The 72,089-nt window shown below is 37.5% G+C and overlaps 1 pseudogene; it reads right to left on the bottom strand.

The window, feature by feature from the left end:
• Positions 1-42,824: 42,824 nt before the first annotated feature.
• Positions 42,825-43,316, bottom strand: LOC133103825 (small ribosomal subunit protein uS12-like; annotated as a pseudogene).
• Between the last annotated feature and the right edge of the window lie 28,773 nt (positions 43,317-72,089).

Raw genomic sequence — 72,089 nt, 5'->3', positions numbered from 1 at the left:
AAGTGTCCCTCCACTGATGAATGGCTAAAGAAGATGTGGCACATATATACAATGGAATATTACTCAGCCATAAAAAGAAACAAAATTGAGTTATTTGTAGTGAGGTAGATGGACCTAGAGTCTGTCACACAGAGTGAAGTAAGTCAGAAAGAGAAAAACAAATACTGTATGCTAACACATATATATGGAATCTAAAAAAAAAAAAAAAAATCGTTCTGAAGAACCTAGGTGCAGGACAGGAATAAAGACGCAGACATAGGGAATGGACTTGAGGACACGGGGAGGAGGAAGGGTAAGCTGGGATGAAGTGAGAGAGTGGCATGGACATATATACACTACCAAATGTAAAACAGATAGCTAGTAGGAAGCAGCCACATAGCACAGGGAGATCAGTTCAGTGCTTTGTGACCACCTAGAGGGGTGGGATAGAGAGGGTGGGAGGGAGATGCAAGAGGGAGGAGATATGGGATTATATGTATATATATAGCTGATTCACTTTGTTATAAAGCAGAAATTAACACACCATTGTAAAGCAATTACGCTCCAATAAAGATGTTAAAAAAAAATAATAATAATAATACCTGCTGTATGGGCTGTTGTTAAGCCTGAATAAGATAATACATGTAAATGTTTAGTAAACTCTAAAGTATTATTTTTTTAAAGTTTTCTCTTGTTACACAGAGAAAACTCATCAATCAGCAACCCCTCAGGTTTTAGAAATTCAGCATATCATGCCATTGTTGAATCATAGAGAATTTTACAAATATTTTTATATTATCATGCTGGTAAAAAATGTGCAGCAGTCATGTTTGTCTGCAAATAAAATGAAAAATTTTTAATATGTTAATACTTACTAGGCCAGTTTGTATGAGATAAAAATGATGAGCTGAGAAGGAGAAGTTTGAAAATTGGCTACTCTAAAGGTATCATACGCCCTGACTTTGAACTACACTACAAAGCTACAGTAATCAAAACAGTACGGCACTGGCACAAAAACAGACACAGAGATCAATGGAACAGAACAGAGAGCCCAGAAATAAACTTATGCATATATGGTTAATTAATTTATGACACAGGAGATAAGAATATACACTGGGGAAAGACAGTTTCTTCAACAGATAGTGTTGGGAAAACTACACAGCTACATGCAAAAGAATCAAACTGGACCACTATCTTACACCATATTCAAAAAGTAACTTAAAATAGATTAAAGACTTGAATGCAAGAACTGAAACCATAAAATTTCTAGAAAAAAACATAGGTTATTAGCTCCTTGACATAGGTTTTGGTGATGATTTTTTGGATTTGACTCCAAAAGCAAAGTCAAGAAAAGAAAAATAAACAAGTGGGACTACATCAAACTAAAAAGATTCTGCACAGCAAAGAAAACTATCAGCAAAACAAAAAGGAAACCTACTGAAATGAGAGAAAATATTTGCAAATCATATATTCAATAAGGGGTTAATATCCAAAATGTATAAATAACTCATACAGCTCAATAGCAAAAAAAAAGAAAAAAGAAAGAAAGAAAAAAAAGTCTGATTAAAAAAATGGGCAGAAGATCTGAGTAGACATTTTTCCAAAGAAGACATAAAGATGGTCAACAGACATATGAAAAGGTGCTCAGCATTACTACTCAGGGAAATGCAAATCAAAACCAGAGGTATCTCCTCCCACCTGTTAGAATGGCTATTATCAAAAAGGCAAGACATAACAAGTGTTGACAAGGATGTAGAGAAAACAAAACACTTGTGTACTGTTGATGGGAATGTAAATTGGTGCAGTCATTGTGGAAAACAGTATGGAAGTTCCTCAAAAAATTAAAACTAGAACTATCATACAATCCAGAAATTCCACTTCTGTGTATTTATTTATCCAAAGAAAACATAAACACTAATTTGAAAAGATATATTGGCTCATTGCAGCATTATTTACAGTAGCCAAGATATGGAAACAACCTAAGTGTCCATGGAAGGATGAATGGATAAAGAAATTATGGTACATGTATACAATGGAATGTTAGTCATAAAAAAAGAATGAACTCTTGCCATTTGTGACAACATGAGAGGACCTTGAGAGTATTATGCTGAGCGAAATAAGTCAGACAAAGTCAAATATCATATGATTTCACTTATATATAGAATCTACAAAACAAAACAAACAAAACAAAACAAAACCAGACTCACAGATACAGAGAACAGACTGGCGGTTGCCAGAGGGGAGGAGGAGGTTAAGGATTGGGCAAAATAGGTGAAAGGAATCAAGAGGTGCAATCTTCCAGTTATAAAATAAATAGCTCATTGGATTGCAATGTACAGCATGGGAAATATAGTCAATAACATTGTATTTACTTTGTATCGTGACAGATGGTTAGTAGACATTGTGGTGATCTTTTCATAATGTATATAAATGTCAAATCACTATGTTGTACACCTGAAACTAATATAATATTGTATGTCAGTTATACTTTAAAAATATTGCTGCTGAAGCCCCAGATACTTCTTAAATATTATTTACACACATGCACACAAATAAATATATTTGTATATTGCATCTCTGAAAAAGAAAGTTTAGCTACTGTATTTCAAAAAACAAAGACAGATGTATTTAGATGTACTTACACTATATTTTTTCAAAGCTAGATCATAAAATATATATACTTTTTTTTAGCTTCGAAAATTCAAAACTAATTTCTATCTCACTATGAGACTTGTCAAATGCCATAAAGTAGAAATGGTTGTCCTGAAATATGTCCTCAATAAAACAGCCAGTTACCTTTTTTTTTTTAATTAGCAGGTAATGAGCTATTTTGTCTATTTATACAGACAAATTTATATGCATAAATTTCAAGTTGTCATTTGTTTCAAACTGATTAAACAACATATTCATATTTCAAAGATTATGAAGCTTTTCCTTAGGACTGTCTTTTTATCTTTAAAAGAAAACAATGCTAATAGCTTCCTTTTTCCTATATTCAACAACTATTTACTACCCCTTCTTGATGTGGGCTTTCAAAATACAAAGAAAGTTTGGCAAGTTTTCAACGTCCTTTTAAGTCTGTTCTTAAGCGTTTGTATAAAAGCATAAAGAGCACTTCTTTGGAGAATTGATAATGTCCCACATTCAGTATTTGTATATTGAGTACTGTCAGTTATATTTAGTGTATTCATTCATTGGAATCTGTTCTGTTAATCTGCATGCAACTGATTTCTGGGAAGCAATGTGATCAGAAGAAGTCAAAGTTAACATAACAATTCCTCTTCTACAAAAAACAGCCCAAGACATTATGGGTCCAAATTTCAAAGCAAGTTACTGTATTTGCAAGTTTTAAGTCACACTTGGCAGTTTTTCCAAACACGGTGGTCAGGAACTGAAAAAAATAAACATGTGTTTCCAGGATTTTCTTTTCACATGCCACACAAAAAGTAATGTTACAACTATGTTTTCACTCCCTTTAAGAAGTTCTTCTTAAGGAAGAAAGCTTTGCTGATTTGTATTATTTTAAGGTAGACTTTACAAAATAACATTAAGGGGCAAGATAAATATTACTTTCACTGTATAAATGGAAGTTTAACTTCCCCACAGGGAATTCTTGAAAAATCTGATCTGTCATTATGCAGTGATATTTTGTACTTTAAATCTCATACTAAAATTCAGAGCACTTAGCACTTTCCATCTTCCACGTGCCTTAAATAAAACGGAAAATAAAAGAATCACACTATATACAATTCCTAGGCAGCAAGTCTACAGTCATTCCCATTTTGCCGAAAGAATAACTGAGGTAAAGTAAACTTATTACTTCCCTGAGGTTTAGCAAAGTCTTAGTAGCTGCAGAAGGATGAAAATTCACAGGTGTGGTTCTTAATCAAGACAGAGGAAACAATCAATCATAAAATGGGATTTCAGCAGTCCATAAAGACCTCCAGACCCAAAAACATCTCTATTGCTGATAGGCCAGGTGGCCTAAATATCCACTCCAACATTCCCACCCCATCTAGAAGTGTTGCCTTGAAGAGTCTGATCTATTTAAATGTAAATATCATACTTTGTGGGAATAACAATACCAGCCATCAACTCATTAGGAGGAATTTATTTCTCAGTTCCCTAACAAAGATCTGGAATGACAGAGAATAGGACCCAGGGTAGAAAGTGCCGTGGGTGGAAAAAAAAGGATAAAAAGTATTCAGTGTGGAATCCTTCTTAGGGAGACTGGATACTAGTAGAGACCATGAGCTGCCTTGGATAGTGGTATGGCCCTAGCACCTGGATGAGGAGGGAGAAGATGAAAGGATGAGAGAATAAAATAGACTTCTCTGAGCAAGATGGGTGGTATCAGGAAGGTTTGCTGGGAAAAGACGGTTGCAAAGGGTTATAAAACACTAGGGGGAAAAAACTGTTCCAGGAACTGCACTCCTTGCTATTTACCTAATGAGCTGAAAACGTACATCCACACAAAAACCCACACAAAGATGTTTACAACATCTTTAATCATTAATGCCAAATTTGGAATCAACCAAGATGTCCTTCAGTAGGTAAACAGACAAACTGTGGTATATCTGCGTAATAGAGTATTATTCAATGCCAAAAAGAAATGAGCTACTAAATCATGAAAGACATAGAGGAACCTTAAGTGCATATGACTAAGTGAAATAAGTCAACGTGAAAAGGTTACATACTGTGTGATTCCAAGTATACGACATTCTGGAAAAGGCAAAACTGTGGAAATGGTAAAAAGATCATTGGTTGCCAGGGGTCAGAGGAGAAAGAAGGATGAATAGGCAGAGCACAGAGAAGTCAAACTACTCTTGAATAATACTATCATGATGGATACATGTCATTAAACATTTGTCCAAACCCAATGTACAACACCAAGAGTGAACCCTAAGGTAAACCATGGACTTGGGGTGATAATGACGTGTCAATGTAGGACCATTTGTTTTAACAAATGTATCACTCTGGCTGTGAGTGTATGCGGACAAGGAGTATATGGGAACTCTTTGTACTCTCCGCTCAACTTTGCTGTGAACCTAAAACTGCCCTAAAATATAATTCTATTTTTTAAAAAAGCAACTGTTTAACAACTTTGTCTAGGATGGCCTTTCTTTATCTTTACTTTGTTTCTGTTTTTAATCTTGGTTATTATTGTTGTTAAGTTATGGACTCCTTTGAGACTCCAGTGACAGCCATACTATATTCTCTCCCCATAAAAAAATAGTACTTCCACACGTTATCACAAAACAGTGCACACAATTTCAGGTTTCCACAAATTCCCTGAAATCCATCCATAAAACTAATACTAACTAATTTTATTGCATGCTAATAAGTACCAGACACTTTGTTAAGCACTGTATTATGCTCTGTCACATTTCATCCCAGCAACAACCTTATGAGGTAGATACTTTCATCCCTGTTTGCTTATAAGGAAATTTAATTGCACAAAGTTTTGTTTTTTGGTTTTGGTTTTTTGTTTGTTTGATTTAACAGCTGCTGTGTGTTCAAGCTGGGACTCCAAATCTAAGCTGATCCCAAGGAGCATATTCCTAACCATTCCCTGGCTCCGGCAGATCATGGACCCCAACTAAACACCCTTCATCTAACAATGGGTCTGTTTGCCTGTTCCTAAGCTCCTATTCTTTCAATAAAATATTTATCTAGGACCAGTATGTGGAGATTATACAGAGCTGGACCTACATTAGAATAGAAGGTAATCATTTGCTACTGATCCAATTTCCACAATGGACCCCACCCTACCCCCCTATCGGTCCCACCATCTATCAGGCCATAGGTGATGGGCAACAGCAGGGTTTCTCTATATTTACCTGAGAGCAGAGGACTTGGATCATTGCCACAGAAATAAAAAATTGCTGGGTCAGCTCATCGTAAGTCTCAGTGTTGACGTCTGATAAGAGTACTTCGTAATCAATGCTAACTAACGCACAAACCACATATATTTGCAAACTCTGAGTAAATTGAGTTAAACATGAATAAATGAAACAAGGACAAAAATAAAGTCCAAATCCCTTAATATGGCACAGGTGGAGCCTTCATAAGCCCTTTCAGCCCCAACTTTCTGGCTCTGAAGTATGGGGTCTTTCTCTTAGGCCAAATCAGCAGAGCTCCCCTCTCAATGTCCCAGGAAGAAATCAGGTTCAAGGTGTGCAGAACAGAATACATCATTTCCCTTTATCAGTATGTTTCTAATCCTAATATTTAAATCTTTTTTAAAATTGAAGTATATTTGATTTATAAAGTTGTGTTAGTTCCATGTGTATAGCAAAGTGATTCAGCTATATATATATGTATACATATATATATATCTGAATATATATATATTCTTTTTCAGATTCTTTTCCATTATAGGTTATTACAAGATATTTACATAGTTCCTTGTGCTATACAGAAGGTCCTCCCAATTTTAAAATCTTAATGAATGAAATCTCTGTCCATCCAGTCAAAAAACCAGAAACATGAATGTCATTCTGAGAGCTTTCCCCTCTCTCATTCTCATTATTTAAATTTTCATATGTCCTGGGGATTCAACCATTGAAATATCATTTTAGGTCTTCCATTATTTGCCAGGAATGTTACAATAGCCTCCTAACTGATCTCTCTACCACCAGCCTTAACCCCTTCTCCAAGGCTCTTCTCAATACTGTCAAATGAGTTATTCATTTTAAAGTATGAATCTAGTGTTCTCTTAGTCAAAATCTTCAGTGTTCTCTCATTTCTTCCAGATTGTTCCAAACTCACCAACATGTTATAATAGGTCTTAATTCCCACAAATGTCTACTCTATGCTCCACCCACACCAAACCGTGGGCACCATTTTTTTTTTTTTTTCCAATGCATTTTCACAGAGAATTTACCTACCCATAATACATACCATCCCCAAAATCCTAAACTCTCTCCTACTCCCAACCAGGGCACCTCACCAACTCCATCACAATGTAACTCCATGTTCTTCAAGATTCAACTCAAGTTTTACCTACAATTGGGAGTCTTTTCATGAAAGCCCAACCTAGATCAGGAGTCTCCATTGCTAAACGATCTAATAGGCCCATCGTACGCTAATGGCACTAAGTAGGAGGGGCACCAAAAAACTGAGAAAAAAAATTAATTTGAAACCATTTGATTTTTTTGAAAGCAATAAAATACTTATACTGGGTAAAATAAAAACTTTGCTGGTCTTTATTGTACTGGTTTTATAGTTTAACATTATTTTTATGTTTAATTACAAAGCAGTACAACATAATCTTTTCAGTGGCACACCCTGGGTATCCTTCCTTAGTGCTCCCATATGTAAGATACCCTCTATAATTGTTGCTTTTCTTGAACATCACCCCAACTGGAATGTGAATTTTTTCTGAACAGGAACTGTGGCTTTCCTTGTTTATACCCAGTGGTCATTACGATGCCTGCCAAACACTAGGAGTTCAATAAATAGAGAAGGAAAAAGGAGGGAGTAAGGGAGGATGGAAGAAAGGAAGGGAGAAAAAGAACAAAGAGGGAGGAAAAAGGAAGTTCCTTCTAGCCCTAATATCCTATGCTTCTAATTTTGAAACTGAATTCTCAATGTCCCTTTTGCCCAGAGAGCGGTGATAGCAACATACAGAAAGACAGCTTTGAACGTGGATAATCCTGAAGGAGGCTAAAATCAGTCCTTATCAAAACCACACTACTCTAAGGATAAGTTGATTTTTCCCTGGCTCTAACCTAAAGAGGGTTTTAATGTAAATCCAATCTCAATTTTGAGCTCCCACAGGATACATAACTAGTCACTATCCACCATCTTCCCTGACCTGCCTGGTTCTTTATACATACCTCAAGATACTCTCTGGGCTACCAGGGTCTCAGGTACAAACTAGAGGATCCCAGAGGCTAGGTATCTTTACATATCAACTTTCATATAAATCTTAACCTGAGACAATCCAGTAGGTGGTCCAAAGTGTGGTATGTTCTGCTCACACCGAACCATGAGCAATGGCCTACCCCTTCTACCCTATTTGCACAATGACAAAAGCCTACAAATACAATAGGTCACAGGGCCCTTTTTTCCATTAAAAAAATAATAAAAGGCTAAACTGAGATACACGCTAAATGAGAGCCAAAGTATTTTGAAAAGTTATAATGAATTCTTAAGACAGGAATTCTATTATGCATAATATAAATATCTGTATTTAAGGAAGATAATGGTTTAGCTCCAGGAAATAATAGCTAAGCAGTGATGAGTTAAGCAAATGTTTTACAATTAATGGAAATAAAAATTACATATTATTACAGTTAAGGGATGCTCAGAGAATGGGACAGGAGGTAACTCATACAAATGGACTCTAAAGCAAGAGAGAATTAAAGGTTCTATAAAACAGACTCTCTCTCAAAGAGGGAAACTGAAAGAAGACCAAACTTCTTGAAGTTCAAAGATGCTAAATTCTACTATTTAAAGCCCATTACATATGTAGTTACTGGCATAGCCATTTCTTACCTTCAACAGAGTCAATTCGCCTCTTAAAATGAGATATTTAAAGGCAGATTGTTGGCTTGGCGTCTTGGATGGCAGATCACAGAGTTCCAAAGCCCTTAAGACTCTGTAGCACTAGTTCTTACTAAGTCGTAATTAACTTCATTGGGAGTTACATGATAGCAACTTAGAACAGAATTTGGCCGAACATTTTTAGTATTCTTCCACTTGGTAATTACTACTTCAGTGGGAATCTCAAGTAAAAAACAGAGGGCAGAATTTGGCCCACAAAGAGAAGCACATCAAGTAACTGGCCCAATTTATAATGCCAATAACAGAGTGTATTAAAATCTCCCATGAAGCACCCCATTAGCTCGTTGATTTCATCATAAATATAAATTCAACCAAAATGACTACTCAGATCCTTTACCAAGTCTCCATGAAGGGCAGTGTGTAGGGGAGAATATGGCTAGGGAATGGCTCCATATACCCAATAACCACCCTAGAAGGGCAATTATGTACAAACTAAGTAAAGGCTAGATGCTGTTTGGCAGTGTAACCACATAATAAATTCTTGTTGATGCAAGAAATAGGAGCCATCACAGCACTAGTCTGGGCATTAAGTATCTGAAGAATAAGATTTAGGCCTAAGATTTGGACTTGTGTTTCAAAATGAAAACCCAACACTAGGCTCAGAATGATAGCTATAATGATAGTTATATATTAGAAAACTTTATACAATATGCAATTTTTCACTACCATTAATTGTGGAACGTAACATTTCCTGAAACTCAATCCTGATTGTTTCTTCAAAAGTTGTTTATATAGTGCATGACCTAATTTTTATCATAAAAGTGGAGACTTTTTTTTTTTACTTGCTTGTTTTAAATTACAGTATTTATTTGGAAACTAATTTTAGGGAATTATCAACTTAACATTTGAGTTTAAAGGACAATCAAAAATCACAAACTGATGCAGAATATAGGAAAACAATATTTTAAAAATATCTTCTTGTCTTCACTACCTATGTTCATCCCAGTGATTCACCTGGGGCACTAAAGAAGATAACTAATTCATTTCCTAAGGGCCATCTCACAATCCCCTTGATGTGGTGTCTTGGCCAGACTTTCAATTGAAGGTCATTAACACCACTTCCCCAACAGCCTGAACTGACTCTTCTTTGTCATGAAGTCCTCACTCTCAACCACCACCACCTCACCTCCCAGCAGCCCCTACTGTTTTAACGGCCATAGCACTGAGAAACAAAAGAAATCGTACCAATATGCCCTACCAAGTAAAGCAGACTGCTTTCCCATTGGCCAGCCCATCCATCAATGCGCCATGTTTGTTAACATTCTGAAAGACATTTGTGCAGAGAACAAATTGACGGAGCCCATGTTTATATCAGAAATTTCAGAAACGGCAAGAGATTTATTCATGGATCTTAACACCCATTCAGACTGTCATAAAACACAAAGGACCAGATTCAATAAAACTCTCTCCAACTTCCACAACACTAAAGTCTGTGTGAGCCTTCAAAACAAAATCAATTTTTCCAGTTTTGCAAAGGGCTGTTCAGACTTCAGTAGCATGGAAGCCAGCTGGGGCATTTCCTTACTCATCCCCTAAATTAGTTTCAAAAGTAGTTTTGAGGACCACATTTGATCAGAAGAATTTGCATGCTTTTTCTCTCTGTCTCTCTCTCTCCTTTTTTTTTCTTTTTACATATTTCAGAGTACATCACATGGAGAACAAACAACAGAACCGCAGCATATGTCTCACGCAGTTAAAAGCTTTAAAACTGGCCCATAAAACAGAATTCTTTGGTACACAGTGAAAAATATTTTTTGATTCCATAATCCATACTGCAGTAAAATTGGGTCTAATCATTTTGAAAAGTTGCTGTGTCCATAGACAGCTGTTCTTCATACATACTGGGAATGTTTCCTTTACATTCCTAAGGACATAAGAGTTTGACATCAAGCCAATACCTCTAGAAATGGTGAAAGCTAAACACACCCCATACTGATGCTTTTACTCTCCCAACAAACTTTCTTCCACAACTAAAATGTTAAAACTTTTACCCCACAGCCCACATTCTGAGATTAGTCCAATAACTAATGTTCTGTCCAAGTAAAATACATTTTGTCATAGCTTGAAAATGTTACCTTTCACAGAAGTATAGTATTTCTGACCAGCAGGGAACATATGTCAACATTATCTATTATTACCCAATGTCAGGACCAAAAAGGGAAGGTGGGTGGTGGATGTTAATAACGACTTAAGCGATTTCTAAAAGAGGCATTTGAGAAGTACAAAGCCAGAAGTTTCAAATGTTTTGTCTTATTTTCGCTGTGTCAGCAACCTGCCCCCCGCCCCCCCCCCCCAAGAACAAATCTAATGCTGCCTCCGACCCAACGCCTAGTTCTCTTTTCAATTTTAGCCAATGCTTTGCTAAGCTGGAAAGTTTGAAAAATACCCTAGAAAACTTCTCCACCAGAAATGAAAAACAAAAACATATGACCAGCAATGATGAAAGCAACTCCCACTCGCTAAGAGAAAGATTTTCAATCACAGAAGCACACGGCTTTTGGATTGGAAATTTTATTTTCATTTTTCAAGCTACTTGTCTGGTGTTTAGATCTGGGGGTTGGGTTTCTTGTTTAACATTGGAGGAGGCAGGGGAAATGCATGTTGGGAGTGTAACTGTATTTAAGCAATTTTCACAAAGGTAAGCAGAAAGTATTCTCATCCTACAAGGCTGCAGAGAAGACAATGCCCATCCCCCCTTCAGTATGGGTTTCCCCTCCAGGAGGAGCTGAAAGTCACAGTCGGCAACAGTCCATAGGAGGAACAGTGTCTCCCACTTTTCCTAAAGTTGGATCAAGATGTGGCACAAAATATATCATGAACCTGTGGCTCACCATGCCCCCTATCCTGGGAAGCCATGACCATGAACTGCAAATGTATTTGGAGGCACCGTGATTGGGAGCAATTAAGTTATTACGGTCCCTTTGGGCCATGTGGTTCTATCTGGTGTTTCTCAAAAAAAAAAAAAAAAAAAAGAAAACAAGAAATTTGAGTTCTCACTTTACCACATACACATCTTGGGGAAGAGAGTACTGTGGGTCACAGGTAAAGACATGGGTCCTGGTTGAAGCCTGGAACAGGAAGTACTGGGATAAGATGTCCCCTGAGTCCTGGAGATCTGTGCACTTTCCATCAAGGGCATAGTGTCCTGGGGTTCTGGGCCTATTGGAAAGTAGGTTCTCATTCATTCATCTGTTCGGTTACTGTAAAAATGAATCTTTCCCTTTGAAGAAATCATTCAGGAAAGATTATAAAATAAAAGCAACTAAATAAATCCTTCATGCTAGGAGACTCTTAGAACTGCAGAACACTCAACCCATGGGACAGCACATGTCACAAGACTGTGGAGGAAGGTGGTAATGCTTACTGTTTTGACTTTTGAAGGAAGTTATTTTAATTCATTCTTCCTCATCTCACTCAGCTTCTGAGGACAGAAGTCATGGAACTATAGGTTCCTGCTAGATATATTACTAAGGCAAAAAAAATGTTAATCCTATTACTTAAGTAGTAAATATTGCCACCCAAACAATATTTTAATTGCTAAGTGGCAGAAGTCTATAATCATCCCACAACTGAATGGTGGGTCCAAGACAATCAAATTATAGAGAATTTTCTGCTCTTCATGTGTTGTGATGGTGCCCAAAGCACCAAGTAGAGGAGAGTGCTTTGAGGTAACTCTTCCAGTGCTGTAGGAGAGGTGGAGTTCCCTCAGTTCCTTTGGTTCATCATTCCCTTTCACCGACTCCTCTGGGACCATTTCGGGTTAGGTCAGGGGTTTGCTTACATTCACGGTAGAGGAAAAAGTTAACTGGCCCCCTCTCATTTAGAACATGGCTTCTGTGAAGCTCCACCTGAGCTAACAAACCGCAGAAGATGTTGTACAAAAATAGTACTAACCTAGATAAATAGAGTGCCCTTTAAAAGAATCATTAAATGTTAAGATGGAAAAAAAACCTTCAAAGTTCAACCTCCTTATTTTCAAAGATGAGAACTGAAGCCAAGAGACTGAGCAATTTGCCATGTCACACAGCTTAGTAGGTGCCCTGATTCCACTCCATTTCAGCATGACATCATGGGAAACTAAATAATAGTGTTGGAAGCCATGGTCCTGGTCCACTTAGGACAGGGAGAGTTGCGTAGCAGATTGCAAAGTGTGTGAGGGGACCCTAAATTAGGATGCTGCTTACATGTGCTTCTTCACCTATGATTTGGGCACTTTTCTGCAAGTATCTTGCAATTCAAAAAGAAAGAAAGAAAAATTATTAAATACAGTAAAAAAAAAAATACATATATCATTTCCAATTAAAAAAATCTCTAAATACAAAATTTTAAGATAAAGTACTACATACAAAGAGGGTTGACTTAAGTTAGGCTATCAATTCAACCCAAACACTGGGAAATAAGAATTGCAATAAGGTAAGCAATAACATATGTCTTCAAAATAATAATAATATTAATAGTAATTTTTATTTGAAATGCACTAGTCAGGTTACACAATATTCTATTCTCATTTCCATTGATCTTTAAGCAACCTCTTCTCTAAGGAGAAAATTTATTTGTATCATCATTTATAACTATGAAAACTGAAGTTCAGAGAGATTTATTAACTTGCCAAAGGTGACACAGCTAATAGGCTGGTACAGCCTGAAGGAGAATCTGGGTATTTTAACCTCTGCATAGCTAGGTATTCTCTCCACTACAGTGTGTTACCAGTAGTAGTAATATTTTGCTTTTGTGGGAACATAAGACATTCTCACGCCACACAAATTCATATCAAAGATTAGGCACTTTATGGGCATTCCCTGGCGGTCCAGTGGTTAGGACTCCGAGCTTTCAGTGCCGAGGGCCTGGGTTCAATCCCTGATCGGGGAACTAGGATCCCATAAGCCGCACAGTGTGGCCAAAAAAAAAAAAATTTAGTAAAAAATTTAGTAAAAAGATTAGGCACTTTAGGGATTACAAACATGGAATGGAAACCTATCTTCAAGAAACTTGTTCTTTCATAAGGAAGTGAAACAGCTTAGTTTTTAAGATGTAAGTTCAATCACCAGAAATTAATCTTATGGGACAATTTTGTCTTCACTTGCATTTTGAGATGGCCAACGTCTAAGAAAAGCTGAAGAAGCATTTTAGGCTAAAATTGCCGAGAACTAAGTTCCTTTTTGAGGCTAGAAACATTTTTAGGGGTGGAAGTGGGGGAACAGCTGATATTTGAATTGTTTTTCTCTGCTGGTACACGAGTCATGAGTAGACTTTATGCCTTATAGAGAGGTTAACAGACACTAAAGAAAATACCACTATCAATTTTTGGTTTTTGACAAATTTAGAATCTAAAACATGTAAATAATTCATAATCTCTACCACACTCCATCTATAAAATTTGCAGATAAAAAAAATAAAATTGGAAGAGACGAGAAAATTAAAAGATGAAATTATGTCTGGGCCTTCTTCCTACCAATGTCATCTGAGCAGCAAACCTGGTTGAGCTTTGGAAGCTTTGTCAGTTTCAATGGTGAGCACATTAATTTATTTGTATGTTAGCTTCTTGGGGGAATAGGTTACATGGTCTGCTTCAGAGTTATTCTGGAACCTTTTTCTGGTTAATATCATCACAATCCTTGCTTCTTATATTGGCCAATGATTAATGGATGTCATTTGCCTGAATTTGGGTTGAGTGTTAATATACCATATTAGACTGCAACTGACAGGCTCCCTTCTTCAATTTATTTGAGGCTTCTTGCAGAATAGTAAAACATATCATGGATCCAGATACATAAACTAGCCAAGAACAGACAAGGGAAAGGATTATGCCAAATTAATATAACTGAAATAATCAGGACATGGTAGAATTTAGTCAATTATTTTTGACCCCTCTTTTTACCAATTTGGAGCACCACACAGTCAGTATGTTTGGTTGCCACAAGGCAAATAGCTGTAAGATTCAAAAATACCAAAGTGATAAGCTACAACCAAATTAGCATGCAAATTAGTACAATCTTTCTGAAGAAAAGGGCACTAACGTGAACTAAAAGCCTAAAATCCATATATATTTTGACTTGGCAATTCCACTTCTGGAAGTATGTTCTAAAAGAATAATCAAGAGTATGAACAAATATTTGTGCCAACCACATTTGTAGTCTTTAAAAGATGGGAAGCAACCTAATTGCTCAATAAAAGGGGATTAATTAACTAAATAATGGTGCAGCCAAGATAAAAGGTGTTGTGAAAGAATATTTAATGACACAAATATAGTCAATATGTACTCTTACATGAAAAGACTTTTTTTTAAATTACAGTAGGATTTACATTTCTAAAATGTGCCTATAACATAACATATATAAAAGAAATGTTTGGACGAATGTGCACCATTAACAATGGTTATTTTTAATTTGTGGGATTGTGTGTGGTTTCCAATTTTCTTCATTTTATATTCTCTATACCTCCTATATTTTTTATAATGGACATGAATTATTTTGGTTAAGAGAAAAACAAAACAGATTTTTTTTTTTAATAAGGAAGGAATAGCTACCACCATGGTACAGAAGCAATTGTCAATGACGCAAAAACAAAAAATGTTATAGGCACATTATTTAAGTTCTTTTCTATTCAAAGTGAAAACCCCTTTCCAACAAAAATGAAAGTAAAGTACAACAGTTGTTTTTAATTACCCCGCTTTTGGGGGACTATCCTATAATGTCAAATATTTAAATTATCTGAGGACAATACTGAAGGTATCAGTTTAAACATAGCAATGTTGTTCAGTGGACTACAGCCTTGATATTTAATCTGCTGTTATGAGTTTACATAATCTTTCAGTGTCTCAGTTTAATTACTAATAAAAAGGGGACAGGCTGTGAGTCATACTCAGCTCATTGAAGAATATTAGTCCAATCAAACCAAAAAGATGCTTTAATTTCATTTGGTCCTAGTTCCTGCTTTAGAACAGAATTAAAAACAAATATAGAGAAAGAGATGGAGAAAGTGAGTCACCTAATTTACATCTAACATAATGCAAGCATTTCTTAATAGGTGTTCGGTATCTGAAGGGCTAAATTATAGCATCTTAGAAGCAACTTCTTAATGGAAAATCTTAGCACTTTTAATCTTACTGCAGATTTTTTACCTTGTCAACTCAGAATCCATCTGATTTTGAACAAGAAAAATCTTTTACTTGGAGACAAAGGTAAGCCACAGTACACCTCAAACTAATTAAATATCAATCTCTTCTGGAACAATGGTACAAAGAAAAAGGCAAATTGTATTTTATAACTCAGACAAAACAGTCATCCACCAAAAGAATATTGCCTTCTTCTAATTATTAGAATAAATCATTCCATGGAAAACTGTTTGGCACACAGTGAAGATAAGAAGATGATAAACATAATACAAAACAATAAAAGGAGATAGATTCTCCATTCAAGCAAACTCATCCTAGTTGTAAGTGAAACCCTTGAGGGAATACATACCAAGGCACCTCAGAGGCCTCAAAATGTCTATGGCACTTCACATAAGTCTTGGATATAACCTAGTCTGATTAAGATTGAACCAATGTAATTTTCGGTAACTGGTCTCTTGTAGTATTCCAACTAAAATAAAATATTTAAAACTCTTTTCTCAAAAAAATGTATTTGTTTTTAGAAGAAAAGATGTGATAGATATTTCATTCACCAAGTATGGGTTGAGTAAGCATGGAGCTGGTGGTTTTTCCTTGACCAGGTAGAGTATTAAGCATTTGGAGGTAGAGGAGTAGGTTGGAGCACAGCCTGGGATGTTGCTTGAGTTTATTTTTGAGTAGCCTCCCTCTTTCCAGAGACGTCTATGGCACTGAGAACCCAGGTGAATTTGTAGAAGCTTTTCATGTCTTTGGTTTTGAGCCCAAAAGCAGATACTTGGAAACTACAATTGCAGGAATTTGGGCTACTTTGTTCTTTTAATTAAAAGAAAGAAAATAGGGACTTCCCTGGAGGTCCAGTGGTTAGGACTCTGTGCTTCCAATACAGGGTTCTCGGGTCCAATCCCTGGTCGGGGAACTAAAATCCAGCATGCCGCGAGGTGCAGCCAAAAAAAAAAAAAAAAAAAAAAGAAACAAAATAAATAAACCTAATAAGTTATCATTACTATCCCCCTGAGTCAGCTGTCCAGTGTTCCTCATGGTCCTTGGGTAAAGCCACTCTCCATAGACAGACCTGCCCAATCTATGATAAGGTTTTCTGGCAGTGTGGAGAGGACAGCTCACTTGTCACTTTTCCTAGAAGTAACTTCGTGATGGTGGCTAGCTCACTATTGTCCAATAACTTCCTATGAAGTTCCTCCTTCAGACTCACCATCCAGTACTACCCTTAGCTCTAGAAAATGGCACATCACCCTTGGGAGTATCTCCTCTTGAGACATATTCCCTATATCAACAATTTAGCTCTTTCTAAATTTCTGTGTGGGTCTACCTCAAGTAATTGCACACCCCCATTTATTCTTAACTATGTGAATCTCGACTAGAACTCTGTCCACTAACCCATCTCCCAGTTAGGGTACTCAACACCTCTCATCACCTCCATGGTTCTTCCAATAATATTTGGAAGATTGTGAGACATTTAGGAGAAAATCCCAGTTCTCTGGTGCCACTAACCCTAGTTTAGTGAACTTTGGCTCATTCTCTGAAAGACCGGCCCTCCTAACGCAATAAAAGAGCACAGATATATGAGAAATAGAAAATCTCTAATAATAACATGGTCTGCATAGAAAAATCAAAAGTGTAACATTTGACACTACATAACACACATTTCTCAGTCTGTTCAGATACAACAATACTATGAAAAAGGAAAAGGAATAGAGTATATTTTGCAAGAATTTTGGCTATGAATATAAATGATGAGCAAAGATGGGTTATTTAGGGATAGTAGAGCTGAGAGAATTTGGGGTGGTGTTTTCATTTATGTTAAGGCTTTTTTTCAGATAAGGGAAGTGTGATTATCTCTGTAATAATATTGGTAGCTACCATTTAGCGAATACTCTGTTTCAGGGAGTTCTCTCCATACCTTTTCTAATTTAATCTACACAACTGCCCTTCCTTATACCCATTTTTAGGGTGAGGAAATCAAGGTTCAGAGAAATTAAGTAATTTGTCCACTGTCAAACAGCTAGTAAATGAGAGAGTCTTGTTCAAACTGAGGTCTACAGATTCTAAAGCTTGTATACTACCACTCAAATAAAGGCAATGAAGAGGGAAAAGCTAGGCGTGTGGGAAAGAGCCTGCAATTGTTTGAATAAACAAGCCTTCAGAAGAAGCTAGAAAAATTGGATTCAAAACAGAAGTATAGGAGGAAAAGCATCCTTTGGAAGGTGGAAACATACTTACTTCTTGGAGACAAAATGAAGTACATTAAAAATTAAATGGTTCTGGGTCTTCCCTGGTGGCACAGTGGTTGAGAGTCTGCCTGCCAATGCAGGGGACGCGGGTTCGAGCCCTGGTCTGGGAAGATCCCACATGCCGTGGAGCAACTGGGCCCGTGAGCCACAACTACTGAGCCTGCGCGTCTGGAGCCTGTGCTCCGCAACAAGAGAGGCCGCGATAGTGAGAGGCCCGCGCACCGCGATGAAGAGTGGCCCCCGCTTGCCGCAACTAGAGAAAGCCCTTGCACAGAAACGAAGACCCAACACAGCTAAAAATAAATAATAATAAATAAATAATGAAAATAAAGGAATTCCTTTAAAAAAAAAATTAAATGGTTCTATATTTGAAGGTGACATTACAATAAAGTGATATTGAATGATCATCCAGAAAGTTAAAGTTTGTACGGGTCTTTAAAGCTAATTACCTTCACTAGATGGTATGCTTAAACTTTGTTGAAGAGCAGATTTTGGTGCAACAGGTCTGTGTTGGACATTAGCCAGGGCACTTAGTTGCTAATCTTATAATTAGTTTCACTAACTTTCCAGACAGCCCCACATTACAAGCCAGAGCAAGGAAGACTGCACTCCTTAAGTCTACATTATACAGTCTTACACAGTAAGAACTACAGTAACCACAATATGGTCCAATGACAAGAGCTTTAGACTGAGTCAAGAGACCTGAGTTGTAGTTGTAGATTTACTAACTAATCTTGTGAGCCTAAGAAATTTGCTTAACTCGATTGTGACCCGTATTTCCAATCTGTGTAGGAGGGGATTAATTTATTCAACAAATATGCATTGAAAGTGCATGATGTAGCAGGCACAATTATATGTGCTACAGAGCTCACTCTGTACCCAATGTCTCCACTCTCCTGAAACTTACACCCTTGTAAGGGGTAGCAGAGCCAAAAAATCACAAAAAGAGCAAATCAGTAAACAAGGTCTGAGAAAGCAATATGTAGAAAATACAGGGAAATGTGAGAGAATATGCAACAAGGAGATAAATTTCAGGCTCTTACTACATCAAAGCAAGAGGTGATGGTGGCTCTTGGAAAAATATTGGATATAGTCAGGATAGCAAAAAGATAAGATCTACTAATGGGTTGTATATAGGGTAGTAAAGGTAATAAGGAATCAAAGATAATTCCCAGAAGTTTTTCTTTTCAACACCTACATAGATGAGGTTTACTGAGCTGGAGAAAAATGGTGAAGATCAGGTTTGAGGGTTGGTAAATCAAGAGTTCTGTTAGTTGGTTATTAGATGTTGCCCTACATGATCTCTGAGGTTAATTCCATTTATAAAATTCTGTGACTCCAGGCTGTGATCAGATAGGCCATTTTGAGAGATGAGAGATGATGAGAAATAAATTATCTTCATGTCAGTGGATGACTGAGGTAAAATAGAAATGGTGGCCAAGAGAATCTAAGACATATATAAACTGTGTAAGAGCTCAGTTGGTAAAATCATGAACTCAGGCATTTAATTCACTGAGTATTAAGATCAAGAATAGGACAAAGAAGAAGATTGTTGATTTAGAGCCAAAGTTATTGGAGACCTCGTACATTGCCCTGGAGATCCGTACATGTTATACAGAAGATGACATACATCTGGAAGACAGGCAGGCAGAGCAAAGATCTCTCTCTTTGCTTTGACCTCTCTCAGCCACTGGTTTGTGCAAGAGATCTTGTTGCCTCTTTATTCTCAAACAATAAATGGGTTAGGAGACTATAGGAATATGCCTGGGTGGGTTTAGTGTGAAACCTGCCATTTTATTTTGTGAGGGCTGGACTTATCACCTCAGAAGTGAGAAAACAGGTGTGAAAAACATACCCCCTTCCCAACCCCATTTCTTCTAATAAGTGCATTCTTTTTAAAAACCCTTTATTCAGATAACAAATGATTCCCATAGCCCTTATTCTCCATGCCTATTCTTCACCTTCTTCAATAGAATTGTCCCAAACTCCTAGGATCAGGAATGTGGTGTCATGATAATTTCAGAGAGATACAGGGTTAACTATGGAACACAGTTTCATTTCACTTTGGTGCAAGTTACTATACTTGAAAATACAGGTTTGAAGCATCTCTTTCATAAGCATATGCTCCTGAAATGCTGTTAGGCAGCATGAGGAATATTTCTGCCCCCTTAAAAGGAACCATGGTGCTGGAGTCATCACCTCTGGTCCAGGACAGATGACACACTGTTACTGTTCCCACTTACAACCAGAACCAGATACAACCAAGGATCATGCAAGACATTGCAAAAGAAAGCATTTTGTAAATGGTTGTGTAATATGTAATACAAGATGTGATTCTTATGTTCTTATTGAATCATGAGGAAATGATGCTGGTTATCAGTGAGTGGAATCCCTACAGATCCATTCCTTAAGGCTGGATCACAAATGTGCCATCACAACTAAAGCTAGTTTTGAACAATCCAAGCAATTACTATTGCTGAGAAGAATGGTGACTTGACATGGGCAACACCAACTTGACCATAATAGTTTCACTTCAGCACTAGATATTTGACATTCAATAGCACTGGAAAAGGTAAAAGGCGTTTTATTCACGCCTTTTTATACTTGGTAAGTGACAGGTCCCACCCATTAGAGTTCCAATTTATTTTAAATAATAGATTTTACCAAAAAAACCTCACCTAAACCACTATCTCATGTATTTCTATCTAATTTTAACCTCTTTTTTTAAAAAGTACAGAGGCTGATATACCCACTGAAACTATCCCCTGGCATACTTACCTTTGCAAATACATTTATCTGATAAATTTGTTTTATACCCTTCTTTCCTACCCACAAAAAATCCTGGCTTCATTATTTTTTCCCCTCTTCTCCTAATACCATCCACTCTCTGATTCTATTCTTTCTAAGTTCATATACATACAGGTCACCATTATGACAGAAAATATGTCATATGATTCAGTATTTTAAGCCTCACATCCTCCATCATATTTAGAAATGCTTTCTTCTCAACTTTCTTGGGTCAGTAAAGAGAGAATATTTTTTTAAAAACACACATTACAACATATTTATAAAGTAAAAACAATATTTAGTATATTTGGCTTTGTTTTAACTAATATTCTGGACATTTCTAAATGCCTGTCTTCCTTTACAAGCTGCCAACATCGCATGAATTTTTTTCTTAATGTGAGCTTTTAAAGGATAAGGACCCAGTCTCCATCAAGCCTTCAGCACTGTAATTCTCTCACCCAGGAAGCCACTGTGTTGATGTTCCAGCCATTGACTCCAACATGTTAGGGAACCTTTTTTATATACAATATTTTGGTGCATTTTCGTGTCTCAAATTACAAATATGACCAGATGCATTGTGATAAGACCAATGCACACCATCCTGCCTCCATATATGCATCATTAATTTGACAGCATAAAAGTGTTAATGCTAACTTTAATTTGAATTTTTTATTAAACATTTTCTTTATCCTGCACAAAGAGACTAACTGTAGATTATTAGCAAATTCTTCTTTTACAATTAGAAATTGTTTTAAGAGACCATAGCTATTGGGAAGAAATAAGCAAGTCATACACGCTCCAAGTACACACAAGTGGCTGTCATCTTTTCCAATTCATAACTACTGGAAGTCAAGTTTAAACTGAGCTTTAAAAAAAGACAAAAGCCAGAATGCAGTGGTCAAGACATTCAGATCAGCAAGGCTTCCTTAATTCACTGTTAAAATACAAATTCCACTCAAAGGACACTCTAATTATCAAATCCAAAGCCTGTTTAAAATAAAAGGACAAAAATGAAATCAAAACATAAAAACTCCACAGCTTTATTTAAGAAATGCTATTTAAGCTATAAAGGATTTCCTGTTGTTCTTGTTTTAAATAATTTTATAGTACTCTTTTTGTTCTTGGGTTACTCTATATCCAAATAATCATGTATGTAAATGACTCAATACAACAGTGGATGCCACGGACAATGTAAACATTACTGTTTATCCAGAAGCATTATATGTTCATGTAAAAATGGCATTAAAAGCTTGTGGTCAGATCAAAAAACCACAACTGTAATTGTTTATTTATACAGCTCACCATTACTCTGTAGTGTAAGTTTACATTTTTTTAAACTTCTAAACATTGCTGAGTTAGTCTTAGAAGAGTGAAAAATTCATCGTTCGCCTAAATGATTAAAGACAAACAACTTAGGTCTATGCATGCAGCAAGATGCTTTAATATGGAAATTATTTACTTTGCTCAAGCTTATAGTTTTCATTTTGATGTTGCCCTTGAAACTGCATGATAACAGGGCCATTCAGTGGAATTTCTGCATTTTTCTCTTTAGTTCAGGGCAGCTGGTTTCTTTCCTCTCTAAGCAGAAAGCTAAAGTATATTTATCACTCTAACAGTGACTCAAAACAAACAGGAAGTCTTCATCAGCCGGCTCCTGGGCATAGCTGATATTAGGTACTGGCAGAAAGGAAACAGAGACTTCATTCTGTGGGAGTCCGACAGAATGTACATGCAGATGCAGGCGATAACAAAGTTAGGGATGCTCCAAATGACCACCGTGTTCTCCCAAGATTAAGTGCTCTTGCAACGCTCGCCAGTTCTCAGAGTCTGCGAAAATTCCTCAGGAGTTTTCCTTTCCATTTCAGTTTGAAAGAGTAGTTTGAACTGGATACCACAAGCCTTAGAATCCTTGTGAACCTATGCGCCAAAGGAAACCTGGGAGGGAGCTATTCTGGGAGATTTGGCTTTGATCTGGTTGCTAGGAAAAAGCCCTGCTTTTGTCTGGAAGTATTCTGAATGGCTCCTTCAGTCAGAATGAGGCCTGCAGGTCACTGTCTGAATTAAGTGAAGAGGATTTTTTTAATGCTAAAAATGAAGTTGTCGCTGTGTGCCATAATAAAGCTGGAGAGAGCGAACTATGGTGCTGAGCAATGGCACTGGCTCTTTGCTACAGCTTAAACTCCAAGGTATACTGTGAAAATCACTGAAGCATCAAATATATGGAAATATTCCTCAGTGGCACATATGTTGCTAGAGACCTTCGCCTTCACCTTCTTTTTCAAATAAGACCTGTTTCAGATTCAAAGCCCACTTTGTTTTTATTAATATAAATGTTCACTATCAATTTTTTTACCTTATAAATAAATAAAAAGGTCAAACATTCACACCTAACTTTTTGCAGCGAAGCCAAGTTCAGAATGGATTAAACTGCAAACTACTGATACTGATTCAAAAATTATTAGGCAATACACTTTCGGGGGTCCTTAAAATATTTTTTATACTTGTTGACTAATCTCCTTGTTTATAATAATGTTTATACCTTTGTATAAGGACTTTACAGCCATTATCTAATCTTCACAGATCCTGGTGAGGTAGAAAGGGAGCAAATCTTATCTCCATTCTACAGATGAGGAAACAGAGATTCAGGGAGGTTGAGTAACAAGCTCACATTTTAAGTGGCACATTCTGTCCAAACGCAAAAACGGCAGTAGGGCCCAGGCTTTGTGTTTCCAGGAATGGGGCTGGAAAAACAGCCCCTAGATTTTCTAGATTTTCTAGACTAGATTTTCATCTAGTCACTCGTGTGTTCACCAATCTCCTTTAAGACCAGCGTTTCTATAGTGACTGTACTCAATCTCCATACAACCTGTTGGAAAAATTGGCAGCAAACGAGCCCAAGTGAGGATCAAACCTTTGACCTTGGTACTATTGGCATCTGGTGCCAATGAACTGAGCCACAGACTGAAAGCCTAAGTAGCCCAAAGCAGAATGGGACTGATCCAAAAAGTTCCATTGCTCCCCTTCTAAATAATTCTGGAATAAGAAAGAAGGGGCTATTTTTCATGAACTTAGCTAGTTCTGTTCTCTCACGTTTGAAACATATTGTACACTCCAAGCAAGTTCTAAAATGTGAAATATAAATTAAAGAATAAGAGATAGCTAAGAGGTAAACTACATGAATGAAAACTTAAATACGGTAAGAAAAAAATGAAAAAGGGAAAAGTGTGCAGAGTCTGGGACCTTCAGGAACTCAGCATCATTGTTGAGTGGTTCTTCACCTGTATTTGTATCTGCAGGTCTAGATGGTAAAGCTAAGGAAAGGTTAAAATGAAAGGGATACTTTTCAAAATAACGTTACACATTTCTCTCTCTCTCTCTCTCTCTCTCTCTCTCTCTCTTTCTCTCTCTGCTTTATTTAGGTATAATAGATATCCTCTTTAAAACAAAGTAAGGACCCTTATTCCTCAGAAAAAGTTAAAAGGAAAATATATGCAAGACTACTGGAGTGTTAACCAGATAGAACCTGTATTAACCAAGTAATGGAGGATTATCTCCAGGAAAAAAAGCTGGGGAAATACCTATTATATCAGAACACCTTCTAGAAGTTTCAGAAGCAGGAAGGCAGCCTAACCTATCTTTTGGAATGCAAATTTCCCTGCAGAACACCAGGTAAAAAAACTCAGGAAGCCTAAAGCAGACATCCCTGCCAAAAGACAAAACAGAAGTATTTTCAGGGCTGTTTATCCTCTCTCAGTTTACCTGTTTACTTACTCAAATCTCTTTTCAAACTGCCTATACCATTGTAGGTCTGTGAATCGTGTATCTGTGAACACTACAAAAATGTCCTTAATCCATCTCCGAAAGACACAAAGCTGATTTAGGTTTTAGCATCAAATTGATGGATCCTGAACTCTCTCTGTCCAGAACTACTAGTATGTTGGGCCCAGCTCTGAATGTGGAAAGGGACCAAACTGCTTTCCTGGATCCATGAAATAACAATAGGCTAGCAGTACCAATTAGCTAGACCACACAATGGTTCTTTGGGCAATGACTAAGACCCCCTACTGAGTGGGACCCAAACCCTAGGGCTTACACTACCCTTACTTATTCACCACTGCCTTGTACAAATGTTCTAGCAACCCAGGAGAACCTGGCATTAATTTCTCAGTGTGTTACCATGGCTCAAGTTAAGCAAAAGCCAAAAATGAATTAGGTAAATATAGTAAGTTCAGGCACAAATTCAACAGGTGAATTTATTTGCAAATTACTCTTTTGATCCTTCTCCTTTAAGATTCTCTGTAGAGACATAGGAGAGAACTTTATCATTCTTAAAGTAAAGAAAAGCAGTACTTGATTTCAATATTTGGTGCACAGCCAATCATATAAAAATATTAATTAAAAAATCCCTTTTTGAAGTTATTATGCATTTATTGCAAGATTATCGATTTCCACAATGAGAATTTTACTGTTAGTATTGGGTTGATGTGAGACAAATATTTTCCTGCAGATGTCTCTATCATTTAATTGAGTCACCTTATTCCTTCTGCCCCATTACACAACTGTTCCTGTTATTCTTTGAATTAATTTGTATAAAAGCCTTCTGCAAAAGCCATCTTTCTGGATCCACAACCTCCTCTCTGAGCATTTGTTAACATATTACATTATACTAAAGTGAATCCACCCACCAGAAATTAGACAATCTACCCTGTTTTAATATTTTTTGAAGGCTTACAAAGTGCTAATCATTAAAGCAGTGATTCCCAGCCCTGGTTCTGTGATAGCCTGGGGTATCTCCAATTACCTCATAAATCTTGAAAAAGCAAAATTCCAAAAATTTTTCAAAAGAAAATTAATTATTGTTTTATTTAATTTGAAATATAAATATCTGCCATTGGAGGTAGAGAGTGTGTCACAGTGGGACTTGGTAGGCTGGAACATTGTAAAAAAAAAAAAAAAAAAAAAAACAAGCAACAATAGCCCATTGAAACTCCTCAAAGCTCAAAATCATTATGCCTTCCCCCTCACAAAAAAAAAAAAGAAATGTTATTCTTACTCTTTGGAACTTGAATTCTAACACACACCTTATAAGAGACACAGAAAGGAACCAGGACAAAACCCATTCCAGGACATTTCCTCCAAAAGAATACAAATAAGGTGTGTCAAACATTTTCTTGAATAAAATAAATACGATAATATCTAATAATACCACTGAACTATTATATATGCCTAAATTACATTTACACTAAGAAATGAGAAAATCTCTGGAATAGGACCAGGATTGCTTTTTAATTGTCCATTAGAAAAAGCAAAGAATAAAATCGCCTGTAATGATTTCCTTTTGAGGTCATTCACCTTATTTTTAAAATACAAAAATCAAAACCATATTGAGACGCATGGTAAGGCTGAGCAATAAAACCGAAGCAAACTGTCTCCTTTCCTCAGCTCAGGCTCAGCAGCTACAGCAAGCCCACAGTGCCAGCTTGAGACTGGCAAGGCAACTAGCATTGCACAAAACAAAACCTGAATTCCTCAGTTCCACGATTCCATGGAGGACATCTCTCTCTCTCCTCACCTTTCTTTCTTTTTTTCTGAATTGAGGTCTTTCTATTTAGGGATGTTCTTTCATTATGTGAGATGCCTCCTAAGCCAATGAAAAACAATGACAATTTTATTTTCACATGAAGATCCCTCTCCCAGGGCCATATTCCATGAATGAATGGCCTGTAGGACAGACCACTAATAATAAACTCCACCAACTGTGCCAACACAAGTGTAAGAAAAGCCCGGGGAAGCTAAGGCTGGCCAAAGGAATTCTACCATACCTGCAGCAGCTGACTCCTTCCAAGAAAGCTGTTGAGACTGCTTGCTTATTTACTTGCTTATTTGCCAGGAAGGTATTCCTTTTTTTTAAAGTAAAAATAAATAGCTCCTACAACCTCTTCCCTGTTTTGAAATCACTATTTATAGTAGAAAATAAATTCGTAAACTTCATCTCTTGAGGTACCGGAGAACTATACTGGACAAAACGTACCAGTATTTGTTGAAGGAGCAATCCTATACTGGCTAGGAAAGGAACTGGGAACAAGGAGGTCATTTCCCATTCAAATTTAAATGTCACCATGAAATAGTGCCAAAAAATCAAACACATCAGGAGTGATTGCACATGTCACAAACTCATCTCATCTGACCTCCCCAACACTTGTACTGTGAGTGTTACTGTCACTGAATTGTCTGGATTCCAAAGAGCGTTCTGGCTGAGCTCTCACCCACCCTATGGATTAACTAAGACCTTTTTTTTTTCCCTTTAAATCTCAGGATTGTTTTCCCCTTGCAACACAAGAGGCTTTTAGTCCACCTACCCAACATCAATAAGCTGACATGCAAAGAAGAAAACAACTTGGTTAACTGTTGAAACAGAATATACTTTTTTTAAATCCACATGATTTATTACACAATTTAATTCATTTATTGGATAAAACATAAGCTCTACCCATTACTCAAGCCATCCTCTCTCCCATTCTTTTCATTCATTCTTCATCCATTTAACAAATATTTATTGAGCAACTACATTCAAAGCACTTTGCTGAGCACTGAGTTTGCAGCACTGGATAAGACAAAGCAAGTCCTGTCCTCTGGAGTCAAAATTCTCCTGGAGAGAGTGGCCTGCTTCCTAACAAGTGAGGGAAGAAAATAGTCATGGACATAATATTTCAGGTTGGTTGTCCCAGGAAGAGCTCTCTAAGGCTAGGATATTTATTTGAGCTAATTTTCTGCTGGAAGAAAAAGCCAGTCAAAAAAAAAAAGTAAAGATGTCCTACGGTGAGAATGAGCTTGGTCAGTCAAGAGACAGAAAGGAGGCAGGAAGGCTGAAGCATAATGAAAAACAAAATAAGGTACGCCTGGAAATTTAAGGGACTTGGAGGCTGGAATTTGTTCTAAATGCAATAGGCAGCCTTTGGAGAATATTAAACAAGGAAGTGACTTGATCTGATTGAAGCTTTCCAACAGCAGAGTGTCAGCTCTCTGGGGAGTCTAATGAAGAATCAAAGCACAGAAGAGTCAGGATATATTTTAGAGTCAGAGGAAGAAAAGGGATCAAAAATAACTGTCATGTTTTTACTTGAACAGCTGAGTGTATGGTAAGCCATTAACTGAGATGGAAATGATTGGGAGGAATACTTCTATTCCTTCTCTCTTAGGTGTGAGAGGTGGAAATTCACCTATTCAGCTTTGTCCAGCAGCAGTCCCTGAAAGCATGAAAAATGGACTTTTATCAGCTTTCCTCATTTTTCTTATGTTCTAGAGTTCTATTTAAATCACAATATTCTAGGTTGTTGGCATGCTTTTCTACTCCACTCCCATCAACTTCAAATCCTAGTTTAAAATCCAACTCCTCTAAGAAAACTTTGCTGATTGAAACTCTCCACATGATGATTACTCCTTATTAATATCTATTCTTTTCGTTTTTATTATAAATCTGTTGCTCTATTTTTGCTGTTGGATTTAGACCAGATTCCTTGGCCTTCTTTTCTTTTTCAGCCTCCCACTGCCCCACCTCCAAACTGCATCCTTTGCGTATCCCCAGTGCCCCACCGAACTCTGTGCTACCCAAGCCTGAGCTCTGCTCCCTCCACAACTGTTCTCTAACTGGCATTCCCTCCTCATATTTCTACCTGCCTCACAATCCAGCCAATCCTTTAAGACTCAGATCAAGAGACCTCTTTTCAAAAAACCATTTTTGACCCCTCCCCAATCAGAGGTGATTCCTCTCCCCCCATCCCCTAGGAGGCAGTGGAGTATAATGGCTAACATTTCCAGCTCTGGAGTCAGGCTCTCAGCTCACAGGCCCACCTCGGCCTTGTCTTAGCTGTGTTCCTTTGGGTAATTTATTAATATGTATAGTTCTCTACTACTTCATCTGGAAAGTTATGGGGTGGGGAGGGAGGAAGTAAGAGTACCTATAACTCATAAAATTGGTCTGAGGATTGAGATGACACACCTAAAACATATCATAAAGTCTGACACATAATAAGGACTCTTCAGTGTTAGATAATTTTGCTATTTTCATTTCAGCATTCTTTGGCTCTTCTGTAAAAATAACAATCTACTTTGTGTGTGGTTGTCTTTAACCCATCAGATTAAAAGCTCTCTGAGGACATAATGGTGCCTTTTTCATCTTTGTATTTAGTAGATATTTTATGAATATTTAGTGATGAATAAAGGCTAAACATAAACAATTTTAAAGATTTTCATTTCTTTTGCCCAAATAGATTGATTCTTCTTAAAGTAGAAATACTATCTTTTCGCTTCTTATTTTAAAATTGCATATTGGCCAGTATGCACATATACTGTGTGTATATATATGTATATACACACACTATATATGCTGTGTATATATATTATACAGTCTATATTTTCATTTGTTTTGAATTTTCTGAATTAAGAAACTCCAAAATAATCAACACTAGTAATGCATATATCATACTAAATCCACCAGTGATGCTGATTTTAAAAAGGAATACTATCTCTTCATTTATCCTAAACATAAGGAATTATCCCAATGGGGCATCATTCCAACTCACAAAACTCTTCAGGCTTCTGAAGACCCAGCGTTAGCAGGAGGTTCTTATTAGTGACATGTGCCTTCTCATCAACAATCAACTAATACATATTGGACAAAGCGTGGAGGCAGCATACCATGCTGTGTGCTTTGTACACATTTTCGAAATATGAACACACTGTCTCTTCTCTCTTACATGTCAAGAAAGACAACACTCATGACCATAATAAATAATAAAAAACATACATATCTCTATAGGTGTCTCATCTCATAGAAGAAGGAAAACCTTCAATAAGCAGGTAGGTCTTGACAGGCTTTGAGATATGACAAGGACAGGATCTAGTGGAGAAATAAAGGGAAAGAGTGTGGATCTGAAACTCAATCAAGGGTCAGTTGTAGTTTACTTTCTTTTTAACTAAGTACGACACGCTAAAATAGGGATAAAAACTAGATTAAAAGATAAACTTGGAGTCTTTGCATCTTTCTTCACAAAGTACCACTTAAGCTAGAAAGGATTTCCCATAGTTTCTAGTAAACATAATGTTATTATATTCTTTGTTCCTAGATTATCTTATATCCCAAGAATTATAGATGTAAATTACACAACCCTGCCTAAAGAATGTCATTTTTCTCCAGTGATGGGCTGGTTTCAAAACTCCAGAATAATTATGCTTTAATATAATCCATTGTAGTTTTCTCTGGTTCATTTGCTTTTTTCTTTCTTCACCTTTCTGTCCTTTATTTCTTCCTTCCTTTCTTTCCTTTCTTCTTTTGAGTTTTTCAGCATTTGTGAATAATCTGGTCAACCTTCCAGCTAACAGTCTGCGTCTTCAGCCACTAGTCAGCAGCTATATTCTATTCCACAGACTGAGTTATTTAACTGCACAAGTTCTTGTCTCCAATACACACTCTTCTTTTCTCGGTTGAGTTATAAAACATACTTTTTTCATCAACCTCTAAAAAAAAGTAACAAAGACTCCATTCTTACACACAAACTCAAGAATCCAGGATAATTTTTCATGTAGCATCCATTTAAACTCTCAGTATTTCCATGTTACAATCTAACTGCCTATGGCACATCCTGAATTCTGATAAAAACTTCTCCAATTCTATCTGTAAATTTCATCTCTCTTGATGTTTGACTGACAAACTACCTAAAGTACACTCAAACTGAAACAAGTGGGTAATAAAACCACTGAGATAACCATTCTCTGCTTGGATTCTTAATTTCTACATACTTCTTTATTCGCATCTAGTAGAGCCTCCCTGGATTACACATTTGAATTAAATAAAATTTTGGCCTATGTCTTTCTGCCTCCTACATTTTTTCTCTGCTTAGCTACTAATAGTTATTTTCCATTAGCATTCAAGTTAACTTAGTGGCAAAATCCATAACCTCAAATACAAAACTGTTCAGCTCTAACTGAAAGTAAAGGACATCTCCTAATTTTGTATCCCACATTTACACCTCAAAATCGTTGTAAGAAAACCACTCTTACCTTTCCTGTTTGTTTGTTTTTAGTCTCCAGCCTCAACAAAACAACCTATGTTAAAATTGAGGACATTTATTTTAATTCATCGAAATTGGTCTTTGCCACTGCATTGTTTGCCTCTTTGCCACTGAAAAATTGGGACTTAGAGAGTAATGAGTGAGAGAGGGCTCTGGAAGGAAAAGACATTATTTGATATAATAACATCATAATAATAGAGCTCTTTCCCCACACGCTTCAAAACTGACTCAGAATTTAGGAAATGGAATGCAATTACTTTTTTAAGTGGGAATTTAACTAGGAAGTTAAACAGTTTAACTACTTTATTTTTAAGTAGTAAGCTCCCACAAGGGTGGATTTTGCTCTTTTTATTTACTGCTGAATCCCCATGTCTAGAACAGGTGCCTGCCACATGGTAGGGGTTAGCTCAATAAAAGTTAAATGAATGAGCTACTTTACCCAAAAAATGGTGAAACTTGTTTACTAGCTGTCAAAAGTAGGTTCCTTCATGCATAAAATAGCATCAACTGTGTAATTTGCCCCTACTTCCTCCTTTTGCAGAAAGCCAACAAAAGAACTGAAACTTTTTACCTAAGGATCAAAGGTGTCAACCTATTGGCTCATGCTCCTTTAAAGTCCTGGATAATAGTCTTTGGTTATTTTTAGATAATTTCTTTTGTTTCAAGCTTGAAAAGAAGTATTAACAAAGATCAAAAAATAAATCACTGATTCAGAGCAGGAAAATGCATATTAAGAAGTTCAAATTACAGTATGTGGAAGCTGTGAGCTAACCTTCCCAGAACACAAGTCAGATTTAGCTTTAGATACTAAAGTACTATATTGGTCTCACTTGGGACCCATCAACATAAAAGGAATGAAGAGAACTTGATGAGTTTAAGGTCTGAAAAGGACAGAAAAAAACAATTTAACAATTATAGAGTGACCCATACATTCTCAATACCTAAAACAATAAGCCAAGAGGTAGAAAAATACAAACTAAATTGTAATAATGGTTAACTCTAGGTTGGTGGGACTTTGAGTGAGTTTACTCTGACCCATAATTTTCCAAACATTCTACAATAAGTATGTAAGACTAGCAGAGTCAGAAAGAAAATAATACACATACTTCTTAAACCAAGAAAAAAACCAAGGGTAAAATCATGTGATACATGAAGAAAAATTAAAGGATTAAGATTATAGTTGGCCCTCCATATCTGTGGGTTCTGCATCCATGGATTAGGAGGGCCTACTCTATTCGTTGTACTGAGTGTTTCGTATAAGGAACAAGAGCATTCTTGGAGTTTTTTGGGTTTTTTTTTTGGGGGGGGGGGTGTCCTGGAACCAATCCCTTGCAGATCCCAAGGGACAACTGTATATAGCCAACTAAGAGAAGGCACATGGGTGATTTTAACAGTCTTCATTGTTTAAAGCAGCCATTAACCTAAACCTACTGCAAAGCATATAGAATGGACTTATTTCTTGTTAAAATAATTATATATATATATACACACATATGTGTATGCATAAATACACATACATACACAACATATACACACACACATACATACTGACAGGGAGTAAGATTCTTAGAGAAAGGGCAAAGGCACATAAACTATATGAAAAAAGAAAAAGCATCTATATACTTAGGATATCATTTAAGGCAGCAACTCTCATACAGTGATGAGATGTGAAGATGGAGAACATGAACAAAGGTAAATGAGTATGCCTTCCCAAGGGGACACTGAAGAATGTCAGGAAAAGGAGACATGTTTAAAGTAAAGGTTGAAATAGAATGCCTATTGTGCCGCAATCAAGGCATACCCATGGAAGTGTCCAATGTGTGAACATACATTCTGGAGTAGAAAAATGTTTGAGAATTCCTAACCTACCATCTGCATGGTGAACGATTCTGGATAGCCCAAGACAACATGGGAACAGGCAGTTTCACTTGTAGGGTCATTAGAAATGAAAGGTCTTGTCAAAAAGAAAGGACCCAAAATTAAGCTCAGTTTGTCTCACAAAGCTGACTAGAAGCTTTCCTGATATCTGTATGTCTTGATCCGAAATTATCTGGTAGAATACAACCCAAAACCTAGTAACTTCCTTGACCCATTCTGTGGTCAAGGAGTTGTATTATTCTTAACAAAGCTGTCATTTGTAACCAGTTTCTTTCCAGTTGTCACAGAGACAGTAAATAAGAAATGAACAGTATTCACATAACAAAAGGTGGCCTCTCTCAAGTGTCATAATTGTACCATAAAGAGGGATATCAAGAAAATATGCTCTCACTCAAAGGAATTGCTCTACTGGCAGAAATATCAGGAATGTTATCAAATGCCATGGTTAATTGGAGAGACACTTGGAGGATACGGGGTTTTCCAGGCTCTTGAAATCACATTGTATAGGTATCTATTTCCCTTTGACCTCACAACAATGACAATCACCAGGTGTATCTAGGATTAAAGTGGTTTGGGTCAATTCAAACTTTCACACCGGATCTGGACAAAGCAGATAGAAAACACAATCCAACCTAAACCATCCATTCAGGATAGGAGCCCCTTCCAGGCTCTCCAATTCCTCAGGCAGTGCTACAACTGAAAACACAGCCAAAGGAAGCATTCTACAAGAAATTCAACTGGCTTCATTCTTCAAAGAGGAGTAGTGACGATTTACCCAGCACCTACTATGTGTGGGCAACTGTACTGAACATTTTACATCCACTATTTCTTTGGGCTCCTGAGACTGTCCAGTTCTTGCTACTCTCTAGAGTTAAATTTGGGGAAATTCAAAGGTCCTTGGAAGGCCCCCATCAGTAGTAGCCAGAGAGGTGTTTAGAATAAGTCCAAGACTTACCTAGTCCCAGTCACTCAAAGAAGGCTACATAGTACAACTGGATGGAGAGGAGTGGAAAATTGTTTTATTATGGAAGGCCTGATGCCACTACCTTGCATCAGAGCAAATTCTGAAGGCGTTCCAAACCTGAATTATTCTCCTTAGGGTTATTAACTCACCCTATTTGGCTCTTATATACCTCACTCACTCATTCTCTCTTTCTCTCTCTCAGTTTCTATGCCCTCATGAGACAAAAAGGGTGCACAGAGTTGGTGAGAGGTGACAAAGATCAAAGGGCAGCATCACCCTGCTTGTTCCAAGGTGTTAGCCCTGGGCCTCTACTGTTACACTCACTTCCACCCACAATCCTTTTATTTTCTGATGCATACTGAACACTGACCAGAAAGCTTTCTCCATTCCCATGCCCTACCCTCTATCTCATCTCCCTTTCCACATCCTATTCCCTCTACTTACACGTACACACACACACACACACACATTCTTACACACCTCCTTTTTGCTTTAAAGGGCATTGAGTACTCATCAGAGAGAAAAGGAAACATTCAGACCTCACTGGCTATACACATGTACCCCAAGTCAAATTCTGACTTGGTTTGGGGGTGGTTTCAATTTATTAATTTTGTTAGTTTCACAGTCACTAGTCAATGCCATACAAGAATCAATTTCGAATACCCTTCCTTGAAACGGAGTTTTGACGGTCCTAGTTTAGGGCAGAGGCTAAAACTAGATAGCATTTTTTTACATCACTTTTGTGAATACAGCATGTTGGCAAAAGACTATTAAACAACTCTTGTTGCCAATTTCCCTTTGTTATCCACATCTCAGAAACCTGCACAACTCAGCTGCATGTAAAACGATGCAGAAGCATTTTGGTGCCAGCAGCAATGCACCCTTCAGGCAGAGGGCCACATGGGCACTGGAGAGGCCCCTCTTTAAAAGTCAGCATTCCCTCCCAAATGTGTCCTTCCTATTCTCTAATGCTATTTAAAGCCACATAGGGCTCTCTTACTTCCGTCTGGGTAGTAGGCTCTTCGCTCTGTTCCTCTTCTGGTCTGTACTGAAGAGATGTGAAGGGAAAAGCCTCAAAGGTGGGAAGTTATAAGTTTATGTGCGGCAACAAGGCAGCCATATCCTTCTGCTTTCCCCTGAAAATCAAGCATCACCTTATCGTTTCCTCACCAAGATTAACTCCTGCTTCCTGAAGAGTATTTCTGAGGTAGAAAGCAGAGGTGGTGAAAAAAGGGGGAGCTGAAAAGTCCAATCTGTCAAGCTCCATTTTAGGAGAAAGGAAAACTGAAAAGTGAGTGTATTTAACGTGAGCCATTTCCTGCACTCAGGAGGGAAGAAAGCGCGCAGTAACTGTGTGCAGGAGGAGATCCGCACTGGTGTTATCTCTGACCTGCAGCTTAGCCCCAGTGTCTCAGCTGCCAAAAAGCTCCCATTCAACGTTGTGCTGAGTTCATCAATGCTCCACGTGTCAGGATCCTAACAGGAAAAAGCAGGACAGACAGTCTCTCCATTCAACCGCCTGGGGACCCCATGACAACTAAAATCCCCTCACAGACCGTCCATATCAACCTTCGGCAGGTCAGAGCACGCAACCCCTTCAGAACCACAGGCTCAGGCCCACACCCTTTCCCCTTGTCAACATTGTCACTTTAAACAGAACATCGAGCCTTATCACGAAACCTGAAGTAAGTATGACAATTAAGATGGATTGCAAAGCCTGCTTGTGCTTCACAATTAACAATCGCTTGGCAGCGGGTTCCACACAACTGTTGGGGGGTATGGCAAGAACTTTATCCCTGCTTAGTGCTGCATTAGCATATTTAGTAGCCTGCAAGACATAATTCCTAAGACATGAACATATTTTTGTCTTTCTAAAAAATCTGCAATTAAGCTATAATATGTAGAAACTCTGCACCCGGCAATCAACGTGCAAACACCAAGATGGAGCTGGGGGAGAGGAGGGCAAGCGAGAGAAATGTTCCCCCAGTGCTGATAACACCCTGAACCAGTAACTGCTTCCAGTGTCATGGCTTAGCGAGAAAACTGTGGCTCCTTCCTGTCTGTGACAAATTTGGGGGTGGGGGGGAGGACTGGGGCTGCCCTGCTGCTGGCATCAGGTGACTGCTCTGTTAGAGCACAGCTACGTGCTTTAAACCCACAGATGAAAAAAAAAAATCAGACCCGAGATGACCCTAGTGTTTCCTTAGCAAACTATGCTTTTTTTCACAGAAAGCACTTTTTGATTCTCAATCTGAGTAATAAGCGATGCTGAAGAAAATCACTTTTATTTGACAAGTGTGAAGGCTCTTCCTCAAGTTGTCCGTGATTTTCCCTTACTTGCTGGCCCATCTACCACACTGATGAAAAAGGATCGGGGAGCACTGTGCCTGGACCAACCTTACCAAAAACACAGGCTGGGTACTGTCCCAAGCTTCTCTAGTGCTTTCACTGTACACACTTGGCCCTGGAGTCCAAGCAAGCCCCGGGTGGGGGCTGAGGAGAGAAAGAAACACAGCCAGATCTTTCTGAGACAGCAGGACTTTGTCTTTCTTGATATCTGGGTTGCAAGAAGGCAGGATATCCTGCCAAATATATTACAGCCATGAGACCCACCTTGTGACTTAAGACACTGCAGAAGCTGAGGAGCACAGAAAACACAGGTGTGTGTTTCTGGGACAGAAACCTCACCCATTTACTCTTTTGTAAAAGAAAGCATACACACACACACACACACACACACACACACACAGGCACACAGGCACATGCACAGACACACGCATGCCCCCAGTCTAGGTGAGCAGCTCTCCAGTGGCATAAAAGCAAGCATATGAAAGTAACAAATGCGATTTAGCACACAAAGTCTTTCTTTACAAAACCAGAAGAGTAGCAGATTAAAGCACCTGGCAGTCTTGGCAAGCCAAAAGAAAATCTAAGCTGTGACAAAACAAAACAGGTGTACAGGTATAAAACTTTTGCTTTCCAATAATGCCCCTCTCTTCACTGGAATGCTTTGACAGGTGCAGAAGTTCAAGTTACAGTGGGGAAGTGGCAAATAAATACACAGTATTAGCGTCTGACATGCTTGCTGAGCACCGGGGATGTTAATAACTGGCAAGGTACACTAATCTCTGATTGCAACATTTGGTTTACCTTAATCTGGAGGGACAGCTGTATTAAAGAGGGAATTATACTAATCAGTTCAAGGCCCTTGCATATAAAACTTCCCATTAGGCTTAAAGTACACCAGCTTATGCTCATTCTCTAGGAGCCTTACATCTGGTTCTGAATAAGGCTGCCTCTCATTTGCAAGGTACAAACTGAAAACAAGGGGGAGGGGGGCTGACAGTTGCTGGAGGATGGGTGATAGAAGAGTAAGCTACTAATTCTTTGAAATTTTTAACAGCACAAAACTAGCTTCTAGGCATCTTAATACTAAAAGGGAAAAAAAAGCATGTGTTATCAACCCTAGGCCATTTTTTCCTGTTACCGGAGGTGACCAACATAAAATAAAATTGATGATGTCAGTCAAAAACAGCTAAGCACAAAGCTTGGCTTTGTTATCTTAAGTCAGAAGGTATGATAGGCCATGCCATATGGCTCTAATCCGCCTCTATCTCCCATCACCTAACAGGAAACCTTCATGTAGAATGACCTTATTTGGCTGGTTCCAGGTTAGGGCTGCCCAAAGGGGATTTTTCTGTTTCTACTATATCCAAGGTTTATGTTGATTTTTTTCTGAGCCCTGCAAACTATAAATCCGACTGATTACTCTGCACTCTTTTGCTTGACTGAGCCTTTACAATCAGACATCCCCGTTAACAATAAGCTCCTAATGAATCAAACATCTATGGCATTAGTTTCACCTAGCTGCCTCTTTCCCATGCACTGTGCTGCTTTGTCAGACCTGGTTTGATGAGAAAAGCTAGTGACACTTGCTGCACCTATTGATAAACAATTCAGTAATGAGGAGCATAACAAAAATTACCTAAAACAACCTGATTAAAAATGACAGGCAAGGCTTACTCCATTGCTCTATAGCGAAGGTAACTCTGGTCCTGCACTGGGAAAATAACGAGGTAAAATAAAATTTCCTTCTTTATCAAGGAGTTCACTTCTGAATGTGTGTTTATAAAGAGACTAAATTTTTCCAGTGAAGTTTTAAATGCTTTCAGGTTATGTGATTATCAATAACATTAGGGACTCATAGAATTCAGGATGCTTGTCCTTCAACTTTCTGAGATTAACTCCCTGCTTGATCTGCTTAAAGTTTCTGAATAATCAAACTAATATTGAGATCGTCACTTACTTTCTTAAATGTGAATTTAGTCATTGAGAAACTCATTCGTGCAAGTGTTAATCATTAGGTAAGTATAGTGTGGGCACAAAAAGAGAGATTCTAAGGTACAAAAAAAATTTTGGAACAAAGTTGAAAAAAACTTCATGGACAAGATTATCTTCCTAAAAGGAATAACTTAACCTTACCATGGACATTGAAGTTTCTTTCACTGGGGTCACCCAGGGGACCTTTGCAACTTCAAAACAAGCTTATACCCAGGGGAGGCCAGGCTCTCGTGAAAGCTTGATTCAAAGACAGAAACGTGTGGGTTTTGCAATTGTGTGGCAGCATGTTGGGAGGGTTTCCATCAGTGCACAGATGCACTTGAAAATCAAATATGGACATGGGGAATGTTTTTTGGAGATGGAAAATGAGTGCTGATGACATGTTTATACTTCGCAGATGGATCCAGTACAGAACCATTTTTTGTAAAGAAACAATATCCACCATTTGCTAATTTTTTTTTAAACAGCTACAAAATGGTGGCACAAAAAAGTGAATATTCCCATCATACATACTCCACCTGTTCGTTGGTCTTACAAATGTCTTCCATCCTGACTGTAATCAATGACTGTTGTAGTCTTATTTTTTCTCAAATGTTATCCAAAAGAATATGAAAAAAGAAACACAATACACAAAGGCATTTGGAAGAGCAAAATGATTTGAAATTAATTTGCTACATATGAAAAAATTAGAAAATGACAAATGCTATTAAGTAACAAATGCCGATTTAATCCTGAAAAAAATGCATTTTCTTATTGGCATATTTTCTCCTTAAATGTGATATCAGAGCAATTTTTGAATGTTTTCTACTTAAAGTCTAGAACTGTCTCCCTTATTCCTTCTTTTGGTCCCACCTTGGATCCCTTAGGTATTTGAACCTCTGGAAAATGCAAACACTTAGCATAGTATAAACACCAGTTGTTGCCTTATTATTGATACATTATAGTGATAAATAGTTTATAGTTATAAATTAGGATAACCTGGAAATGCACAATATGTATAGGATATGTATTTATAAGAAGATAATCTAAAACATTTAACTACAAAAGAACATTATTAATAGCATTGTAAATCTGCTCAGTAGGAGATATCAGGATAATCAACTCAACTTATTGCCACCATCAATAATATTAACTTGCCATTTCAGGTATGAAATATTGATAAAAGTGACTCACCTCAAAGATGTAGAGACTGTAAAACAATGAAGAAGATATGGATGTGAAATATAAAAGCTAATAGTTTGATCATTTCAAATAAATTCTGAGCACATTTTCACTTGAATGAGTATGTTTTTTTAAGTGTTCCAAAAAATATATGACATACTGAAATTAATTTTTTCTTAGTTTTGGTCAGACAAATTAACTTTTCCTGATTTTTTACCTTTCTTACCATCTATATTCAGAACCTACTGAATTCCACAGCTAACCTTTAGTCAATCATGTTTTTCTTCTAAAAATTAGTTTGAGGTTAAGAATTAGAAATAGAATATGAATCCCAGCAAACAGTCAAACAGCCTGAGACTGGATAATAAAATCTTGAGAATATATATAAATCGACATGTTCTTTCAACCCTGTAGTTTCTGGCAGTGTACCAAACATAAATCTGCAGTTCTACATTCTGTGATTCTAACACCTTGTTATCATCCTGGAACTAACAAAAGCCTGTGTACTCTTCTCTAAATAAAGCAAGTTTTCATTTTTATTGCTGGATTTTTGACACATGTGAATAAGGCCAAAACATTTTATAAATTCTTAATTATTTTTTGCCTATCCATCAAAAAAACGTTTTAGTCAAAGGCTTAATGTATTCTTAGAGTTCCACAGAAAATTTTAATACTCTATCTAAATTAAACTTATTGAACGTTGGAACAGTCAAGAAAAATGAAAGTGTATCTTCCCAGTTTTAGCACTTATTACATAGTTATGTTCTAATCATCATTCAACAAATGCATAGAACATAAAGATCTATGGAAAAAATTAAAATCATTTGTTTCAATTTCTTTATTTAAAATATTAGGAAAAGGAGGTCCGAGAGGCATTATGACTATTCAAGTTCACATAACTAGAGTATTCCTGGAAATCATGTTTTATGAGGCTTGCTTTATTCTACCAAACCATTCTGTTTGCAAATTTTGTAATATTTAATTATAGTGTACTAATTTTGTTATTAGTCATTTACTCACTAAGTACTATATTAAGTAGCATATTATACAATAATACAGTGTTTAGAGAACATCACGCTTAGAGAATAAGTGAATAATAAAATACAATTAATAAAATAGATTCTCCCAATGCCTAAATTGCTGCCTGCATATAAACTCAACACCTGTTTAAGATCACTAGACTATTAGTCAATAAGTTAATTATGTGATAATACAATCTGGTCCCCACTGCCAAGCAGAAGTTATGTAAGGGTGCTACTTAACCAAAGAACAGCTTAAATATAGGGACCTTGTATGTTACTCTGGTCCCTGCCTGTCTCTTTAGCAGAGAGATCCAGGGACAGAACACTCACTGTAATCCTGATCATGCCACTTAACATTCATATACGGAAGAACCAGAGAGCTTTTCTACATCAAAGTCAATATTGATACGCAAGGTAGTCCAAAGGGCAACCTTTTAAAGCTTGAAGTTTATTATCCACTACTATCTTCCGGGTATGCTTCCAAATGGGGAGAACAGTGAATATTCCCAAGTTAAGTCATCCTTACTTCACAGAGCTGAAGCAGTTTTCCTGAGCCCCAGATTTAAATGTGAGAAAGCATGGCTATCTCACAAGCATGTTGGACTAATTCCCAAAGGGATCATGGGTATCTGAATAGTAGCTGGTGGGAATCCATGGCTTGTCACCTCTCTCCCTAATTTCTGGCAGTAGTCACAACTCTGCCAACAATTATAGGTGATATATGTGTAAGAAGAAAATATGTTTCTCTCTGCTATGAAAGGGTATACATTCATCAGACTGTCTTTAGTACAAAGAAGGGAATTCTTCCACCAATGAAAGTTAAAAGTCACAGATGTCTGCCTAATGATGATACTGAATACTTCTTAGTTCACATGTACATCTTTACAACTTAAGATATTTATCCAACACCTCCAAGCTGGCTGAGTGCTGTTAACCAAAGAACAGCTTAAATATAGGGACACTGAGTATCAGATATGGCTTTAGGCATTTTGAAGGAAGATGCCCTGGACTTTCCTAAATTTGTTCTAAGAAATGTTCTGGATGGAGTCTGTTCCCACTGTTAGCATTAGTTATGTAAAGGTGTATGTGAGTCTAATTTTTCTAACTGGGTCAGTTGGCTAGTTTATGTTTATCCATGTATTAGCTGTAGTGATTCATATATCCTAATCCTAATTAGGATTCAGACATAGTAATTGGTATATAACTAAATATGTAATAATCATGTTCTTTTCTGTTATTTATAATTATCCATTAAAATTCAGCCAATCAGAGAAATTCCCTGGTGGTCCAGAGGTTAGTACTCTGTGCTTTCACTGCTGAGGGCCCAGGTTCAATCCCTAGTTGGGGAACTAGGATCCCACAAGCTGTGGGGCATGGCAAAAAAAAAAAAAAATTCAGCCAATCGAAGTAACATAACCTGTAGGCAAGGAGAAGTTTGGTTCTCATGTAAAAAGAATTTTAAAAATATCTTTTGGGTAGAATTTTAGACATTTATACACATGTTGAAGTTCCTTTAGTTTGTACTGAATTTGTCTTACAGTATTCCCATCCAGCATATTGAATGGCAGAATATAAGACTTCTTTTTACAGTCTTGAAATCCAATAGACAAAACTTACTTTTGCTTATTACCTAGCTCCCATTGCTGACCAAGGAAAGATCGAGTTACATCTGATGTTGTTATTTTTCATTGGTGTAGCTAATTCTGCCAGTGGTAATAACACTAGGACTGCAGTAGTTTCTACTTCCACTCTTCAGGGGCTACCAGTTTTTATAGTTGCCTTAAGAAACCAACAGTAACCAGCAAAGCACAATCTCATCTTTTGCATATGCTCATCTTTCTCATTCTATGAAACTAACAACATCATGAAGGTTTCAGAAACTGTCATATAGTTGGATCCCTAACTGCATGGAAATTGGAAAAGAATTTGGAGTTCTATCAATAAAAAGTCAGGGAAAATTTGCATGGGTAAGCTCCTACCTCTACATCAAAGGACACAACAGGATTAATATGCGGGGTTTATAGAATTGATCCCAAAATGTAGTCAGTTCCTAAGGAATTCAAAATTCTAATATTTATTAAATACATTATTTTGTCAAATAGGTAGTCAGACACAGAAGACCTGCCATGGGTCCTCATTCCCCTCCAGCTAAGTTGTAAAAAAGGGCTACTAACTCTCCTACCCTTATCCAAGTGGAGAATAGATGTTGTGTGGCTTTTCTGTGGCCTCTCCTGTCGCCACAGAAAGTCATGTTTACTACATGTGACCTTTGCACTCTAACACTCCCAGACCTCTAATTATGTGCCTATTGTAACATCAGATGGAATCTTTTCACTTCCCTTTGCCTCCAAGAGTTTTAAATTAACTGGAGTCACCATATTTCATTGAGAACCATGTTATAACATTGTTCTAAACAATTTGTCTTAAATTATATACTACTAGAATTTTAATTTTTTTCAAGTAACAAATCATCTTAAAAGATGCTAAAGTCAATTGTTTAATAAAGTGGATCACTAAGAATTTGAGTTCATTGAAGTCAATTTAAACTATATTCTACAATATTCCAATTAATTCATTTAATGCATATTTACCAAGTCCTACCATGTGCAGAGCACTGTAAATCAAAATAGACATAAATTTATGGAGCCTCAGGTCTCATAGTGGAACCAGTACTTCAAAATTTTTGTTCAATTATATGTTGATATATGAAGCTTTTTTGGGTTTTTTTGGCATGTGAAAATTTATTACTACCATGTTTTCACCATCAAAACTTAGTCTTTCCTTTCTGCCTTCACAGAGGACCAAAAGAGAGAAACTGGCAACTTTGACAATGTGAACTCCATGTTGCCAAGGAGAGCATGACCTTTGCAACCAAATCCAGCAACCAGAAATCATTTTCCTCAATAAAATTTAAGCAACCATCATTGGGTAAAAAGATGATTTTTTTCTTGCCGTTCTTAATCAGCTGGACCTGAAACACTTCCTGATGGCAGCATTTGGCTGTTTGGTTTCAACTCCTACTTTTTCCAGGACAATTTCCTTTGCATGAAAAGCACCTCCGAAAGGGTTGGCCTTCAGGGTTATGCCCAAATGGGCTTTCTTGTACTGTTTATCATGACACTTCTGATCTCATCCATGGCCCCAGAGCTTCCTGGCAGTATAAAAACCATGACACTTGCTCATCCTGCTAGCACAAAAAGCCTGAACAAAAGAGCAGAAGCTTTTAAAAAGATTTTGCCTTATTTGATATAAACCAATTCTCTCATCTCTACTTCCTAACCAATTATCTCTTTAGCCACTCATATTGGTATTTGATAAAGAAATTTTAACTTCTAAGAGCCTTATATGGTGAGCTCTATAGTGTAATGGTTAAAATAATGGGCTTTGAAGATGGCAGTGTAGGAAGATCCTGAACTCACCTCTTCCCATGGACATAACGAATCTACAATTATATATGGAAAAATACCCTCTGAAAAGACTTGAAAACTAGCTGAACAGTTCCTTCACAACAAACAGTAAAAGGGCCACATGGAGATGGGTAGGAGAGGCAGAGACGAAGTCTCGCCAAAAACCCCATGCCCAGCTTGGTGACCCACAGTCAGGAGGGATCTCACAAATCTGGAGCTTCTCTCTGAGGAGCAAGGGGTTTATGCCCCACCCCAGGTACCCCAACCACTGGGACCTGCAACGGAGAGATGAGCCCCCAAAATGCCTGGATTTGAAAACCAAAGCTGTAGGAAACTGAGATATTTCTCCTAAAGGGCTTGCTCTGGGGACCAGCACAAAAGCAAGTTTGAAAAGCACCTACAATATACGTGAAGGAGATTCATTTGATAATCCTAAAGTATCTTCTAGGGGAGCAGGGCCCTGTTGGGACTCTCTCTCTGGGGATGGAGGAGCTGGTAGGTACCATTTTTGTACCTTGAGTAGCGCCAGCAGACACATCCTGACCCTGTGCTCTCTAGCAGCCCTGCAAAAGCTAGCAGGTATGCCCTGGTCCTATGATCTCCCACTAGCTTGCTAAAGCTGGCAGGCACACACAGTTCACACAAGAGATGCTCCTTGATCATCTAGCTTTGGTGGCCAGGGGGGATTGCATTCCTGGGTCCCACGGGACACTCTCTGTAACAATCAGAGAAGACAGTTCTTGGCAGGCGACCACCCCCAGGGCACTGCACAGAGAGCAGACTGAAACACACCCCCATCCCTTCTGTGAAAAGGGCTTATTTACTTGTCCTGGAGCTTCAGCCTGGGGCGCAGGCTTCAGATTTGCCACGCATCTAGAGGCCACAGAGGTGCACTCAGGAAATGTAGGCTGGGGAACACCATCTTTGTACCTTCCCTCAGCCTCACTACAGCTTGCTGGTACCTCCCAGAAAAGAGCTTATATACTCATCTGAAGCCCTAATTTTTTTAAGTGTTGCCCAGGGAACACCTGATCACATGGACTAGAGGCCAGAAGGATTTACGATTGTTGTCCCACAGGAGTGCATATATTAGCATACTTTAAATGCTACTGCCTGGCAGTCTGGCTTCCAATCAGCCTGCAACTAGGTGCTGACTGGGATTCCTCTTTTTGGAACACTGACAGGTCTTGGCACACCTTCAACAACTGGGACCTATCAAAAACAAATCAGGCTACTTAGACAATCACAAAGGTTCAAAAGGCAACCAAGAGCTAGGGCAAGGTTGAAAGATAAGTTTCATCTCCTCCACAAGGCCACTCCTTCAAGACTGGGAGAGATACCTGTTTTAACTAATATATAGAAACAAACCAGAGTCAACCAAAATGAGGAAACAGAGGAATATTTTCCAAATGAAAGAACAAGATAAAACCTAAGGAAAAAACCTTAATGAAATGGAGATAAGTAATTTACATATTAAAGAGTATACAGTAATGGTCATAAAAAGGCTCATGAAACTTGGAAGAATGGATGAACACAGTAAGAACTTCAACAAAGATACAGAAAGTACCAAATAGAACTCACAGAGCTGAAGAGTATAATAACTAACCTGAAAAATACACTAGAGAGATTCAACAGCAGACTAGATGAAGCAACAGAAAGAATCAGTGACCTAGAACACAAGGCAGTGGAACTCACCCAACAGAGGAACAAAAAGAAAAAAAGAATTTTACAAAGTGAAGATATCTTAAGAGACCTATGGGACAAAATCAAGTGAAATAACATTTGTGTTATAAGAGTTCCAGAAGAAGAGAGGAAAAGGGGCAGAAAACTTTGAAGAAATAATGACTGAAAACATCCCTAACCTAGGTAGGAAAACTGACATCCAGATCCAGGAAGCCAAGAAAATTCTAAAAAAAGACAAACCTAAAAAGATCCATACCAAGACACATTACAATTAAAATGTCAAAAGTTAAATATAAGAAGAGAAACTTAAAAGCAACAAGAGAAAAAAAATGTTACATATAAGGGAATCACCATAAGACTATCACAAGATTTTTCAGCAGAAACTCTGCAGGCCAGAAGGGAGTGACATGATATATTCAAAATACTGAAAGGGAATAAACTCCAACCAGGAACACTCTACATGGCAAGTTATCATGCAGAATTGAAGAAGAGATAAAGAGTTTTCCAGACAAGCAAAAGCTAAAGGAGTTCATCACCACTAAACTGGCCTTATAAGAAATGCTAAAGGGACTTCTTTAAGCTGAAAATAGAGGGCATTAATTATTAACATGAAAACATATGAAAGTGTAAATCTCACTAGCAAAGGTAAACATATCATAAAGGTAGTAGATTAAGCACTTACAAAGCTAGTATGGAGGTTAAAAACAAAAGGATTAAAAATAGCTATAACTACAATAATCAGTTAAGGGATACACAAAATAAAAAGATGTAAAATGTAACATCAAAAACATAAAACGTGGAGGGGGTTGGTAAAAGTGTAGAGTTTTAGAATTCGTTCAAACTTAAGTTGCTACCAACTTAAAAGAGACTGTTATATACATAAGCAGTTATATGTGAACCTCGTGGTAACCACAAAGCAGAAAACTAAAGTAGATACACAATAGATATTAAGAAAAATATCTAAGCATAACACTAAAGAAAGTCATCAAACCACAAGGGAAAATAGCAAGAGAAGAAGAAAGGAATAGAGAGGAAATACAAAACAGCCAGAACACAATTAACAAAATGTAACAATAAGTACATACCTATCAATAATCACTTTAAATGCAAATGGACTAAATTCTCCATTCAAAAGACACAGAGTGGCTGAATGGATTTTTTTTAAAAAAGACCCATCTATATGCTACCTACAAGAGACTCATTTCAGATATAAGAACACAGACTGAAAGTGAAGAAAAGGACAAAGATTTTCCATGTAAATGGAAACCAAAAGAAAGCTGCAGTAGCTATACTTAGATAAAATAGATCTTAAAACAAAGTCTGTAATAAATGACAAAGAAGGGCATTACATAATGATAAAAGGTTCAATTCAACAAGAGGATATAACAATTGCAAATATTTATTCACCCAACACAGGAGCACCTAAATATATAAAGCAAATATTAAGAGACCTAAAGGGAGAAATTGACAGGAATACAATAATAGCAGAGGACTTTAATATGCTACTTAAATCAATGAATTGATCATCCAAATAAAAAATCAATAAGGAAATATCAGCCTTAAACAACACATTAGACCAGACAGGCTTGACAGATATACACAGAAATAGATATATGCAGAACATTCCATCCAAAAGCAGCAGAATACACATTCTTCTCAAATGCACATGGAACATTCTCCAGGGTAGATCATATGTTAGGCCACAAAACAAGTCTCAATAAGTTCAAGAAGATTAAAAACACATCAAGCATCTTTTCTGACCACAATGATATAAAACTAGAAATCAATTACAAGAAGAAAACTGGAAAAAATCACAAATATGTGGAGATTAAATAACAGGCTACCAAAAAACCAATGGGTCAATGAAGAAATTGAGAATTTTTTTTAAAATACTTGAGACAAATGAAAATGGAAATACAACTTACCAAATTCTATGGGATGCAGCAAAAGCAGTTCTAAGAGGAAAGTTCATAGCAATACAGTCCTACCTCAAAAAACAAAAAACAAAAATCTCAAATAAACAATCTAATTTTCCACCTAAAGGAACTAGAAATAAAAGAATAAACAAAGCACAAATTTAGTAGAAGGAAGGAAAAACAAACTCAGAGCAGAAATAAATGAGATAGTGACTAAAAAGACAATAGAAATGATCTTTGAAAAGGTAAACAAAATTGGCAAAACTCTAGCTAAACTCACCAAGAAAAAAGAGAGAGGGCTCAAATAAATAAAATCAGAAAAGACGAGAAATTACAACTGGTATCACAGAAATACAAAGGGTCACAAGAGACTACTATGAACAATTATACACCAACAAACTGGACCACCTAGAAAAAAAGGAATAAATTCCTAGAATATTCCAAAACTGAATGAGGAAGAAATAGAATACCTGAATAGACCAATTTCTAGTAAGGAGGTTGAATCAGTAATTAAAAACCTCCCAAAAAACAAAAGTCCAGGACCAGATGCCTTCACTGGTGAATTCTACCAAGCACTTAAAAATTTAATACATATCCTTCTCAAACTCTTCCAAAAAATTGAAGAGTAGGGAACACTTCCAAACTCATTTTATGAAGCTATCATTGCCCTGACATAAAAACCAGACAAAAACACCACAAAAAAAAGGGGGAAAAAAAGAAAATTAAAGGCCAATATCCCTGATGAACATAGATGCAGAAATCCTCAACAAAATATTAGCAAACCAATTTCAACAATACACTAAATGGATCATACACCATGATCAAGTGGGATTTATTCCAGGATGCAAGGATGGCTCAATATTAGCAAATCAATCAAAGTGATACACCATATTAAGAAAATGAAGGATAAAAATTATATGACCATCTCAATAGATGCAGAAAAAAGCATTCAGCAATATTCAACATCCATTTATGATAAAAAAAACTCTCAATAAAGTAGGTATAAAGGGAATATACCTCAACATAATAAAGGTCATATATGACAGGCCCACAGCTAACATCATACTCAATGGTGAAAAGCTGAAAGCCTACCCTCTAAGATCAGGAACAAGACGAAGATGCCCACTCTTGCCACTTTTATTCAACATAGTATCGGAAGTCCTAGCCAGAGCAATTTGGCAAGAAAAAGAAATTAAAGATGTCCAAACTGGAAAGGAGGAAGTAAAACTGTCACTATTTGCACACGCCATAATTTTATAGATAGAAAACCCTAAAGATTTCACCAAAAAAGTGTTAGAGCAAATAAAACAAATTCAGCAAAGTTTTAGGGCACAAAATCAACATACAAAAATCTGTTGCATTTCTATACACTAACAAGAAACTATTGGAACAAGAGGTTAAGAAAACAATTCCATTTACAACTGCATCAAAAAGAATAAAATACCTAGGAACAAATTTAACCAAGGAGGTGAAAAACTTATGCAGTAAAAACTACAAGAAATTGATGAAAGAAACTGAAAAACACACAAATACATGAAAAGATATTTTATGCTCATGGATTAGAACAATTAATACTGTTAAAATGTCAATATTACCCAAAGCGATCTACAAATTAAATGAAATCCCTGTCATAATTCCAACAGCAATTTTCACAGAAATGGAACAAACAATCCTAAAATTTCTATGAAACCACAAAAGACCCTGAATAGCCAAAGTAATCTTGGCAAAGAATAAAGCTGGAGGCATCATGGTCCCTGATTTTGAACTATATTACAAAGCTACAGTAATCAAAACAGTATCGTGTTGTCATAAAAACATACACATAGATAAATGGAACAGAATAGAGAGCACAGAAATAAATCCAAACATATATAGTCAATGAATTTTTGACAAAGAGGGCAGGAATATACAATAGGGAAAGGATAGTCCTTTAATAAATGGTGTTGGGAAAACTGGATAGCCACATGCAAAAGAATAAAACTAAACTACTGTTTTACATCATACACAAAAATTAACTCTAAATGAAGACTTGAATGCAAAAACTGAAACCACAAAATCTCTAGAAGAAAAAAAAGATGGTAGGCTCTTTGACATAGGTCTTAGCAGTGTTTTTTGGATATGACTCCAAAAGCATAAGGCACAAAAGCAAAAATGAACAAGTGGGACATATCAAACTAAAAAGATTTTGCACAGCAAAGAAAATTATCAACAAAACAAAAAGGCAACCTACTGAAATGAGAGAAAATATTTGCAAATCATACCTGATAAAGGGTTAATATCAAAATGTATAAAGGACTCATACAACTCAATAGCAAAAAAAAAATCCAATTAAAAAACGGTCAGAAAATCTGAATAGAAATTTTCCCAAAGAAGACATTCAGATGGCCAACAGACACATGAAAATATGTTTAACATGGCTAATCATCAAGGAAATGCAAATTAAAACCACAATGAGATATCACCTCACACCTATTAGAATGACTATTCTCAAAAAGAAAAGAAATAACACATGTTGGCAAGGATGTGGAGAAAAGGAGACCCTTGTGCACTGTTGTGGGAAAATAAATTGGTACAGCCATTATGAAAACAGTATGAGCATTCCTCAAAAAATTAAAAATAGAATTATGACACAATACAACAATTCCCCTTCTGGGTATTTATCCAAAGAATACAAAAACACTAATTGGAAAAGATATAAGCACCCCTATAGTCACTGCATCATTACTTAAAGTAGACAAGGTATATTCACTCACTGCAGCTTTATTTACAATAGCCAAGATATGGAAACAACCTAAGAATCCTTCAAAGGATGAATGGATAAAGAAGATGTGGGATACACACACACAGACACACAGACACAGACACACACACACACACACACACACACACTGGAATACTACTCTGCCATAAAAAAAGAATGAAATCTTGCCATTGCAGTAATGTGAATGGACCTTGAGGGCATTATACTAAGTGAAATAAGTCAACAGAGAAAGACAAATACTGTATGATCTCACTTTTATGTGGAATATAAAATACAAAACAAATGAACAAACAAAACAAAACCCGAAGATATGGAAAACAGTAGAGACTACCAGGTGGGAGGGTTGTTGGAGGTGGGAAAACTGGGTGAAGGAAGTTGGGAGATACAGACTTCCAGTTGCGAAATGAATAAGTCATGGAGATGTGGTGTGTACCATGGTGACTAGAGTCAATGGTATTGTACTGCATATTCAAAGGTTCCTGAGAGAGTAGATCTTGAAAATTCTCATCATAAAAAAAACTTTTTGTAACTTTATATGGTGACTGATAGTGACTAGATTTTTTGTGGTGATCATTTCCCTGAAATGATCTAATGAAATGAAACCAATAGAATGTTGTAAGTAAATTAAACCTCAATTAAAAGAAAAAAGGGGAGTTCCCTGGTGATTCAGTGGTTAGGACTCGGTGCTTTCACTGCCGAGGGCCCGGGTTCAATCCCTGGTCAGGGAACTAAGATCCCACAAGCCGCATGGCGTGGCCAAAAAAAAAAAAGAATGGGCTTTGAAGTCAGATAGATCAGAACACAACGCTTATTCTACCACTTCCTAGCTTCTTTGTGGTCTTGAAAGAAATCCCTTCATTTTTTTCCGCACCTCAGTTTCTTCATTTGTAAAATACAAATACTGATTCCTTCTCGGTAACATGCTGAGGACTAAATGAAACAGTAGTCAAGAACCCCTTAGCATATACCCACACATGTAGTGGGTGTTTGATAAAAAGTGGTTTTTATTGTAAAGGAGAGTTCTGGTGAGTTAAATGTGCATGTGTGCTTGGTAACCAATAGGGCAGTTTTTGAGGTAGGTACAGTGGCAGAACTCTCTTCCTCTGAAAATGAGAAAAGGAAGCCTTGATGTAACCTAAGGAAGCAAAATATCTGAACCTAGAGCAAGGAGAGAACTGTGGTCGCCGGGAGGAAAGGAGCATCAGAGATGTCTTAGCTAGAGTTCTTCTGAAAGCAGACCTTGAGACAAGGAATGGATGCATATTGGTTATCCCTAGAAATGATAAGGAAATGGAGAGGATGAAGCAGGGTTGAGGGAAAAGCCAAATAATGTGCCATGAGGGGATATAAGATCCCTGCTATTGAAGATGGAACCTCTGAGAAGCATGCTGAGTGCCTCTCAGAATTGCCTGTCTAAAAGATAGGAAGCTGGAACTTTTTTCCGCAGATTTCTGCCTCCCATCGGCTGTGAGCTGCCCTTGAGGGTGTTAACTCCCCCACGTTTCCATGCTAAGCTTGAGGAAGCATCCAGCACGCTTCTGCAGTTCTGGAGAAGGCTCTGAGGCAGAAACTGGAAAGACTCAAAAAATGTTCTGGAGGCCTGGGCTTGTGAGGAGCTGTCCACTGAAGCTATAATTGAAATTAGAAGGGGCCTTAGGAGGATAGGAAACAGGGCTCCAAACTTTTCTGCTACAAATAGTCTTTCTGACAGACCATAAAAAGCATCAAGACAGTGAGAAATTGTTATGGACTGAACGTTTGTGTCCCCCCAAAATTCGTATGCTGAAATCCTAACCCCCGATGTGAGGATATTAGGAGGTAGAACTTTTGGGAGGTGATTGTATTCTGAGGGTGGCATCCTCATGAATGGGATTATTAGTGCCTTTATTAGGGACTGAAGAGACCAGAATTCTCCACCTTCTAAAATGCAAAGACACAGGAAGAAGATGGCCCCTTGCCAGCCTGCAAGAGGGCTGTCACCAAAACCTGGCAATGCTGGCGCTCTGATCTCAGACCCCCAGCCTCCAGAACTGTGAGAAATAAATGTCTGTTGTTTATAAACCACACAGTCTACGGAAGTTTGTCACAGCAGCCTGAACTATGACAGAAATGATACCAGCAAAAATAAATGCTAGCCCCCAAAGATAAATCAGATATCTCATTTTCTGGAAGTTTTAGCTTAGTTTTTTAAATTTATTATTAATTTTTATTGGAATATAGCTACTTTACAATGTTGTGTTAGTTTCTTGCTGTACAGCAGAGTGAATCAGTTATACATATACATATATCCATGCTTTTTTAGATTTCCTTCCCGTTTAGGTCACCACAGAGCACTGAGTAAAGTTCCCGCCTGGCTATTTTCATGGCAACTAGGTCACGGTGAACAAAGTTAAATGAAATAATATAAAAGAGCATTGAATCTTTCCCTTCCCAGAAGATCCTACCAGGATCAGAATTACAAGAGTTCCAAACTTGGTCATACGTACATATTTACATACATATGTGTCACCCGGAAATAAAAATAGAGGATAATAAAATAAAGCCTAACCTTTTTTTTTTCCTTTGTCCTTGGTCTAGTTTCACTTGCTCATAGGCGGCTGTGCGCTGAGGCCTCGCGCCCGGCCCTTCAGGCCAGAGTTCCTAGAGCAAAATGGCTGCACTGGATGCCTCAGCTCAAGACCGTGCGCAGGCGCGGAGCCCGACACTCAATTCAAGATGGCGGCAGAGGGCCGTGTGCAGAGACGCTGCGCCCGGCACTGCCATCTGGAGCGTGAGCAACACAGCTGCGCGCCCCGGGAGAACTCAACCCCCTCCCCTCCCACTGACGAGAACCCTGTAAAGCAGCCCCACCCACTACCTGATAGGGAAAGCGTGTGCTCTAGAGCGGGAGCTCATGCCTCTCCGTTCTCTGATCCAAGAATAAAGCTTTCCTTTGCTTCTGCGCCGAACTTAGTCTCATTCTATTGGCTCGTTTGACACCAGGCAGAAGGATCTAGATGGGCACCAACTTGGGAGGGTCAGTAACATAAGTACGTGTATATGCAGTCACAATCCTACCACAAAAGATGTGGCTTTGCAAAAATACTATGTCCCCACTGCATCATTCAGTTCTCTGTAGAGCTGATCAATGTAGGTAAGCCAGACTCCTCAGCCACCTTCTCTGAAGCCTCCATCATATTAGTCAGGCAGAAATGACTATATGCTTGAAATGACAAGTTACAGCTTGCCCTAGGAAAATGACAGGGGATATTAAACTCAGCATTGATGAGTTTAAAAGTCCTTTGGTTTCTATTTAAAGGGGCAAGTTTGTTGGCCTATTCTGATAGTGAAAGGTAAAATGATTTATAAATGACATTTTATATTTTATAAATAATTAAATTGTCCATTCAATGCATGGTTGCAATGTCTGTCTAATCAGAGTGCCACCTAGGGTTGCCAGATAAAATGCAAATAGTGATGGGACCTATTTATACTGAAAAATTATTCATTGTTCATCAGAAATTCAAATTTAACTAGTAATTCTTTAATTTTATTTGCCAAACCTGGTAACTCTATTGCCACCTTCAAACAAGTACAAGGAAAGAGCTGCTCCTTTAAACAAGGCAGTAAATGTTCTGGAACGTTATGCTAAAGGTTCTAGGACTTTTCAGTGGCAGCATTTTCTTTTTTGCTTTTTTTTTTTTAACATCTTTATTGGAGTATAATTGCTTTACAATGGTGTGTTAGTTTCTGCTTTATAACAAAGTGAATCAGCTATACATATACACATATCCCTATATCTCCTCCCTCTTGCATCACCCCCCCACCCTCCCTATCCCACCCCCTCTAGGTGGTCACAAAGTACTGAGCTGATCTCCCTGTGCTATGCGGCTGCTTCCCACTAGCTAGCTATTTTACGTTTGGTAGTATATATAAGTCCATGACACTCTCTGGCTTCGTCCCAGTTTACCCTTCCCCCTCCCCGTGTCCTCAAGTACATTCTCTACATCAGTGGCATTTTGATAAATTGACATGTGTATTAACTCAAACAATTTACACATTGTTTCCTTGGGTACATTTCCAAAAACTTTTCAAAGCATTTCAATAATTTATTTTGTCAGAACATGGCAATTTGTATATTGAAAAAAACACCATGTTGGTGTTAGGAAAACTCATTTCAAATAGTTCCAAATGAGCTCTCAAAGACTCCTATTTACTTGTTAAGAGTCAAATATGCATACTCTAAAATGTTTTCTTTGGATTCACCTAAATATTCTCTCATAAATAAAATTTAAATCAACTTGTAATTCAGCAGTTCTGCGGAATTCTTTGATGAAGAGAAACACCCAAGAACCACATGCAGAGTCACTTCATTTTAGTTGCAAGATTCTTGTTCCAGCTCATCTTCCAAAACAATTTCAGTCAAGTAGAAATGTTCTGACAGTCCCCCTTTAGAATGGCAAATAATCCCTGCCTTTTCATTCATTCACTCATTACCTCTCTAAAAAGAAAATGTGCAGTTACCAGAATTTTATACAATTAGTGCTCCAAGAGTGTTTTAAATGCAAACCTATAAGAGGAAAGTAAAAACAAATCAATGTTAATTGTGACTGGCTGGAACAAAATACTTACATCAATATAGGGATGGCTCATCTGCTCATCATTTACCCATTACCTGGGAGATGAACACCTCCTGCTGTGCCTGATTTTTGATACAAATTTACCATTGCCTGCCTTCTCCAGACACATGCTAAGGAAACCCAGCCCTTCTCTGACTCCCTCTCTCATTATCCTTTTTGTACTTAATAACCTATGCACTTACTCACTTTTTATTTTTGTCTTGCTATGTGTTCTTCTTTGCAAGGGGAGCCATGCACACAGGAAAACTAGAGAGTTGAAAAACTTTACAAAAAAGCTCAGGGTCTTCCTTGCAAAGCAGACAGGAGACCCCACATCTGCCTCTGAATTACTGACTTCTTTCAACCTGTCTCCACATTGACTATTGTGATTTTCATAAACTCCAAAAAGTATAATGTGACTCCTTTTGTAAGACATCTCTTGGGGAAAAAAAAAAAAAATGTGTTGTTGTTAAGGTATTGGACTAAATGAAGAGAAATAAAGCCCTCTTATTTGAAAGTAGTGAACGTCTTTAATGGAAGGGCAGCCTTAAAACTCAACGTACAGTGTCCAGAACAGCAGTTGGCTGCTGGAAGCTCTGGCTTTTGAAGGACATGCATGTTCCTATCTCTCATCAATAAAGGCTAATGTTTTAGAATAAAGACAAACTCATTCCTAACCCTCTTCTGCCTTTCTGCAAATGCCCTTCACCATAGCCGAGTATCCAAAAAATGGAATATAAAATGTATCTGCCATTGAAAGTTAATATGTATCTGAATTAAATACACACACCTAATTTAAATGTCTGGATAGGATGCTTATGTTGATAGATTAACTTTTTTCTTCAGACAATTATCCAAATGAAAATCTTACAACTATATGTTATTATTTTTTATTATTAATGATTTCCAGTGGGTGAGGGGAGACAAAAAAGCTTTTGAAGTAACTAATTTTTAAAATTCTATTTGACAATTAAATGGATCACCATATCTTTACCGGCAACTTTTTTTTTTTTTAGCTTTCTAGGTATTTTTGTTTACTTGTTTATATGGATTACCTAATAGAAAAGTATAGAGATGACCACATGTGGATAGCAAATCATGGACTGAAACTACATTATTTTTTAGCCAAATACACCCAAATAGGCTAAATATGTGAAGGTTAGAAATACAGTTCCTACTTTAAAATTGGAGTGTAAATAAAAATGGAAAAACCTAGGAGCACACTGATACAGTACGGGGAAAATAGCGCAAAGGATGACTAGAGGAAAATTGTGATGGTGTACAAAAGGGAAAAGAATAAGATACAACTGATAGCCAGCTTTAGCCTTTCAAATGACTGTTTGCGCGTGTTCCCCCTACCACTTCCTCAATGCATCCTTTTATTATTTTTTTAGGAAAGAACATTCATGACCAATAACAATGTTATAATGATACTAAGTGTAGGATTTAAGATATGTTTTTTAAAAAGCACCTTTAACCAACATTAAAAAGTCACGGGAGGGGGGGGTAGTTACCTAGCTCTACGTTTTATTTAGTGACTGTTCCACTTTTTCACTCACTGCCTGCAAATCAGCATTTTTAGTGGACAAAGGGCTCAGCAGCGGCCTTATGATTGCTTCTTTTCAAATGGTAATGGCTATCCTAACTCCTCTGCCAGGTTTTTCTTACCAGAGCACAAATTGCAGTTTACAAGGCTCTGAAGGGAAAAAAAATCTTAGCTGAATATCTTTTTTTTTTTTTTTTATTCGACAAACTGACATGTAAATTACCCTTTAAGTGCTCCACTCTAGGGCTCTGATCATCTCCTAATTGTCACAGTCAATTGTAGCCAACAGTCTCTTCAATCCCAAGCGCTTTGACAACAAGCACAAGGATCAAAGCAGAATCAGCTCCCTTCAATATCCCTCTGTTTAGGAGGCTACAAAATGCCTGAAAAAGAAAGGTGTAAGGGCATTGCTGTGGAGGAAACTGAGAGTAGCAAGTATTAACAATAGTCATTTTCTCCATCTCTACAATTATGCTGTAAAAGCTGCCGTGATCCTTAATCACGTGTGTAGAACAAATATGTAAACCTCCCGGGCAATTAATATGCTGCTCTTAAGATGATACTAATATTCGAGCTTTACAAACAACACCGTCTCTGTGGCTTAGAAAAGCTATGACACAGATATGGGAGAGCAATCATTTCACAGCAGCTGCAGCACAAAAAACTATTATCAAACATATTCTATATTTGAGCATAAATTCCAAAGCATAGTTCTTATTAACTCAGTTTGGTGTCAGGATTCACAGCTCCCCCAAACTAAATAGCCCATTGAAAATTCTAGAGTTTCTTTTAATTAACCTAGAAATATCCAATTGAAAATGTGCCCCCAAATAAATAAAAAATGTGACATAAAAACTAATTTCAGAAGAATACTGTTTCCCTTAGTAGGGGTAAATCTGTCTTATTGCTTTACTGGGAACAAACTAATTAAAAGTCATTACATGATCTACAAACATGAGTTCTAAATAAGATGTACTTACCAGGATCATCACTTAACAAAATATGACAATTCTTTCTAACTAGTTATCATACATCACTAACTTTCTTAAAAGATTATTAATGCTTTTCTCAAAAGATAAAAAAATTCATCCTATCAACTATAACAATATAAATAATTTCATGGAAAGAGAAACTCTAATAATAAAATAATAAATCTGTATAAAATAACCACTTTAAAAATAACCTGAAGGTTGTCAGGAAAAAACGACTAATCGAAAGAAATCAAAGGTGCATGTGTAGAGGGAGTCCTCTACAGCTTGTCTCGTTGTACCCAGGCATTACACACATACAGCATGTAAGGTCACACAGTGATTGACAGTCTTCCTATGCTCAAGAAAAGAAATGAAGAAAAGACTCAGCAAGTACCCCAGGTTTTCGCACAGCCACTTTACTCAAATCCCCCTGTAGGGGTTTCCCATCCTCCCCTCAATTTCACCTTGAATTCTCAGGTTTGATTGAAGAGCTTCACAGAAGGGTCTATTACAGATTGAGGAATGATCCATTTCACATCTGAAGCTCCAAAGAGCTACTTGTGAGGAGTCTTTGAGGGCATTTCTCTCACATGTGAAGCTTTCTGCAAAATCAATATGGGTATTTTTCAGTTTGACAAGTCAACATGAAATATCACATAATAATAGAAAAACAGTTGTACATTTAAACACACCCAATACAGTTATCTATGAGAAAGCTTATAGTTATTACTCATGTATATCCTTGAGTATGCCTAATCTAAATTCATCCTGAGAGCTGGGCTAAAGTGCACAGGAAGAGAAACTGACTGGTCACCATATTTCTGGCTCCTCTGTCTTAATTAATCCAGGTTTTGCAGTGAGGGAAGAGAATGAGCAGGAATCATGACCTTTGTGTCCAATCTGAGAGCGATATGAGAAGAGGGAAGAAAATAACCAGACGTAAGAAAGAGGAAGGAAGCAGAACAAAGGAGAACTTTGTAAAGGACTTCAAATTTAACTAATTGGCCATAACTAGGCAAAATGGTCACCCAAAGTACAGCAACCAAGTCTCAAATCCCCACCACCACTGCAGCAGCACTAGCAGGGTAACTGACATATCTGTGTTTGGGTCTGGCAATCTTTGGGTGAATCCCAGATCTTTTACCACCTGCATAAGCTTGAGGAACATGATTTAACTTCTCTAAATCTCTGGGGGTTTTTTAATCTCCAAATGGGATTAGTCAGAAGATTCACCTTCTAAGGTTTTGTAAAGGTTAAACAAGATGATACATACAGCACCTGGCACATGGAAAACATTCAAATGGTGGTAAATATTGATGAAATTATTATTGTTTCCTTAAACCTATCCACAAGGCCCCTAGGGTTCTAATCTGGTGCCATTTCTACTTATCCCTGGACACTTTCCATATTGGTTAATGTCCCCAAGTTGTAGATGACAGTCTGGTCAGAGTGCACTCACCGTATTAACTCTGGTGTAGGTCCTAGCAGAGGAGTGCAGCCACCCATATTCTTTTGTCTTAAAAATGGTCTTCCTCCAACCAGAAAGGGTGTCCCTATCAACGAAGAGAGAGAGAATCAGATGGGGCTTCAAGAAAGGAAAAGAGGGGCTTCCCTGGTGGCGCAGTGGTTAAGAATATGCCTGCCAATGCAGGGGACACGGGTTCGAGCCCTGGTCTGGGACGATCCCACATGCCGCAGAGCAATTGGGCCCGTGAGCCACAACTACTGAGCCTGCGCGTCTGGAGCCTGTGCTCCGCAATGGGAGAGGCCACGACAGTGAGAGGTCCGCGCACCGCGATGAAGAGTAGCCCCCGCTCGCCTCAACTGGAGAAAGCCCTCGCACGGAAACGGAGACCCAACACAGCCAAAAATTAATTAATTAATTAATTAATTAATTAATTAATTTTTAAAAAGAGAAAGGAAAAGAACCCAGGCTTAGAGACCAAATCAGCTCATCAGTATAAGCAATGAATGAGGTAAGAGATGTAGCATATGGGGTTTTTTTTCGTATGCCAATGTTATAATTAATACTGGAGTTATCTCTATATACTCCACCACTGGAAAGATCTTAAAAAAGTCTCAGAAGCATATTGCCACCCAGATTCAGTTAAATAGCTCACCAAAACTGCGTATTCCTCTCATTCTATTTTCCTGTAGCCCATCACTACCTAAGTAGTACTAATACCATCTGTACTTGATTATCTGTGCTTGGATCAACTAATTTGTAGATTGCTTGAAACACACTTTTAATTTTTAAAGTGTGTTTAAAAGTTAACTCTCCCTACCACTCAGAATTAGCCAAGAGTAGGCAAAATATGTGAGTTGAGAGATGTAAAAGTTCATGTTAATATCAAAATAAGAAAAGCATCGTTAAAAAATTCAAAGTTTAAAAACTTACCCTATATTTCAAAGTCAAATAACTAAATATAAGTGACTTTGTATTTAAGTAATTCAAAGAACTTATAAGCAATACTGTTCATTTTTTAGGTATCCTACTGTTCTCCTCCATTATTAAAATTAAGCCAGAGCTTTTATTCCAAAACCAAATTAAAATATTTTATTAAATGCTGATATAGAATTACAAGAACAAGTTGAGATAATTTCCTACTTTAAAGGATCGTTTCCTTAAAATTTTTAATTTATTTGTTTTGGACTCAAAATACATTTTTAGCAAGGGAACAAGTTTATAAATGATAATTAAATTCCCAGATTGACTCATAAAAACTTGTTCAATGTAAAACATACCTGAAACACTCTAGAACCAAGTCTTAAGTGACTCTAGGTCATGAGGTCTATAAATTTAACCTTGTGGAGGCTAAAGGAGTATCATCAAACACAGTTTCCAAATTTTGGAACATTATCAGGCAAGAGATCTGATAGAAGGATGGAACATCCATGAGTCTGAGTGATCACTATTCTCATGATCACCGTCATATCAACACCATCATCGTCATTATTAGCTTGCCGTATTTCACCCATCATGTTAGTACATGGTAGCTATGAAGGTAGTGATGGTAGATAGCCAATGAGATGACTTGATCTCATCATCTTGACTTTTTAAGTAAGTGGAGCAGATCTGTACCAGGGTGTCAGGACCTCACTCGTTCTTTCTTTCACCTAAACCTCTTCCATGATGTTCATTTCCCAGCCAGGACCCTGAGCATTATTTAAACACTTTCAATTAAGTAAATGAAGGCTCTGAGATAGCAGTACCCACTAAGAACACTCATGCCTGCCTCTTGTCCATACTTTCAAGTAAGCACACAGTACCCTACAGTTTGCAATTCACCTAAATGACCTAATCACAAAACATATACATACCCCACTTCAAAACTGAACTGATCGGGGTTGGGGAGGAGGAAATGGGGAGTAATTATTTAATGGGTCTAGAGTTTTGGTTTTGCAAGATGGAAAAGTTCTGGAACTCTGTTGCACAACAGTGTGAATGTGCTTAACACTACAGAGCTGTACACTCAAAATGGTTAAGATGGCAAATTTTATCTTCTGTTTTTTAACCACAACTCAAAAGTTTTTAAATAAAAAAATAATGCAGAGAAATTACTTGTAAAAAACTAGTGCATTAATTCAATAATCAATAAATAAATATGGAACATCTTTTAAAAACTGAATTAAGGGTATCCTGATTTTTAAGTGCCAGGCAGCCAAAATCCTAGGTTTCAGTTCTAATTTCTTTTCTATGAAAATACTGCCTGCAAAATTATCTATAAACTTTCAAATCCAAATGGACCAGCATATGACTTGACATAGGAGAAACTGCACATAAAAATGAAGGTCAAAATTAAATAAATCAATGAAACTCGGATTATAGAATTTCACTTCTCTTCTGAAAGATTCAAACAGTGATACACAAGAAAACCACCACTCCCAGGTGCTCTGTTCTGAGGCTGTAACTACCACACATTGTTACCACTTAGAATCTCAAAATTTCTCTGAATTTTCAGTGGACCAAGCAAAAGTTAAAGCTCATGGAGACAAAAATACTTGAACCCAAACCAGACTAGTTTTCAGTGGTTTCTCTGTTTTTGTAACAGTAGTTCCACAGTCTCTTAACATTCACTTTCTTCTGGGTTAATTTTTTTACCATTTTTAAAGTTATGTTACAAAATAAAGAGTTTTCAGGATTCAGGGTCATAATGCTTTCTTAAAACAAGCTGAGCTAATTTACATTTATCCCACACAAAGGTAGGAGATGAAAGCTTCAAAAGAAGTAGAAAAAATGGGATTATAGAGTAGTGGGGGAAGTTCATGGAAACTAGTGTCTTTACTTTATAATCCCAATTTATACACACAGAATGAAATCAACCAAAAGCAAAAGTAGATGGTGACCTTTTTAAAGTGAGATCCCAGAGACAAAAACTAATGGACATGGTACACTGATTCAAACATTTATTAGAATTATTTTCTCCGCATTATGTACTCTGCTCCAATCATTGGATCACCTAATGGTTTGTTTTTAACATTTATTCTTGTAGTGTGTATAGTTTATTAGATTAGGGGTAGCAAAACCTTGAAGTCCAGTGTGAATTTGAGGTTTGTAATAGTACTTATAGTTTTAATAATAATAGTTACCCATGAGTAACATATCTTGGCACTTATATTATCTCTTTAGAACATTCATATGAGGTATCAATATTCTTCTGAGATATGAGGAAACTGAGGCTTTGAGAGATTAAGTAACTTGGTCAAAACCACACACTAAAGAATTCTGTGCTCTTAACCACAAAGCTCCCCTGCACCTTGAATTGTTAAGAGTGTAGCTTCATTTCAGTGTAGATTATTTTCTACATTATCTATTCCAAACTCTTATTTATCTTCTTGATAAATGAGTTCCCTCTTGCTTTGGAGATCTCCTATTGCCTGTTAGTTCCTGAATAGAAACCATATCTTGGACACAGACACTTGTTTTGATTGACTCCATGACTGAACCAAATGTGGTCGTTGGCCAACATGGTCATTGACCAGCAACAGTAGCTCCCTTTGTTCCACTGCTACCTCTCCGTGTATTCACCAAACGACTGGGTTACACACCATTTCACTACAGAGAGCAGCATCCATAATGGCATGTATTTTGAAATCCACTTGAATTCAGCACTATAATCACTAGCAATTCATGGTATTCCAGAAGACCCTACTACACTTGCAAATATCATAATCAGCACCAGTGAAGAACATAAAGACCAGCACAATGGGCTGTTTTGTTTCCCTGCTTCAGATCTGGATCCCTTTTCCCCAGACATTTCTTTGCCCAGGTGAATATACCCATGCCATTTCTAGGGAGGACAGAATGGGGACACACTCTCACAGGTTACTTAGGGCCAGCCTTAGATTCCAAGAATAATAGTAAAGCCAGAACCGTAAGGACTCTCTAAGCCATGCCATAAAATTACATATGATTAAAATGTGGTTCAAAGTAAAATTTATTTGCCCAAAGTCATAAGCTAATGAGTGAAAAAGCAGAGACGTTATATTCCAAGTCCAGTGCACTTTCCACTTATGACTGTTTTAAACAAAAGGCTTAATATGTGTCAAATAAGGTACTAGATACTTTACAAACAGTATTTCACATAATCTTCACAACCTTCAGACAAAATAAATATTTTTATTCTTCTTACAAATGAAAAAGATTATATAATTTAGCTAAATTCACATTTCTAGAAAGTAGCAGCTGTAGGGATCAGCTGTTAACACCTTACTTTTAATATAATGCTCAAATTCCTTAAAAAAAAATTCCAGAAGGGATTATGACACTAGACAGTGATGGACTGATGTTGAGATCAGAGGAGGAAAAGGTATGAAATTAAGGCCTGGGGAATTTTTTAAAAAACTGAAAGGTGTTACATGAACTCACTGGTCTTTATTTTTATTTCTTTATACCCTGTTTTTTATTTTTCTTAAAAGAATTTAAGTTGGTTTATTTAAAAAAGCAAACAAACAAAATACAAAGAGACAAAAAATGCATTCAATACAATAAGATAAACTAAATTTAAAATAGGTGAATAAAATGAGTCTAAGGGAAAACACAGTGAAAATAAGAGAGACAAAATTCTTGCAAGGAAGTCTTACATACTTGCCGGAGGTAGGCTGTAAATTTGAACCTGAGCTTTCAGGCAGGCTACGTAAAGAGGGAAACATGACCCATTACATGAATTGCAGTCTCCCTAAAACAAAGAAGAAGCCATTTGCTCAGGAGAGACGCAATTATTCCTGGTTATGAGACCATGGAGAAATTTGTCCCTGTGCCCCTCCTCAGGAAGGCTCGGTAGAGACCAGGGAACAGTAACTTCAGCAATGTGCTCCCAGCACGCAGCGCGAGGCACCGCATAGGGCTGTTTATCGCACCTTCCTTAGGGCAGCAGCATTGCACCCAGCAGAATTCAGCCAAGGCCGTTTTGCGGGGACGGCATGCTAGCTGTCTCCGGGAAAGGTCAGAAGGAAGGAGAGGATGGTACCGAAGCAGAGGCATGCTGAACCATGCAGATGCGGGGCAGAAGTCCCGCACAGACACAGCCCTAGGGCTAACGCCCTCTATGCCTTTGCTGTAAGGCCCAGCCCATCGCCACCTGGGAGGCATTTAGCCCCCTTCCACTTACCTCATCCAATCTGAATAGGATTCACGCTCCCTAACCTCTTCTGATGCAGAGGAACAGATCAAAACTTGGTGGCCTCTGCACCAGGCCCAGGTCTCAAGATGCCCTGAGGGGAACGAGTGAAGCGGGCAGAGCGGACAAAGCCAGGCCAAGACAGCCATTTTGACGGTGGTGTCCTCACAGGTTGTGCCATGTCATTGGTCAGATAAGAGGCCCACTGTTCCTGAGCTTTGCAGAGGGCGCCAGGTGCCATTGGCAAACCTCTGTTAGGAGCCTTTACTCCCATTCATTTATTCACTCATTCACTGAGTCAACAAATGCTTATTAGTCATTATTATGATCTTGTGCCCAGGAAACACAGGTGGACAAGACATTCGGGGCCCCTTCCTAATGGGGCTTGTGGGTTAGCTTCTACCTAAAGACGCTTTGAATTGGGCTAACCCAGGGAAGAGCATGGAGCTGGAGAATTAATCACTAAAACTCTACATCCTGCCTTTTTTCATCAAAGGCTGTGGGAGAATTCCTTTGGAAATCTGGAGAGAGCCCTTCCCTGGGGATTAACTAAAGACTGTGGCTTTGCAACTAGTTTCAACAGTCCATGCCTTCAGTTGCCTCATCTATCAAGAATGAAACTAATACTTGCAACAAATACTTCATAACGTTCTGTGAAAGGAAAAAAGAGTAAGGTGCGAAAGCTAAAAACACTGTAGAAATATGACATCCAAAACGTTTGCACATTGATAAAATGAAACTTAAAGCTGTTATTACATAAGTACACCTGAGTGTCTGTCACAGCTAGAAGCATGTGTTAAGAATACAAGATACTGAAATAAAAAATGAGTAATTTATTCTAAATACTAGACAACTATATTAATTAATAAAATTTAATGGCCTGCACTGAAGGACTCACTGAATGACAAATATAGCCCTTCTAGGATCTTAAAAACATAATTAAGAGCAGTCTGGAATGGAAGCACCCGGACACTCTTATCTGTTGATGTGCAAACAGTGTGGTTATGTTAGGAATAAAACATACTTTAAAATAGTCATTTCACATTATCAGGCAAAGCTCAGAGCATGCTAAGAAATAACTCTACTCCAGAGAGAGCTGTACATTCACTGACAACTCCTCTAACTGAAACTGGAGTTGTCATCTCCCTTCCCCACCACACAAGCTATGCCAAAGGAGTGTAGTCAACTAGAAAACAATGAGCATTTGTCCTGGCTGTACAGATTAAACCAATTTTAAGCATTTTAACATAAAAGCACACATCACAAGATGCACTGCACAGCATTATTTACACAAGGTCAAATTCTCACCTTCTCCTCATCCAGGTTGGCTATCAAGTAGAATATACTTAAGGATTAGATCCATCGCTTTCAAAGTTATCTGTCTGCATGCCATAAAATATTTCATTGAAAGCAAGGGGCTCATTGGATACTTCACTTTATAAGGAAATATTGCTAGGCATCTATGTAATGTTCTCTTAGCACCCTTTAAAATGTACCTAACCTCATACTTTTTCCCACTCAGTCTCCCAGATTTGAGGCTGCTTAAATGCTCTGCAGACCCCATGTACCATTACTTCTAGAGAGCAATTATATCAAACAGCTTAAAGTATACTCACGTTCCACATTAAGTACAATCATTTTGCTGTAAAAATTTTGAAGCAATGTTTATAATTTTGTGTCAAGGAATCTTTATAATTTTGTTTCTCAAGTGATACGCTAAATTTACAATCAACTATTTTCAACCCATCATCAAGCACATAGAAGAAGGCTTGCAGAGTGAAAATGTTTAACCTAAAAACTGTTTTCAAATATAATGATATTTTTACGATACTCTTTTTGAAGCTGACATAACGCTGCATTTTGCTTGTATTTATTAGTCTGGATTTTGTATTTCTTGTAATTTGCAACCAATATAATTGTGATCAGGCCTTAAATATTTTCCTAGGCCCATGAAACTTGTAAGCTCTGGAGTGCCTTCAGCTCCTAATGAATGAGATGGCCCCACCCGTATCAGCCCCAGATACCATCTTCACCAGAAACCTAGCACAGAAGTCCCTGGAGCCTGAGCCACCAAACCCCAACCCAAGGGTTGGGCACTGTGCAATGCTGACTGGCCTCCTCTGGTTGGAATCTGGCACTGGCGGCCCTCTGACAAGTAGTCCACATGTGGTGGAAGGGGTACCTTCTCTGAGCACTCAGGACTCCTCAATGTCTGGTGGCTACACTTGGCTCCTTGCTTGAAGCTTTTTTTTACATCTTTCAAATAAAATCCTCTCTTGAGGTCCAGCTGAACGTTAGAAAGAATAACATATAACTGACCACATTCCCTCTCACCCACAAAAAAAAAAAAAAAAAATCACTCAGTGGAAAAACCCTTCAGAAATAGACAAAATGCATACCTCTTAACATCTCCAGAATATTCCATCTCAGGGGCTTCTTGAAGGCAACCACTGCAGCTAATAGCCCTGGCTCTCCACCAGTAGTGAATTGTGCTGGGGTCAGAAGTCTCCTAGCCCACTACTGCCAATATGACAGCCCCATATCCTTTATACTGTACTGCTTTAAAGGAAAAATGTCTGAGGAAAAAATGGAAACTGTGTAGGTGAATATGGCATATTGTTATCATTTTAAAATTCCAGGGAGATTCTTCAATATTTACAATTTTGATTTCCTTGCAGATGTTCTAAAACAATGGCACTGTTAAACCTTAAAATTAATACCTTATTATGTTTTTTATAAGCATCTCCCTAATTCCTTCTTTCTCTTTATTCATTTGATATTAGTTGAGCACCTTCTCTGTGCCAGGCACCGTGCTGAGCCCTGGTGAATACAGCAGAAGGAGTCCCTGGGAATAAAGAAGGTAGCCATTGCAACCCACTGTGGTGTGTTATGTAAGTGCTCCTGCATGGCGAATTTAAACCCGTCTTACTAAAATTCAATCCCATTTCTCCTTGTTCTGCCCACGGAGTAGGTAAACAACAGCCAATCACTATCCTCTCTAACGTAGCCTTCCTGATACTTGAAACGCTCAAGTTTCTTTTTTCTTGTTCAAAATAAACATATTTTTTCCACAAAGAAAAGAAAACTACAGTTGATGTTTGCAACAAGCCAATATAACTCCTTTGCTGTGTCATCACATTGTCATTGATATGAAAATATAGAATATGAGTTTTCAGTCATGCTGAAGGGATAAAGGAAAATATAGTCCCATGTGATCAACCAGTTTCTCAGGCATTAATCTATACACTATTCCTGATAATGCCATTCTAAGAAAATGCATTATAGTGGAACAAAAATTTTGCATCATTGCACTAGCTGAGAAAAAAATAACTAATAGGTCTCTCTATCCCTTATGACTCATATCAGAGAACCCTGCCCCCAAAGAAATAAAGACACATTGTCACTGAACCACATTATTGTCCCTTAAGAAGACTATAAAATGAGTACCTCATTCATTCGTTGACATTGAACTTGTGCCAAAACTATTAAGAGCATGTATTAATAGATATCCCTAACGTGTAGGAATGAATACAGAATAAAACACGAAATTAGTATTCACTATTAATTTGTCTTTTATAAATGATTAAGTAAGGCATATGAAGGAAATAAAAGGGCAATAAATAGCCTTTTATCACAAACTAGGGGATTTCTCTTACTCCGGGCTTGATCACAACCAGTTTAGAAATATGCATAATCGCCTATGGTCAATATCATATCACTGCCAGATCGCACATTCAACAGATAACCACTATTATTATAAAAGCGACTTCCTTGACCTCATATTTTGGTCTGGCTAGGAATTCCTGTACTTTCCCAGATCAGTTGTCACACAGTACCAATCTTGTGCTGTGCATGTCAATTTGTACCAGTATAAGTGACCGGTGCCTTACAGAGCTTACTCTAAAACACACTTCTATGCATATGCATAGCACGAGTTCAAGAAATATGATCAGAGTTGTTCTTGCAGTGCTTCTTAAAATCTGAAGTCTATGTGTGTTTTTCTATTATAGCTAAGGTACAGTGTGTGTTATTTGGCAGCTGAATTTGACATGAAAATATAAAAGGTTTGGGCAACCACATATTTGGAAATAGAAATCTTTCCTGAAAACATGGCTTTGGTTTTTAAACACAGCTAAATTTCTGGAAACTTCAATTTGTTAAAGACAGCCAAGACTTCAATCATATTTAACATATTCCTGGGGTTTACATATAGTGTTTCAAAGTAATAAACAACATCTTGTTTGGAGTAGCACGAAGAAAATGAGGCAAGCACTTCTTTAGAGTAAAAGCTCTACTTTTAAAAATAGTTTGGAGACTCATTCTTATGTTAGTGAAATCACAAAACACTATTCAGCAAACAAAACATGATGAGCTCAGTTCAAGTTGGTAAACATTTTTAGCTGGCTTCATTTGTAGTAAGAATTTTAATGTAACGATAACTTCAAGAATGCATCCCTTATAATGGAAACTTGAGGGCCAAAACTTCTTTTTTAATTGTTAATAAGAACAATGGTGTCAAATTTGCACTGGAAAATCGGAAGAGATGTGATGACAACAGTAAATTGATTGTTTGAACAATTTTAAAAATCACATTACCGTGCACTAAAATGCATCTGCATTTACTCATGAGTACTCTCACTGCAGTGACCAAAAAGCCCCCAGGCCTGATTCAGTAACAGAAAATAGACTCCTTCCATAAGGTAGGATATATATACCTTACTTCCAGCACATAAAACTTGCAATAAAGCTGTAAATACTTCACATGCTTTTTCCTCATTGGTCTAAGGATAATAGTGATGTCTAAAAACCCTTAAGTCACTTAGTAAGAATAACAAGCACTTTTCAACAAGCAAGACATGACGAGCCAAAATAATACCATCCAAAGAAAGGAAGGCATAAGGAGCTTTCTCTATACTCTTTATAAGAAGTCAGATCAAATTTCACTTAACCACGCTTTCTCCCTACACAGTGAACAGAACATTTGTTATAAGGATAACTACAGATTCACGTCCAGATAATCTATGGCAAACCAACTGATAAACATACAAACATCTTGCTCTGTGGTCAATATTCCTTTATTTTGCCTGCATGTTATTCCTAATTTTTTAGATAATAAATATTTTATTTCTTGTGGTTGATAGGTAAACCATGGGAATTCATTTAAAAGTTTAAAAGTCGGTGACATGTTATGCCCCTTTCTCACCACCTGTACTCAAAACCACTATTGGAGTGGACCTCAAGAGTACAAAGACCTTAGATCTGAGCTCACCTGGGACAGTGCTGATTTGCAGCTCTTTACCTGGAGTAATTATTAGTAACACAACCTTTCAGTCTCAGAAGTGTCCCAGTTTGGATGATAAACTATATGGCCACCCTTCTTATAAGATAATGGATGCCATCTACTTGATAGGACTTCTGGGTACCAAGCATGTTTGCCTCGAGTATTTCCCCTAACCCAGACAGCACATAGTCGGAATTCTGCCAGCTACACTACAAATTCCTTGAGTCCTGAGATTGGGTTTTTATTTAACTGTGTGCAGCTAGTACAGTGTCAGTACTAGTACAGTACAAATGCTAAATGAATGTTTTTTTGGATGAATGAAGAGTCATTCCTTTAGATAAAACATTGCCTGCTTTGGATATTCTCTTTTAAAATTCCTAGAAGGAGAAGCACATGTATAAAATTGATAATGACCTTCAAAATCTGACCCCTTATCACCACCTCTACTGCTACTACTCTGGTCCAAGCTACTATCATCTCTTGTGTAGATTAATGCAACCTCCTCCTCTCTGCTCTCTCTGTTTCTATTATTGCTTCCCTGGGGTATATTCTCAACACAGCAGCAAGTGACCTTGTTAAAGCTAAATCAGATGGTGTTACTCCCCATCTGACCCTGAGTAAAAGCTAGTCATTACAATAGCCTACGAGGAGCATCGTCAGATTTAGCAAATAAAAATATAAGGGCCCAGTTAAATGAATAATGTTTAGTGCAAGCATGTTTCATACAATATTTGGGACATACTTGTACTTTTAAAAAGTATTTGTTGTTTAACTGAAATTAAAATTTAATGGAGCATCTATATTTTATCTGGCAAATCTTACAAGGATTTACCTGACTGGGCATATGTGCGCACATGCACACACACACACACACACACACACACACACACACACACACACACACACACACACACACCCCTACCTCGGCCCTCCTCTCCTGTTATCCTTCCTTTCCCTGGACGCCAGCCCAATGGCACTGACACTGACACCAGGCATACTTCTGCCTTGGGGCTTTGTGCTGGTTGTCTCCTGTCTCGAAATTTCTTTCCTTGGATACTGCTACCACTCAGTACCTCACTTTCTTCAAAACTGTCTGCACCTTCAAAACTGTCTGCACCTTCTTTTCCTAGCCACCCTATCTAAAGTCCAATTCCTATCTTCCTTCTGCACTTCGGTTTTTCCAATACTCTTATCATTTCCTAATATATTCTATTTTTTACTCATTTATTTTGTACGTAACCTCCTTGAGAGGAGGAATTTTTGTCTATTTTTCCCTCTGTTGTATCTCTAATTCCTAGAGTGGGCTCTGGCACAGATGAGGCCACATAAAAATTATCAGATTAATGAATGATCATCCATAGCAGTAGTAGTCATATTATTATTGCTATCAATTTAAATTCTATATTGTCTGCAAAAGACTTGAATAGACATTTCGCCACAGGAGAAATATAAATGGCCAAAAAGCACGTAAAAACATACTCAACATAACTAATATTAGGAGAATACAAAGCGAAACCACAATGAGATTCCACTTCAACCCCTTTAGGATAGATGCTATCAAAAAAAGAGAAAATAACAAGCGTTGAAGAGGTTGTGGAGAGATTGGAACACTTGTGCACCGCTAGTGGGAATGTAAAATGGTGCAGTCACTATGGAAAACAGCATGTCAGTTCCTCAAAACATTAAAAATAGAACTTCCATGTGATCCAGCAATTTCACTTCTGTGTGTGTATGCCCAAAAGAATTGAAAGCAGGGTCTTGAAGAGATATTTATACACCCAAGTTCATAGCAGCATTAGTCATAATAGCCAAATGGTGAAGGCAACCCAAGTGTACAGGGATGAATGAATGATGAACAAAATGTGGTCTATATGTACTTACAATGGAATATTAGCCTTAAAAACGAAGGAGATTCTGACACATACTATGACATGGATGAACCTTGAAGACAATATTCCAAGTGCAATAGGCCAGTCACAAAAAGACAAACACTGTAAGATCCCACTTATATGAGGTGCCTTGACTAGTCAAATTCACAAAGACAGAAAGTAGAATGGTAGTTCCCAGAGCCAGGGGTAGGGGAGAATGGGAAGTTGTAGTTTAATGGGTATCTAGTTTCAGTTTTGCAAGAAGAAAAGAGTTCAGTAGACTGGTTGCACAACAATGTGAATGTATTTAACACTCCTGAACTGTGTACTTAAAAACAGTTAAGATAGTTGATTTTATGTTATGGGTACTTTACCATCAGTAAGTATTTTTAAAAATTGAAATAAGTAAATAAATAAATAAATAAGTCAATGTAGTCTGAAGATCAGGACCAGGCAGGTTGTATCATTTTATCGTTGAATCTTGACAGCAACACAGGCCATGAGTGATGTTATGCCCATGTCACAGACAGAGCAGCTAAAACCAAAAACCTCAGAATTCAGCAAAGATCATACTCCTGGTAAGTGGAGGGCTTGGGAGAGTGATGACTTCAAACCTGTGTTCTGCCCAGGAGCACACTCTGCTTCTCAGGCTAATGTTAATACCTCACTGAAAATCCCTGTGGTTTATTCTAGGGAGTCCAAACAGCAATCGTCATCATCCAATCACTCATATATGGGTTTGTCTTCATTTAACACCCATTGATTCAGAACTAACTAGATGCTGGGTTACAAAGACAAAGTCCCTGCCTCGCATGGTTTACATAGTCCAGCAGAGAGAAACAAGACATGAAAACAAAGGCCCTGGCATGTAACCGGAAGTGTAATAGGTTTACGGCCTTCAGTTGGAGCCCAAAGGCAGAAAGGAGAATGCCCTAGTTAAGAAAAGGACAAAGGCAATCTCTACCTTCTATGCAGTTTTACCAAAGACCAACTCTGAAGGATTCAAAGGAGCCAAAGAAGTGCTCCTGGAATGTCTGCAGTGATGACCGCCCTTCCTTTACCCTTTCATCCTTGCCTCCCAGACTTGGTCATTATGAAAATACCCCCATTTTTAGTAGAGGATGGAAGCCTCAAAGAGCCAATATTAAATATGTTTTTAAAAGAAGTTTCTGATCTAAAAGAGGGAAGGGTCTGAGAATCTCCAGCCCTCCACTTAGAGAAAAAGATGGTATTAAGTATTAAGTATTTGACTAAATATCTCACCCCATGGTCTCACAATGGGCAAATATCAGGAGAAAAGAGAAA

Source organism: Eubalaena glacialis, chromosome 1, assembly GCF_028564815.1.
Source record: "Eubalaena glacialis isolate mEubGla1 chromosome 1, mEubGla1.1.hap2.+ XY, whole genome shotgun sequence".
Taxonomy (NCBI): domain Eukaryota; kingdom Metazoa; phylum Chordata; class Mammalia; order Artiodactyla; family Balaenidae; genus Eubalaena; species Eubalaena glacialis.
The sequence above is the reverse complement of the archived record's forward strand: the minus strand, read 5'-3'. Positions and strand labels throughout refer to the sequence as shown.